We start from the raw sequence: 72,089 nt of genomic DNA, 5'->3' as shown, positions 1-72,089 counted from the left end.
ACTGTACCAAAATTGGGGAATGCAACCTGAGCTTCTAATTAGCTTGGGTTTGGGAATTACAGAAAATTCAGAAAATAGAATGGAGACAAAGGAGAATCAGTTTTCAGTGAGAGTATGATGTGTGTGATTTATCTATTGAACTCTGGAGTGTAGCTGTGGTTGTGAAAGCAATTGGCTCAGCGGGGCAGGAAGATGGGGTAGAATTTCTACTTGGAGAGTCATTTCTGTGTGGTTCACTGAGCTATTCTGTGTTCAGCAGTATTACCTACAGAGCAATTCATTTGACAAATATGGAAACCAAGACACAGAAAAGGTGAATAATTGCCTTCCCTTCCATCTGACAAAGTAGAGCTGGGATTCAAGCCCATACAGTTTGTTATTGTTGCAGTGATGATGGTGCTGGTGGTACTGGAGATTGAACCCAGGGACGTTCCACCTTTGAGCAGCACCTCCAGCTCTTTTCTTACTTTATTATTTTGGAAACAAGGTCTTTTGAGATGCTGTGTGCTTATCAATGAAGTTGCTGGGATAAAAGAAAGACTAGAAGCCGGGCATGGTGGCACACGCTTGTAATCCCAGTATTCAGGGAGGCTGAGACTAGAGGATTGCGGTTCGCAGACAGCCTCAGCTACTTAGGAAGGCCCTCTGCAACTTAGTGAGACCCTGTCTCAAAATAAAGAATAAAAAAATAGGGCAGGAAGTATAGCTCGGAGGTCAAATGCCCCTGGGTTCCATCCCCAGACCCGCAAAAAAAAAAAAAAAAAAAAAAGACAAAACATCTAGACAGAATTAGATACTATTTAAAGTCTACCAACACAGACTTTCTGCATGTATTTTGCTCAGAATTTACAGTAGAAGCAATTTATTAAACTTAGTGCCACGCTGTGACATTTTTCAGTTGATGGGATTTTATTGATGGGCAAAATATCTATCTATTAAAAAACAGATTTGACTTAGTTAAGAAGTAAAAGGGTTTCAATATAAATTCTACAGGGAGTGATCTCAAAATGGCTAATCAGAGAAACTTTCAAAATCATAATGTTGGAATGAAAAAGGTAATCCTGCAACATAAATAATATAGTCGACAACACTGCAAAGTGGTGCTGGTGAGAAATTCATGTTCAGTAATCTCTTGAGTTTACCAAGTGTGTTGGATTTATCTGGATCAATATTGGGGCCACCCCAGCCCTTTAAACATGTTATGGATAAACAGATTCTTTTGTGGTGGTTAATAGGTGTCACTTGTCTCCTTCCTATTCCCCATTTTTGTTAAAAATTTATTTATTTATTTTTTTAGGTACTAGTAATTAAACCCAGGAACATCTACCCTTGAGCTATACCCCCAGTCCAATTTTATTCTTTATTTTGAAACAGGGTCTCACTAACATGTGGAGGGTCTCACTGAGTTGCTGAGGCTGGTGGTGAAACTGCAATCCCCCTGTCTCAGCCTCCAAAGTACTGAGATTACAGGTGTGGACCTCCATGTCTCACTTTGTTAGAAATATTCTGAATACCAGGGACCCAAATATCTCATTTCTGTGTCTTGAAGACGTCCCTGCTCACACTAGGGACAGGAAAAAACCACTGTGAAATCAGCCTTTAAAAAACTTCTGTTTTTAGTTTTCCCTTTGTTGACACACATGCCAGTGATTTTGTCAGAGCTGGTTGGACATTGATGGTGAGAAAATGATGAGGACTTACATTTGAGCCAATAGATTGTCAGGAGCCTGAGAGTTCCAACTCAGGGCTCACCACTTTGTTTGTTTATAAGTAGGATGTAGACCCCTAGCCATTTTAATTCTAAGAAGCAGGCTGGGTGATACTGGGCATTTCATTGATAGGCTAAATCGATTCCAAGATTTACTTAAATCCTCCATCTCTTCCAGTCTTAGGAAGAGTTGTTTTAATTGTTTTTTAGTGGTTCTTTGCAGCACTATTTCTGGAAATCATTACATTTTGTTTATAGAAGTCTCCTCATATCTGCCAAGGATTTGAGGATGAATAGATCTCCAATAAAATTTTAAATTAAATAATACTTATAAACAAAAGCCCAATTTAAATCACTGACATATACTATAATAGAAATTAAGATTATCAAATAGTAGAAATCAAAATACACAAAAGCCTCTGACCTATGCATTACTACTAACAATAACAACAAATCTAGCTCAGTAATTCTCATTGGATTTAACTCACTTCCAAAATGGAATCATATTTATCAGTTTGGTAGAGAAATGTACTCTATCCTTGCTCAAATTATCAAATAGGAAAGTTGTGCCATTTGTCTTTCATCTGGTCCCTCATATATCCATCTGTCCGTCATCCATCCATCCATCCATCCATCCATCCATCCATCCATCTGTCCATTCATCTATCCATCCATCCATTTTTTTCTCCCAACAATGCATGCATCCATCAATCCATTTGTTCCCCAACAATATATCTGTCCACTAATCCATTTTCTCACCCAACAGAACATTTTTGGCCCTGGCATATGTCAGGTACTGTGTGGGTTCTGAAAACAAAAAGGCATGGAGCTATCCTGGATGGGGAAGAGACTCGCCAGAACATACGGATTTTTCCTCAGCTGCCCAGAGATCCTTGCTTCAAGGCCAGGCCCAGATCTGGCTTCTCGGGACAGAAAACCATGGCCTGGCTACTTCCTATCTTTGCCTACTTGCTCTGTCTGTAAGAGATATTTTTTTTCTTTTATATGGGACATGGAACTCATTATCTCAAGAGCTGTCACAAGCTAAAACTATGAGCCACCAGCTTAACAGAAACGAAAGAGTTAAGATAAATTCATAGTTAAATAAAATGAAAACTAGGATGCCTGTAACCTTTGAAAGTTGTGACAGGGACAGCCATGTCCTTCCATGGTCCTTGTGAATCATTATCACCAGGAAAGTGGAGAGGAACAAGAAAAAGTAATGGATTCCAAATACAGTTCAACATGTAGTGCCATGCAGTGTTTTTATAGAAGGAAACACCTCATTAAGTTTTTTCTCTTCTTTTCTTTTCTTGTAGTGATCTGGGGACACATTAAAAGTAACACGTTTTCTGAGGAAAGAAAATTATACAAAAAATACTGATGCGGGAAAAAATGGAGGATGGCTTATTTATTAATCAAGCTATACATAAGTTAAATAATCTCTGTATTATAATTATTGTTATTGTCTCAAGGAAGGGAACTCACAAGTGGCATGTGTTTTTGTTTGGTTTTCTTTGTGGTACTGGGGATTGAACCTAGAGACATTCTGCCTCTGAGCTATACCCCCCTCACTATTTTATTATTTATTATTCTGAAACAGGATCTCACTAGTTTTCTGAGAGTCTCAGTAAGTTGTTAAGGCTGGCCATGAACTTGCAATCCCCCTGTATCAGCCTCCCAAGTACTGGGATTACAGGTGTGTACCGCCACACCTGTAGGAATGCTGTGGGAAATAACCCCCTCATAGGATAGAATTAAGGTAGGATCCTTATAGAAGTAAGGTATTAGAATATAGAGTTAAGATATTGAAGTAAGGTAGGATTGGAAACAGAATGAAGATCTGTAAGCCCAGCTGCCCAGGAGGCCCCCTCCAGCACAAGAGCCAGGGTTGCAGGATTCAAAAACCAGGGTAGGGGACCCGCCAGCGTCAAAGCCTCTAATCTCCAGCTTGCCGGCCAAGGTCTCTGTCCTCCCCGCGCTGCCCTCCACAGCTGCAAGCAACATGGGCCCGATCCCCATATCTCTGAGCCAGGTCAGCCCTCCTCCTCCGGCCTGGGGAACAAGGCCATGCTAATCTGCTCTCCAGGCAGATTCCTCAGCGCAGATAAGCCTGGCCCAGCCAAGGTGTGTGAGAAAGGTAGCCCCTCCTGGGATTTTCCAGTCCAGAGAACATTCTACAGAACTTCCACTCAGGCCGGGTCTGGTTTACGTTGGGAAATCAGACTGTTTACAGGAGGCCACATGTGTGTCTTCCTCGCCCGCTCTCCTCCTTGTAATGTTCTGCAGGTCTCCCGCAGGTCCCCGCAGGAAGGCCAGGGGCTTTGGCCAGTCACACCACCGCGCAGGGCCCTGTGCGGGGACAGGGCGGCTCCCAGCCAGCCCCAGGGTGGCCGCAGGGCAGTGTTTGGAGAGGTCCTCCTCCATTCCCCCAATCCCTGCGGTGCCAGGGCCGGGGCCAGGGCCCGAACGGACCCTCTGGAGGGATCTGGATGCCGAGGCCTGTGTGGGCAGCAGCATGGACACCAGTATTCCTGGTTCATAGGAACGGAGTCCAGACCCTGGCTGCAGGGCAAGTCTGGGGGGGTCAGGAAAAGAAGGGGCAGCAGGGAAGGGCCAGGCGGGTCCAGGACAGCGGGCCTGCAGGAGCCCATGGAGCGGAGCAGGCTGCGGGTCAGGACCGCCTGGCCTCACCCTTCCGCTACTCCTCTGACGGCACAAAACAGGGACCCCTGCGGTCCACCATGGGTTACAGCCTCAGGCCTGACCCCTGACCTCTGGCCAGGCTGCCCTGGTACTGTTAAGAATGGCTTTAGAGAATTAAGACATTGGGATTTAGGATTCAGAATATAGTTAACTTGTAAGTTCCTGTCTTTCTTTAATAACTGCCTGCTCAAGTTCTGGCTTCTGTAAAACTGCTTACGCATATGCCTGGCATCTGTATGGTGATAGTCTTTTGTTTTAGACTTGCTTGATGTTTAAAGAATATTAGAAATTGCCTTTAAAATTTAGGAATTGCTTTTAAAGTCTAAAGTGTTTCTGAAATGTTTTTTAAGTGCTTTAGAATGTAAAAGTATTTTTTCCTGAGTTATAAGCCTGTAACCGTCTTATCTACCAGGAAACATCTGCATTCCACAAGCCTAGCCAGAGGCAGCCCAAGCAAAGGAGCACATACCATAAGGGAGATAAGCAGTCTTTGGTGGGCGATCACGTAGACAGGCATAGCTTTGAAACTATTTGCTGCGATTCAAGTGTGTGGATGCATGTTTTAAAATTATTGGTTGTACTTGTTTGTCCTTGTATCTGATTGGTTGTATTCTAAGTTTGGTGGGCTCGGACTTTTGGCGGGCTCGGAATTTTGGCAGGCTCTGACGTGTGTAACCACTCCCTCCTGGGGCTATAAATTCAGACCCTGGAGTGAGCTCTTGGTCGAATCCTGACCACTTTCTTTGCTGTCTACTGAGGCTAATGCTAGCTCGGCCAGAGGCCCACTCTGGTAGCTGCTGGGCAATTCCTCGACTGACAGTTAAGCTAGTGAAGGAGTTTCGACCACTGGCTTGCCAGTAAAGAGCTGCAGCACAAGAAACCCTGCTTGTACTTTACATCCTTGGTGTGTTCTTTGTTATTTGGGTAAGGGGGCGCCTCTCGGACCCTATCACACCCAGAGGTATGTTTTAAGTATTAAATCTAAGCAAAACATGATGACCACAACAAAACCTTAAAAATATTGCTTCCTTCTAAGGCTTTCAATTTTATAGTTGGCTTAATGTTTACCCAGTTAATGCTCATCTTTCCCACACTTCCAGGCCTCCCAACACCAGTGTCTACACTTTTTTAACTTGCTTTGAAGTTATAAAGGATATAGCTTCTGGGTCCTGGGCCTGGAGGGCTATCTCATGTTCTGTTATAAAACATTGAAAAATATCTCCAAAGTCTTCTGATATAGGATAAGTGAAAAATGCATTTTGATTTTCCAAAGTATCTTCACCTCAAAATAAGATGATTAGCAATAGCATAGGAAATAGCCTCAGTACTGGCTTTTTATAAACTCTATGTCCAAACAGCTCTAAAACTTATGACACAGAACCTAAGGATATCAGGATGAGGCCCCAGTGAAACTAGAGTAACAGTGTGATTTCTAGCACTTAGACTGTGAAGTCTTACTCCTGGAAAGGATGATAGCGTAAGTCCACTCTTTGGGATGCAGGTGAGCTAATGGGTTTGGGAGTTCTTATTTTTCCCCTTGTGGTCACTGTGAGGTCTGGCTGGAGGAGGTTGAGAGCAAAAGAACTCCAGCAGTGGTGGGAAAGTGAGGCTAACCTCCCCCAGCCTCATAAATCTACCTGTCTTGCTCCCCCCACCTGTTTAGACCACCAATAGGGACATTTCAATCTACAACTGTGTAGGTGCTCCTCCCCCTTCCTACCGCCCTATAAAAAGCCCCTAGTCTGTAAGGCAGGGGCCCCTGACTCTCTTGGACTCTCTGGGTCAGATGGCCTCCTCCCAGACTTACCCCAAAATAAATTCTCTTCCTGATGTCAAGTTGTGTACTCCTTGTCCCAAAAGTATAGTTACCAATACTTTTTTGTCAAAAATTACATATTGCCAGGTGTGGTGGCACATGCTTGTAATCCCAGGACTTGGGAGGCTGAGACAGGAGGATCATATGGGTTCGAAACCAGCCTCAGCTACTTAGTGAGGTTCTCAGCACCTTAGTGAGACCTTGTCTCCAAATAAAAATATAAAATAGGTCTGGGAGTATAGCCTGGAGGTAGAAGGTCCCTGGGTTCTATCCCCAATACCACAAAAATAATTACATATTGCTTCTTCATCTTTCACCCAGTATTCTCTATAAACCAACATGAACTTTTTTTTTTTTTTTTTTTTTTTTTTTTGCGGTACTAAGGATGGGATCCATGGGCATTCTATACCCCAGCCCTATTTTTTCTTTCTCTCTTTCTTTCTCCCTTCCTTCCTTCCTTCCTTCCTTCCTTCCTTCCTTCCTTCCTTCTCTTCTTCCTTTCTTGTGGTACTAGGGATGAAACCCAGAGCATTCTACCTCCAAGCTACAACCCCAGCCCTATTTTTTATTCTTTCTTTCTCTTTCTTTCTTTCTTTCTTTCTTTCTTTCTTTCTTTCTTTCTTTCTTCTTTCCTTCTTTTCTTGTGGTACTAGGGGTGAAACCCAGGGCATTCTACCTCCAAGCTACACTCCCAGCCCTACTTTTTATTCTTTATTTTGAAACAGGGTCTCACTGAGTTGCAGAGGGTCTCACTAAGTAGCTGAGGCTGGTCACGAACCGTGATCCTCCTTTCTCAGCCTCCCAAATGCTGGGATTAAAAGCGTGCTCCACCATGTCCAGCTAATATCTGATCTATTTTTGAAAAATGTCTGTTCTATTTCTCTGAGAGAATCTGCTTTGATCAGTCCTGGCTGGTATTTGCAAACATTTTATCCTATTATACACACACACACACACACACACACACACACACACACACACACTTCAATATGCACAATTTTAAGAGTAAATCAGAGGAATGAAAAATCTGTTATACCAAGTTGTGGTGACTGAGTTTCTGCCTTTTGCTTCAAAAAGCGCCTAGGGAATCATGTTTGGTTGATGGAGCAGGCTTGCATTTTTCTTTTTAGCTTCTTGGCCACTGTATTCAGTTTAAACCGGTCTGTGGGATTGTAAGGACAGCAAGCTAACACCACGAAGCTATTGGAGGTGTATAAACTGGGGTTATGGTTACGGCAGGTTTTAATGAAGAGATTGGGAAGCTGAAAAAAAACTACTCAGTGTACTAGTATTAGGAAGAGGTTTTAAAATTTATTAATGTATCAGTATTGGGGGAAAAGTCCAATTTTAAAAATATATCTTTTATACTAAAGAAAGCCAGGGCTAGCTAGCAGAGACTTGTAATTTCCATTTGTAAAAGAGGAAGGCTGAAGCCAGGAAAGAAGGTTTCTTCACATTTCTAAAACAATTTCACACATCTTGGGGGATAAGACAAAAGGTAGAAGCCTGTGTTTGGAGACAGGACTGCTCCCCCCTCCTGCCCCAAATCCGGCTGGAGAGATAGCAGAAGCTAAGCCGGGGCTGGAGATAAGGGGTAGCATTATCTCAAGGTCAAACGACCTGCCAGGACTTGGTTGGGATAAAACACTTAGTAAACTGGAGTTCTATGGCATTTTCATTCAAATTGCCCCCCTGTGCCCCGCTCCAGCACAGGGCTGTAACTATCTCTATATTTCTATCTTTTTAATAAACTTCTTTAAATCTTCAGCAGCTGTCCAAACGATGAATATTTATTCTTAGCTTAGGACAAGAATCCACGGTTTTACTGTTTGTCTGTTTGTGTGGTGGGGGGGATTACTTCTCCACACACACACACACACCACGCACATTTCATCCCCAACACTCAAGTTCTAAGTGCAGTCGGGAGAATAGGAATCCTTGGGAGCCGTCGGGACTTCCTGACATGCCGCATAGGGCACCTTCCACTGGCACTTTCATAACCAACAGGCCATAATGAGCTATCCTGATTTTTCAGTTGTGTCTGAGATTCTCAGAATTTTATCCCATATAGTATGTTTTCAGCTTGTATTCTATTGTCAGATATATCAGAAAAGAAAATCAGAATGGAACCAATATGTTTCCTATACATGGAATCAATAACTTTTTGGGGAAAACAAAAGTTTTTCAAGGGTAATGATTATTTTAAAAAAATCAAATAGGGGACAATGATACGCTACTCATCATGGAAATATTTTTACCAAACTCTTCAGGGTTCTTCTTAACCCAGAACTTACTTTCAGACAAAGCCACCACTTGATCTCCCTGGCTCAGCTTTTCATCTGTCCTTGGAGTTCACAAATTGCCATGCTCTGTGATTTCCTCCAGGTGATGGCCCCTGGCTGTGTTTTTACCACCTCAACAGCTATGGGAAGGCAGCTGCCTCCCACATTTAAGACAAAGTAAACAGGAATTTGGTCCCAGGGTAATTGGCAGCTCTCCAGCATAAGAACGCAAGTCATTCCTGAGCTTGTAGTCTCCCTTGGCTCAGTCTGGGCTTCTTTTCACTGGGGAGGCACAAGGACAAAGAGTTGTGAGAGGTTTGGATCTTGAGGATCATTCCTTCCAAGCATGTGATAACCTGTGATTCTTCTTTCCAATTATTTTCCAACCCTCTCCCACCTCGTCCTCCTCTCAGATCAGGACAGCTACTGGAAGTTTGCCCAAGAGGCTGCCTTGAAATACCTTTCAGAAAGACAATCGACAGATCTGGCTGTGCTGTTATTTTTTGACAGAATATATTTATAAAGTTTTTAAAATTAATTTTCATGAGAATGTAAGAGTGAGCATGTAGGTTGATTAATTAAAAATAAATATTAAGAAAATAATAAGGAAGCCGGGTGTGCTGGTTCACCCCTGTAATTCCAGTATTTGGGAGGTTGAAATGAGAGAATCGTATGTTGGAGGCCCGCTTCTGCAAAGCAAGGTACCTCAGCAACTTGGCCAGATCCCGTTTCAAAATTTTTTAAAAAGCCTGGAGTGGTGGCGCACGCTTGTAATCCCCGCGCTTGGGAGGCAGAGACAGGAGGATCACGCAGGTTCGAAGCGAGCCACGCTGGCATAAGAGACCCTGTTTCAAAAATATATATAAAAAAATAGGTCTGGGAGTGTAGCCCGGAGGTAGAAGGGCTTCCAGAAACCCCAGTACTACAAAAAAAAAAAAAAAAAAAATTAATTTAAAAAGGGCTAGGGGAGTAGCTCAGAGATAGAATGCATCTGGGTTGAACCTCCAGTGCAAAGAAAAGAAGGAAAGGAAAGTGGAAAAGGAAAAGGAAAGGAAAAGGAAAAGGGAAAAAGGAAGGAAAGAAGGAAGGAAGGAAGGAAGGAAGGGAAGGAGGAAAGAAAATAAGAAGGAAAAAACTTGAGGTTTCAAGGATAGGAGTATATATATGTACACTAGATTAAAATTTTACCAAAAGTTAAGAGGTTTAAATAACTTCAAAAAAGGCAATGAGTTACTTACTTATCATGGTTGAAAAGGGGTAAGAATTTTATGTTCCCAAAGGTACCAGCACCTAAGAGATTTCTTCCTTTATATTTCATTTGCAGTGGTTCATACTTTAATGCTGGCTACCATATTTTTTAAATTCTTTTTTTTTTTTTAGTTTTCCCAACAGTATTTATTGAAGGGACTCTTCTTTTCCTATTGTATGTTCTTATATCCATGTCTAAAATCAATTAACTGTAAATGCGAAGTTTTTTAGTGCTATATTAAATTCTAGAAGTCTACTTTTTCTGCCAATATATACTGTTTTTTTTTAATTTTTAATTGGTGCACTGTATTCATACATCATAGTGGGATACATACTTTTGTAGACATACATGCACACATTGCCCAGTCAGCCCCCACCTGATCCCCACCCCATTCTCTCCCTATCCCTCCCTCCCATGCTTGGCTTAGTGATTGACATCTAGTATTATAGCAATTTATCAAAAATTAAAAATGATAATCTCACATAACAGTTTCATTTGTCTGATACCAAGCTTTGGATGACTTAAAGATAACATTTCAATATTTCTTTTTGCTTTCTTTCTTACCAGAGAATATATTTTTCTATTTTTTAGGTGAAACTATCATATATTTATATATTTATTTTTCAGAAAAAAAATCTATTCTAATATGGAATATGGACTCCAGGTACCCACAACGATCTTGAAAAAGAACAAAGCTAGAAGATGTATATTTTCTGATTTCAAACCCTATAAAGCTACAATAATTGAAACAGTGTAGTACTATTCTAAAGGCAGATATATAAACCATTGGAGTTAAATAAAAGCCTAGAGCTAAATTCTTCCCTATATTGTCAAGTTATTTTTGACAAGGTTTCCACGAACATTTGGTGGTGGGAATAATCTTTTAACTAAATATTGTTGAAAAATAATAATTACATGGAAAAGAATAAAATTGGACCCTTACCTAATCCCATATACAAATATTAACTCAAAATAGATAAAAGACCTAAACATAAATCTTAAGACTATAAACTTTTAGGAGAAAATCTGGGTCATAAAACCTCACAACATTGAAATTGGCAGTGATTTCTTGGTTATGATTTCAATGGCACAGGCAACAGAAGAGTATACAAACTCCCTAAAAAAAAAAAAAAAATATTGTATATCCAAAGACAATGTAAACAGAGTTAACAGTTACTAATAGAATGGGATAAAATATTTCCAAATGCTATATCTGAAGATATATTAATATTCCAACTAGAAATCCTAAAAATTAACAACAATAAAGGCAAACAATACCATTTAGAGATAGGTAAAAGACAAACATAAATAATGAATCTCCACAGATAACCAATCTTAGTTGTCTGTTGGATGGAAAATCTTGTTTCTCTGGTTCTGGTGTGTGTTACCTATTTCTTCTTTGTAGTTAATCTCTTTGAGTATTTTCTCTAGTGCTGGTTTTGAAGACATAAATTCCTTCAGTTTCTGTTTGTCATGGAAGCTTCTTATTTCTCCATCTAATTTGATAGAAAGTTTTGCTGGGTAGGAAATTTTTGGCTGGAAGTTGTTTTCTTTCAGAGTTTGGAATATGTTACTCCAATCCCTTCTGGCTCTCATGACTTGGTTTGGGAAGTCTGGAATGATTCTAATTGGTTTGCCTCTGAATGTCACTTGGCCCTTTGCTTTTGTTGCCTTTAAGATTCTCTGCTTGGCTTCCACATTGGTCATTTTGACAATTATGTGGCGTGGGGATCCTCTTCTCCGATCCTGTCTAAAGGGAGTTCTATACGTTTCCTGGACCTGCGTATCGACCTCTTGCTCTATGTCTGGAAAATTTTCTGCTATTACTTCCTTGAAGAGATTGTTGATCCCTTTGGTTTCACTTTCTTTTCCCTCCTCTATTCCAATTATTCTTAGGTTAGCTCTCTTAAAATGGGCCCATATTTCTTCAATATCAGATTCCTGCTGTCGGATATTTTTTCCTAGATTAGAAACTATGAGTTCATTTTTGGAATGATCATCTTCTAAGAGCGAGATTCTGTTCTCCATGTGTTCTAATCGGTTGTTTGTGCTTTGAATTGAGGCCTTTACTTCATTAATTGCATCCTTTATCTCTTTTTGGCTCTCTCTGAGTTCTTTTCGAAGCACCTCTATTATTTCTACAGTTATTTTCCTGATTTGATCTTCTAGAAATCTCTGATTTTCTGTTATATCGGGTTCTGATGTTGTGGGGTTGTGAGCATTCATTGCTCCAGTATTATTCCTCTTTCCCATGATTTAGGAAGTTTGTGCCTTCTCTGGGTTCTTCCCTTGGGTCACTATGACTTCACTTAAGGTGTTCTGGATCTCGAGTCAGTAGTATCTCAGACCCCACTTCTCCTTTACTGGGTTGTATCACAGAGTCTCCGACCCAGAGAGTCGATAGAGGCTGCTTTAGATTGTGGGGGGTGCCAGGTTGCACGTTCTCCTATGGTGTGATATCTCTGCCACCGCCCCTCTCCCACTGGGTCAAGTCCCAGTGAGTACAGTACTGGAATTTCTCTGCTGTGACCCGCAATTTGACTCACTGTTCTTGAGTACGCAGATGTAGCTGTACTGAATTCGGTGAATTCGGTGCTGTTGCCGCCGGTGGCAATATGGCGCCGCTGCTACGCTCTCGGCTGAGGGGCTGGCGTTTTTTTTCTTGGTTTTGATTTCCACTCTGAATCCCTGCAGCATGTGCTGAGCTCAGCCACTGGGAGCTTTAGATGCCCTCTGCGCTGAGAAATCCCACCTGGCTGTTCCACAGCGGCTCCCCTCGGCTTGCTGTGGCCATCCCGTGAATTCGCCGGTGCCTCTGGCAGTATGGCGCTGCTGCCGCGTCCTCGGGCGTGAAGCCGCGTCCTCGGGCGTGAGGATCTCCTCTGTGGCTCTGTTCTCAGTCCGCTTTCTCTCTGGAGCCTGGTGATTTTTTTTGTTTCTCTGGTGATGTTGTTTTCTGGCTTTGAAAGGCGCTGATTTTGTGGTAATCGAGATTTGTTGTTAGCAGGGCTCTTAAGCCCCGCTTTTCTCGGTCGCCATCTTCATATTTTTTAAATTCTGCTGTGAACTATAATACCCACATGGCTTCAATATATGATATTGTCCTAAAATCTATTTAGCAGACACTAATATTTGTTCAAGACTTGAGAACAAGAAAAAGCTGTCAATTTTTAAAATTATTCAAAGATGTACAAAGAGCGGTCCACAGAAAAAATAAGGAAAACATTATGTACCCTGATTAACATAAATATTTATTATTGATAGCTGAAAATTAATTGAAAAGATATTATTATTTTAGAATTTAATTTATGGGCAAATCAATTCCTCTACATTTCATTTCTCCACCCTCTAATGAGCGAGGTGATGATAAGAGATACAGTACCATCTCTCACTCTTTTTCTTTTTCTTTTTTTCTTCTTTTTCTGGTGTGTATATGGTGTTGGAGCTACACCCGCAGCCCTATTTTAGTTTTTGCTTTGAAATACGATCTCGCTAGGTTGCTGAGAATCTTACCAAATTGCTGAAGCTGATCTTGAACTTGTGACCCACCTGTCAGCCTCTCGAGTCCTGGGATTACACGTGTGTACCACGGAACCTGGCTCCATTTCCCTCTCTTGATCATGACTCTAGGTAAGTGCCTGCCAATGATGTGGAACTTTCTGAGTAGACACTTGGAGAGTTGCCAGGGTCTTGTTTCCCCCTCCTTGGAATTCTGAAGATAAATATGAGTTTATTTTAGTGTGCCACCTGCAGCTTTTAAACGTCATGTGTTTCATAGATCAAACACATGCATTCCCAGCACTGAAGCCTAAAGCTGGATGAGGCACAGAGAATTTAGAGACACAAAGTAACACTGATGATAAATAAAAACAACAACAACCAAATAAATGTAGTAAAGAGAAATGAGGTAAGCGGCAGTGGAATCCTGGATGAGAAAGCAGTTCATCTTGAAAGAAAATTGGTTTCAGGAACTTCTGTGCAGGACCTTGAATACTATGCTGGAGCTTGGAAGGAAAAGGTGTGATGGTGCCCACAGCCAACATCCTACCAAATGGGGAAAAACTGCAAGAATTCCCCCTAAAAACAGGAGCAAGACAAAGATGTCCATTATCACCACTTCTTTTCAATATGTTACTTGCGACTCTGGCCAGAGCAATAAGGTAAGAAAAAGAAATCAAAGGAGTACAAATAGGAAAAGAAGAACTCAAACTTTCACTACTTGTAGATGGCATGATACTATACTTCGAAGACCCAACAAACTCAACCAAAAAGCTTATAGAACTTACCAACAAATTCAGAAAAGTATCTGGATACAAAATCAATCTTAAAAAATTAGAAGCTTGCCGGTCGTGGTGGCACACTCTTGTAATCCCCGCACTTGGGAGGCAGAGACAGGAGGATCGTGCAGGTTCGAAGCCAGCCACGCACGCTGGCTTAGGAGACCCTGTTTCCAAATAAAAATATAAAATAGGTCTGGGAGTGTAGCCCGGAGGTTGAAGGGCTTCCAGGAACCCCAGTACCACCCCACCCCCCAAAAAATTAGAAGCTTTCATGTGTTCCAACCATAAATCCACTGAAAAAGAAATCTAGAAAACACTTGGTGATGGTATAAACATGGTATGTGGAGGTAGTGACAAGGGAGAATGGCTAGAAAAAGAGGTGGGAGAGCTAAAGGTCTGTGGGCAAGCTATGCACGCTGGACTTCCTTCTGGAGCAGGTGAAGAGTCTGCAGAGAAGAAAACATCAGATGCGTGTGCCATTGTAGTTTCATGCAAGAGGAAACCAAGCATTTGCTAGATCCACCGGAATGTGAGAATAGATCTGTGTATGATGTACACATTTGGATAATGGGTTATTATAAGGCAATTATTCTCTAGAGAATAATGGGGAAAATTCTTCGTAGCTGGAACTCCCTCAGGAGGAAGGAAAGGATTTGAAGGAGAGGATAAAATAAATAATTCTTGGAATGTTTCTCACTAAAACCAGCTTGAGCAAGATCAGGCATTTCAGTCGACTCTTCTTCTTCACCCCGGCACCATTCAAAGGCCCAGGGCTGAGGTCCGGGGTCTTACCACGGCTCCTGAGCAGCTGCGTGCTCTTTGGGAAGCCACTGGACTTCTCCGATCGTCAACTGCATTACCTCTAAAATGGGGAAGATGATTTTACACTTACCAAGGGGTGCATGTGAGGGTTAAATGAAATTAAATGAGCTACATGTGTAAAAATTGGGGGAAACCTTAAAATATAGGGTTATGTTTCTATTATCAAAATTAGAAGTCCACTGATTATAAAATGACAATGACAATAATAATTACTATTATTTATTGAAGATTTTTTATGTCAACACACCTAAATTCTTTACTTATGGTCTCATTTTATCTTCATAGTAATACTAAAGGGAAGGTTTTTTTTTTTTTTTTTTTTTTGCGGGTCTTGGGATTTTTTTACAGAGAAGGAAACTGCCACTCGGCCAGGGTAGGCAATTCATGAGCAATGAAACTAGAAGTCAGACTCGACTTTCATGACAGCAAGCCTGAGCTCTCTTCACCACTGCTTCTCAATCAAGCTTTTCAAGATGTGTGCTTCTTACTGTAAAATCTAGGTAACGAGCCACAGCTCATCAGCATGTGATAATGCCAGGCTCGCTGGGCTACATTTCATCCATTTCACCAGTGGTTTTTTTTGTTGTTGTTGTTTTTTGCTACTTCAGAAGTTAGGAACCTAAAGATGAATCAGAAAATGTGATCCCTCACTTTTTACTCCAACTAAGAACGAGAGTTATTGAAATGATATTGTTTCCTCTTATTAGGAATTAGGGTTCTTTTCCCATGGATCTCAATGAATGAAGTCCAAGGACTAGCGAAGGGCAGAGAAATATGAAAGTTTATTTTAAATTAGGGAAAGAGAGAGGACAAAGCAGCCCCCACAAAGGGTGTCCTGGAAAGAGAGTGTCTTGATGCCCTTGGGGAGTGGGCTTTTTAACCTTCTTGAGGTTTTCTGTTTCTTTATGATTGGTAGGAATTGGGTTTTGGGGACCAATGACTTTTGCACAGTTTGCATCCTTAATTTGAATGATTATCTGGGCTGGTCAGGGCCCTGGTTTGCTGGTTCCCAGCCACCTCTCACCTACCTGCCCACCTGCCCAACCTCACAGAAAGCAGATGCAGATGGCTGCTACATTCCTTCTGTTCCGGGGGCCTCACTGTGACCATGGCCGTGGATGGCAGTATACTATGCTGGGAGTTTTTGTTGTCAATATATGGCACAAGGAAGAACTTAATAGAGAGGTATTCTTCTTCCAGTGAGGGGAAAGTGTACAGCCTTTCAGAGGACACTTGCCATAACTCTGTTCTATGTTTTGCTAGAGAAAAACAGGACACAGAAGGTCTGGGATGCTTGCTTGATCCTCGCTTCCAGCTCCAACAGCCGCCTTCCCTTGAACAGTGACGGAAGAAAAGACAGTTGTCATTTTCAGGTTCAAGAGAAACTACAAAAACAAAAAACAAAACAAAACAACAAAAACCTAAAGTAGGTCCAGGTGTCTTTCCACAATGTTCTGAGAATTCTAAGGGGATTTTATGAATACTCCACCGTGCTGAAACTTTTAGGGGTGAACTACAATCAGTGTGCGTGTACGTGTGTTTTATCTATAAAATTATACACACACATACATTTTATCTATAAAATGATACACACACACACATGCATGCACGCAAGCATGCACACACAATGCATGACTGGGTTTAATTATTAGTTAACATTTATTGTTTTAACCCTGACTTGATTTAATTACTCATTGGGTTAAGTAAAACCCAGTATCTATTATTTGTTGATATGAGCCTTGCTGTACCTCCGGGTATAATCTCAGTGGCTTCCATCCCAGCTCTCTCTTCGAGGGTGTCACTGTGCTATAGCTCTGACCCTGGGGACCTGGACAGGCTCAGGTCTCTACCACACGCTTCCTGCTGCTGGCAGTAGGTGGCAGAATTGAGCTTGGCTTTTGTGGTTACCCCTCCTCATCTCTCTTCCTAGTGAAGTTGAAGGACTCTGAAGTTACTTTATTTTACTTTGTTAGTAAAAAATAACTCTAAACCAAGCACAGTGATGCACACCTGTAATCCCCGCATTTGGGAGGCTGAGACAGGAGGATCATGGGATGGAGGCCAGCCTCAGAAATCTAGTGAGACCCTCAGCCACTTAGCAGGATCCTCTTTCAAAATATAAAAGTAGCCGGGTGTGGTGGCGCACGCTTGTAATCCCCGCGCTTGGGAGGCGGAGACAGGAGGATCGCGCAGGTTCGAAGTCAGCCGCGGGCGCTGGCTTAGGAGACCCTGTTTCCAAATAAAAATGTAAAAATAGGTCTGGGAGTGTAGCCTGGAGGGAGAAGGGCTTCCAGGAACCCCAGTACCACCAAAAAAATAAATAATAATAATAATAATAATAATAATAATAATAAATGTAAAATTAAAATAAAATAATAATATAAATATTAAATAAAATTAAAATAAAATAATAATATATATATGTAAAATTAAAAGGGCTGAGGAGATGTAGCTTGGAGATGGAATGCCCCTGGGTGTAATCCCGACTACTACTACTACTACTACTACTACTATTACTACTAATTTCATTTGTATTTTGTACATTGTGTATTGTATAGTGCTTTTTTTTTTAAAAAAAAGGAAAAGTTTATAGTAACTCTAGCTCATTTCTATCTCTCCTTCAAGGGCATCTAATCTGAAAAGGACTCCATCCTTCTTTTTATCCTTTTGGTTTTTTGGTCTATTTTCTCCTCTCTAGTTTCCTTAAAACCTTCTATTATCCTTTTCCCTTCCATTTTAGAGAAATCTGAAAATCCACACTAGATCATTTCCTTCACGTCCTTCAAGTTGCTCGGGCAACCAGCCCTGCTGGCCTTAAGGCTATAATAAAGCTCCTCTCTTCTACAGACTGTGGGACCTAAACTGCGCACCCCGCGGAAGGGAGCGGGAGGCTCTTCTGATGTAAGTGTGGTTCTCGAGATCATTGGCTTTTATTTGGAATATCCTCTTCGCTGCCTGCTGGTCGCACATCATGGGTAGTTCAGAGCGGCCCATGCGCGGCCCTCGGAGCTGCCACTGCCCGGCCGCTCCCGCTCCGTCCATAAACTCAGCTGTGCACAAGACATCGTGGAAAGGTTTCCTTGTTGGGCCTCCTCCCCGCAGCCCCTCCCCGCAGCCCCTCCATCCCTCCACGGCTGCTTCTCCTCCGTCATCATTATCTGAAGTTCCTCTTGTGTCCTGATTACTCCCTAGCGGCTGCATATGAGAAAAAAAAAACAAAGGCCGGGCCTGGTGGCGCAGGCTTGTAATCCCCGCGCTTGGGAGGCGGAGACAGGAGGATCGCACAGGTTCGGAGACAGCTTCACTGGCTTAAGAGACCCTGTTTCCACATAAAAAAGTAAAAAAAAAAAAAAAGTCTGGGAGTGTAGCCCGTGGGAGTGTAGCCCGGAGGTAGAAGGGCTTCCAGGAACCGCAGTACCACAAAAAAAAAAAAAAAAAAAAAAAAAACCTTCAGTTTCTGTGAGATCACTAGATTTTTGTTTGTTTGTTTGTTTGTTTGTTTTAAGGGAACTTTGACTTGAAGCCAAGGAGAAGCCTTCAGGACAAAATATAGGAGAAAGTTTGTGAAAGTAGAAATTTGAAAGTAAGATATTTCGCTGAGGGTTGATAATGCTGTGGGGAAAAGCTGGTGTCAGTGGACTCAGCCCCGTTAGTAAAGGTTGGGAGGCACAGAATATATATTTTAGAAAATCTTCCATTGGGGTGGTCTAGGGAAAATGACTGGGAGCTGTTACCCCTGAAACACAGGACCCAGCTGAAGGGAAAATCCCCCTGGGGACTTGTAAGAGGACAGAGGATGCCCCTGGGCTTCACATCAGTCTACATTCTAGAGAGAACATATAACTCAACTCTTAATACTTAGCAATGAGTAGAGCCCAGAGAACACCCTTAAATTGGTTTAGGGGCAGAAATTACAACAAGCTTGACCCAGAATCAAAGTAAAATAGTTCATTGGTTACTTACTGTGTTTATTTTATTTTTCACACCAGTAGATAATGTGATCTTTGCAATTTATCTGCCTGGTGAAACACTGTGTGGAAAACCCCTGCGTGGGAAAGGTATTTGAAGGGGGAAAAAAAAACCCAGGGGTCAATTGAGACTGACCAAGACCCACTTATAAGAAGATATACAGTGAAATCTAAAGTTAATACCTGAATTGTTCCACTGTCTCCTCTCCCTCCTTCTCTCTCCTTCTGGGGGTGAGGTGGGGAGATAAGGGCTCTGGGAAATGTTGAGGCTCAGAAAAAAAAAAAAAAAATCTGGTGCACTGGCATGGCCACGACTTTGAACTGAGGGAAATCGGAAGGCCTGGGAGGGAGCGGGAGACCAGGGTTCCGTGGCCTTCTCCTGCACTCCAGTCTCATCCCTCATTCTTCTCTGAACCCAGAATTCTTCTTCCCTGAGGCAAGTCATAGAAACTAGAACCCCTCTTTCTTTTTTTTTTTTTTTCAAAACAAGCCATAGCCATGCATCCTAAAAATATGACCAACTTTCCCCTTGCCTTTCTGTGTAAGCACTGGCCATAAGGAAATTCTCTGATGTAATTCTGATAGTGGATCATGGAAGCCTCAGTCTAGGAGTCCTGGCCTACAGCTGGGAGGAACCGACCCTGTGTGGGGAGGCCAGGGAGGATCCAGAAAGACTTCCCTGATTTTCCTTCTCTCATCTAATACGTTACGTCATTTCCTTTTTGTCCAATCACACATCTATGTGGCTCCACATTTTTTCATTGAATCTAAGCATAAAAATGAACAGGTTTTTTTTTTCTTCTATTTTCTTTTCTGGGTCTTTGGATCTTCATTTCTGAAAGGTCCCTTGTCCCATAAAAGTTTGATTAAAGAAATTTACATTGTTTTTCTCCTGTTAATCTTTTGTAATAAGAACATTAACTAAAATCCTTTTAATGGGGGAAGGAAAGAAATCATATCTTTCTGACTCTAGAGGAAGAAAATGTCCCTGAATACAACTTTAAAAGCCACACCTTGCTGGGCGTGGTGGCTCATACCTGTAATCCCAGTTCTTGGGAGGCTGAGACAGGAGGATCACAGGCTTGAGGCCAGGCGCAGCAATTTAGCAAGGCCCTCCGCAACTTAGTGAGACCCTATTTCAAAATAAAAATAAAATAGGACTTGGCGTGTAGCTCAGAGGTAGAATGCCCATAGGTTTAATCCTCAGTGCTATAAAGGAGGAGGAGGAAGAGGAAGAGGAGGAAGAGAAGGAGGAGGAGGAGGAGAAGAAGGGAGAGGAGAAGGAGGAGGAGGAGGAGGAGGAGGAGGAGGAAGAGGAGGAGGAGGAGGAGGAGCCATGTCTCTGAATAAGTTTTCCATGTGAATTTCCTAGCCAGTTTTTGGCAAATGATAGCCAGTCATTTTAACAGACTTAACAGTCATTTTAACAGAGTTAACAGACCCCTGATAACTCTGTATTTGCTGATAGGAACCAAAGTGAACAAGGGTTGCGGTACCAGGGATGGAACCCAGGGGAATTCTCTCTTCGAGCTACACCTCCAACCCTAGTTTATTTATTTTGAAACAAGGTCTCACTTAGTTGCAGGAGACCTCACTAAGTTGCTGAGGCTAGCTGCGAACTGCAATCTTCCTGTCTCAGCCTCCCAAATGCTGGGATTACAAGTGTGCACCACCATGGCCGGCTTAATTTTGTGCTTTTGAATTGTATTAGTGTTGACAGCCCTGAGCGGTGTGTTCACGTGCGGCGTGCAAGACGCTGTGATTCTCAGCTTTGCACTTGTTCTTCCTGCGATCACCGTTCACATCTCGAGTCTTTCTCCTTTGTGTCTTTTTTTTTTAATAACAATTTTTTATTGAACATAAATAGTATACATTTACACTATATTTGGTGCCCTCCCCCCCACCCCCATTTTCCCTCCCCCCCCACCAATGGTTGTCCAGGTTAACCATGTCTTATTCATAATTTTACACATGTTCAGGTGTAGACCCTCATTAATCAAGACCGGCCTTCCTCCTCTCCTATCTTTCCATCCAAACTTAGCTAGTATTTCCCCTTCAATATCTGGAGTCCCACTGGTATCCTCTGTGTTTCCTAGTTTGGGCATATTAGAGGAAACATATGGATCTTCTTCTGTGCTTGGCTGATCTCACTTAACATAATGTTCTCCAGGGCTTTCCATCTTCTTTCAAATGATATAATTTTGTTCTTCTTTATGGCTGAATAGAATTCCATTGTGTGTATTTCCCACAGTTTTGCTATCCATTCATCTGTTGATGGAGACCTGGGTTGGTTCCATATTTTGGCTATTACAAATTGTGCTGCTATGAACATAGGTATGCATATGTTGCTGTAGTTCTCTGAATTCAACCCCTTTGGAAAGATACCCAGGAGTGGTATAGCTGGATCATATGGTGGATCTATTCCCACCTTTCTTAGGAATCTCCACACAGATCTCCATAGTGGTTGAACTAGTTTGCATTCCCACCAACAGTGTAAAAGAGTTCCTCTTTCCCCACATCCTCGCCAGCATTTGTTGTTGTTTGATTTCTTTATGCTTGCTACTCTGACTGGGGTTAGATGGAATCTCAGTGTAGTTTTGATTTGCATCTCCCTGATGGCCAGTGATGAAGAACATCTTTTCATGTATCTATTAGCCCTTTGTATCTCTTCTTTTGTGAAGTGTCTATTTAGTTCATTTGCCCATTTCTTGATTGGGTTGTTTGTTTTGCTAGTGTAGAGTCTTTTGAGCTCTTTGTATACTCTGGATATTAGCCCTCTATCAGAATGGTGGCTGGTAAAGATCCTTTCCCATTCTGTAGGCTTCCTCTTTAGGTTATTGATAGTTTCCTTTGATGAGAAGAAACTTTTTAGTTTGATGTTATCCCACTTGTTTATTCTTGCTTTAATTTCCTGAGCTTTGGAAGTTTTGTTGAGAAAGTTACTGCCTGTGCCAATATGTTGTAGTGTTGAACCTATGCTTTCCTCTACTAGCTTCACAGTCTCAGGTCTAATTTCTAAGTCTTTGATCCATCTTGAGTTGATTCCTGTGTTTGGTGAGATATAGGGGTTTAGATTCATCTTTTTACAAATGGTTAGCCAGTTCTCCCAGCACCACTTGTTGAAAAGGCTGTCTTTTCTCCAGCGTATGTGTTTGGCCCCTTTGTCAAAGATTAGTTGACTAAAGATGTGTGGGTTTGTTTCTGTATCTTCTATTCTAATCCACTGGTCAGTATATCTGTTTTTGTGCCAGTACCATGCTGTTTTTACTACTATTGCTCTATAGTATAGTTTGAAGTCTGGGATTGTAATGCCTCCTGCGTGTTTCTTGTTATTGAGAATTGCTTTGGCTATTCTAGGTCTTTTCTTTCTCCATATGAAATTCATGATTGATTTTTCTAGGTCTCTGAAGAATGTCACTGGTATTTTAATGGGAATTGCATTGAACCTATAGATCAGTTTTGGCAGAATGGCCATTTTGATGATATTTATTCTGCCTATCCATGAGCACGGGAGATCTTTCCATCTTCCAAGGTCTTCTTCAATTTCTTTCTTTAATGTTTTATAGTTTTTGTTGTAGAGGTCTTTTACATCTTGGGTTAGGTTTATTCCTAGGTATTTTATTGGTTTTGAGGTTATAGTGAATGGAATTGTTGTTTTTATTTCTTTCATTGTGGATTCGTTGTTGGCATAAAGAAAAGCCACTGATTTCTTTAGGTTGATTTTGTAACCTGCGACTTTGCTGAATTTGTCAATCAGGTCCAGAAGTCTTTTGGTTGAGTTCTTTGGATCTTCCAGATAAAGGATCATGTCATCTGCGAATAAGGATAATTTTAATTCCTCTCTTCCTATGTGAATTCCTTTGATTTCCTTCTCTTGTCTGATTGCTGCAGCAAGAGTCTCAAGGACTATATTGAAAAGGAGTGGTGAAAGTGGGCATCCTTGTCTTGTTCCTGACTGTAGCGGAAATTCTTGCAGTTTTTCCCCATTCAATATAATGTTGGCTTTGGGTTTGCAGTATATTGCCTTAATGATGTTGAAATACTTTCCTTCTATCCCAATTTTTTGCAGTGTTTTTAACATAAATGGGTGTTGGATTTTGTCGAATGCTTTTTCAGCATCTATTGCTATGATGATGTGGTTTTTGTTCTTGGTTCTATTTATGTGGTGAATAACATGTATTGATTTGCGTATGTTGAACCAGCCTTGTTTTTCTGGGATGAAACCAAGTTGGTCATGATGTATTATTCTCTTGATATAGTTTTGAATGCGTATAGCTAGTATTTTGTTTAGAATTTTTGCATCTATGTTCATTAAGGATATTGGTCTGTAGTTTTCCTTTCTTGAGGTATCTTTATTTGGTTTGGGGATTAATGTGATACTGGCCTCATAGAAGGAATTTGGAAGAGTTCCATCTCTTTCAATTTCCCGGAACATGTTATGCAGTATTGGTATTAGTTGTTCACTGAAGGTTTTGTAGAATTCAGCTGGGAACCCATCTGGGCCTGGGCTTTTCTTTGGTGGAAGAATTTTTATTGCCATTTCTATTTCTTTGGTTGTTATTGGTTGGTTTAGGCTTGCTATGTCCTCTTGGCTAAGTGTAGGAAGGCTAACTGTGCTTAGAAATCTATCAATTTCTTCCAGGTTTTCAAGTCTATTGGAGTATAAATTTTTAAAGTAGTTTCTGATAATATTTTGAATTTCTTCACTATCTGTGGTGATATCTCCTTTTTCATTTCTAATTTTGATAATTTGAGTTGATTCTCTTTTTCTTTTGGTTAGGTTGGCCAGGGGTTTATCAATTCTATTAATCTTTTCAAAGAACCAACTTTTTGTTTTATTGATTCTCTGAATTGTTTTTTTTGTTCTCTATTTCATTTATTTCTGCTCTAATTTTGATGATTTCTTGCCTTCTGCTGGCTTTGGGAATAGACTGTTGCAGAATTTCTAGATCCTTGAGTTGTGTCATTAGGTTCTTTACTTGGTGGTTCTCCGTCCTTTTTATGTGGGCACTCAATGCAATAAACTTTCCTCTTAGTACTGCCTTCATGGTGTCCCATAGGTTTTGGTAGGTTGTGTCTCTGTTTTCGTTTGTTTCCATAAATTTCTTTATTTCTTCCCTAATTTCTGCTCTTACCCATTTGTCATTCAATAGTGTATCATTCATTCTCCATGAATTTGAATACTTTCTTTCGAGTTTCCTGTTGTTGATTTCTACTTTTATTCCGTTGTGGTCTGAAAAGATGCAAGGAATTATATTACATTTTTTGAATTTGCTGGTATTTTCTTTGTGTCCCAGGATGTGATCAATTTTGGAGAAGGTTCCATGGGCTGCTGAGAAGAAAGTGTATTCTGTAGTTCCTGGTTGAAATACTCTGAAAATGTCTATTAGGTCCATTTAGTTTATGGTTTCCTTTAGTTCTAAAACGTCTTTACTCATCTTTTGCCTTGAAGATCGATCCAGTGGTGTGAGAGGCGTATTAAAGTCTCCCAGAATTATTATATTTGGGTCTACTTGGGATCTTATGTCCAGAAGGGTTTGTTTTACAAATGTGGTTGCACCCATATTTGGGGCATAAATATTTACTATCATTATATCTTCTTGGTATAGTGTTCCTTTTAGTAAAAGGAGGTGCCCTGATTTGTCTCTTTTGATGTGTTTTAGTTTAAAGTCTGTTTTGTTGGATATTAGGGTCGCTACCCCTGCTCTTTTTTTGTCACTGGTGGCATGGTATATCTTTTTCCATCCTTTCACCTTCAGCCTGTGAATGTCTTTGGCTGTGAGGTGTGTTTCTTGCAGACAGCATATATTTGGATTATGTTTCCTAATCCACATTGCCAATCTATGTCTTTTGATTGGTGAGTTAAGTCCTTTGACATTAAGAGATATTATTGAAATATGATTTTTGTTTTCTGCCATTTTGTGTTCTGTCTACTCTTGGGTGGTGTGATCGTTCTTCTTTACTTAAGTGGCCCACTTATTAACTTCCTCTCTTCTCTGATTCTGAAGTCTGCTTCTTTTTTCTTCCTTATGGTTTATTTCTTTAAGAATTTTCTCTAGTGTTGGCTTTGAATTCATGAATTTTTTGAGATTCTGTTTATCGTGAAAGATTTTGGATTCACCATTGATCTTGAATAGTAGTTTTGCTGGATAGATTAGTTTGGGCTGGAAGTTATTTTCTTCCAGGGTCTGAATCACGTCGTACCAGTCTCTCCTAGCATTCCTAACCTGGGTTGTATAGTCTGGGGTGATTCTTATTGTTTTGCCTCTATATGTCACCCGTCCTTTTGTTCTCGCTGCTTTTAAGATTCCTTCCTTAGCCTCTATATTGGTCATTTTGGTTATTATGTGGCGTGGAGTGGTCTTTCTTTGGTTTTGTCTCAGTGGAGTTCTGTATGCCTCCTGGACTTGAAGATCGAAGTCTCTTTCCATATTTGGAAAATTCTCTGAGATTATTTCCTTGAAGATATTACAGATGCCCTTGGTCTGTACCTCTATCCCTTCCTCAATGCCTATTATCCGTAAATTAGGGCGCTTCATATTGTCCCATAATTGCTGGATGTTTAGGTTTTGTTGCTGTAAAGATTTCTGTATATCGCTGACTGTGTTTTTGGTTTGGGATGTACTGTCTTCTAATATTGATATTCTGTTTTCCATTTCATCTAATCTTCCCGAGTTTCTTTCAATTGCTGTCTTCATTTCACTTATTGCCTCTTTCATTTCATTCCAGACCTCTTTCTGATTCTTTTTTAGTGTTTCTAATTCACCTTTAACCTCCTCTATACTTGTTTTGAATCCTTTCATTATATTGAACAACAAGATTCTGAACTCCCCTTCTTGCATTTCTAGTAGGTCAGTATTCGTGATTTCTGCTGTCTCTTCATAATTCCTGGTTCTCATATTTGTAGCGTTCTCTTTCCTGTTTTTCTGGTTTCTACCCATCATTCGTGAGTATTATGCTTAGTCAAATCTTAATATTAGGAGTTGGGGTATCGGCTAGTCAGCAGAGCCTTTCCAGTGTTGAGGGTGGGTGATGTGGGAGGAGCTGGGGTGATTAGTAAAGGAGTTGGATTAGGTAGAGGATATGTTTAGGTTGAGAAAGACTTTAAGTATGGTAAGGTGAAATCTTGCTAGGAATGAGAGAGAGTTAACTACTAGAACTCTTGTCGTTCGTGGAGTAATTATGAATGTAAGAAATACTTAGAGTATTAGACCAGGAGGTATATTATGTAGAAAAGTTTTGGGGGAGAAAAGTATGTAGGGTTAGTGTGGGAAGGTTTGTAAATAGGGGTGATGGAAGGAGCAGACAGACATAAAAAAAGAAGAGAAAAAAAAATCCACACAAGATACCAAGACTATTATGTAATCCAAGAAAAAGGGAGGAAGACCAATCAAAGGAGGAGAATGAAAATAAAGGAAGGAAAGAGGAAGAAAGAGGACAAAAGAACAAGAATAAAATAAAAGGAGCTAGCAGCTGTGTGAAATAAAAAAATAAGGCAAACTATCCAATATATATATAAAAAACAACATGTGAAAGTAAGAGAAGTGTGGGTTGAAAGAAAAAAAAATAACAATAACCATACCAAAACAAAAGCACTGTAAAAGCAATATAAAGCAAAACATCCACATTAAAAGTAAAATAAACAGTCCTCCTTATTTACGCATATGGGGTCAGGCCTATATAATATGTGCGTATCTGATTGCTTTGGTAACTTTCAGAATACCATCCAATGTCTCTTAGTTTTCTTTGTACTCTATTTTTTATCTTCTTAGGTCACTCTGGGTGTTTGGACACCTTCTCTCCTTTAGCTGCTTTAGGTTTATGTGTCCGGATGTCTGGTTTCACTTTTATTTGATTCTGTACAATTCACAGGTTCTGTGAAATTCTACCCTGTGGTCAGTACCTCTGCACTCACCACCCTAGACTCCAGCCTGTGCTTCCCTACAACATGGGTGGAGCATGACCAAGGTATAATTAGAACCTCCCCCTGAGGTCCTGTGCAGATATTGTGGCCCGATGGATTTTCCTGTGTCTCTGGAAATTCCAGCTGGGTTAGCCGGTGTGGTCCCAAGATGTACCCTGGGCAAATGGGTGCTGGTTCCTGGGTGCCCACGCTTGCTGCCAGAGCTCTGCCTATTCCAAGGGTGCAGGCTGGGTGTGCTGCTTTTACTGGACCCAGGAGTGAGTGGATGCAGCTGTCTGTTGCTGCTGGTATGCTCTTCCAAGGTGTATTGAGCTGAGTTCTCGCTTAGAACTAAGCCTCTGGCTAGCAGGAGGGTGGGAACACCCAGCGGTGGGCCAGGAGTGCAGGATAGGTGCTCAAGGATCCAGTGCGTGGTGCCCAGTAATGGTCTCTGCCTCCCGCGGGATGTAGAAACTGGGGGTGCCCCAAGGAGATTTCCGGTTTACACAGGGCTTTCGCAGCCTTGAAGGCAGTCTCTGGCAAGGTGGCGGGGGGGGCTAGACACCCAGGTAGGCTCCAATTTAGTGGAGAGAGTGGGACAGGCAATGACTGCTAGCAGGGAACCGGGGCGCAGACAAGGTGTGCAGAGGGGAGTGCTCGGGTCTGAGGCTTGGGCGTGCTGGGGGGTTGGAGTGCAGCGCACACTAGGGTCCGCACTTCCCGTTGCCCGCAGGTACCTGTCTTCCTTGGTTCAGGATTCGTGGGAGTCTCTATGCTGTTGTGATCCAGTCGCTGGTGAGCACACAGAATTCTGACGTGGGAGCTGCTCGCTGTTTTCAGTCCCGGATTATCTTGCTGCGGGACTATCGGGGCTATCGGGCAGGCAGCTCCGCGGCCCGCGAAAGCAGCCCGCGGCCACCGATCAGCGTTTGCAGCTGGTCCGGTGTCGGGTCTATGTTCTTCTTCTTCTTCAAGTTCAGAGTTCCCCCGAGGTACCAGGATTTGTTTTGGTTCCTGGTATGTATTTATTTTGTTGATTAAGACACAGCTTTCTAAGTATCTGAAGTTTTATTTGCTTCAGCTACTGAGGAGTACTGTGTCCCTCAGTCGCCATTTTGAAAAAAACTCCTTTGTGTCTTTTAAACTCAGGCAGAGCTGAGCTGAGTGCGGTGGCACACATCAGTAATCCCAGTACCTGGGGGCTGAGACAGGGGGATTGCAGGTTCTAGGGCAATTTAGTGAGACCCTGTTTTAAAATAAAAATAAAATAAAGTAGGGCTAGGAATATAGCTCAGAAGTAGAATGCCTCTGGGTTCAGTTTCCTGTAACACTATCAAAACAAAACAAAATCCAGGTGGTCTTGGTAGTTTACCCTCATGCAGCTTCTTTAAAGATGATTGTGTGCTATGGTAGATTGTCTAGGCTATACCTTTAAAGTAGTTTCTCTGTAGCTGGGTGTGGTGACACATGCTTGTAATCCCAGTACTTGGGAGGCTGAGACAGGAGGATCGAAGGTTCACAGCCATCCTCAGCTACTTAGTGAGAACCTGTTTCAAAATAAAGGGTTAAAAAAAAAAAAAGGGCTGGGAATGTAGCTAGGACGTAGAATTCCCCTGGGTTCCATCCCTGGTTAAAAAAAAAAAAAGTAAATAAATAAATAAATAATAGTTTCCTCAAAATCATCAATGTTTGGAAATAATTGAAAATCCAGGCAGGCAGAAGCTTCCGATCATCCTCTCCCCAGGATTTGTGGGTGTAGCACTTGGTTCTTCACTCATTGTTGGTGACACGCGTGTGAATGTGGGTAACCTAGAAAGCTCCCCCAGCCTCATGTCCAGGTTTTTTTTCTTGGAGATCAGCTACCTAGGCACACAGCTCTTGCAAGACATTACCTACTCAGTCTCCAGCTCCCAGAGGTCAAACTGATACTGTGAGAAGGTAAGTTGCGGAGGGCCTCACTAAGTAGCTGAGGCTGGCTGTGAACCTGCAATCCTTCCTTCTCAACCGCCCGAGTACTGAGATTACAGGCGTGCGGCACCATGCTCCTCTTGATTTTAAACTTTATTTTTTTGCTGGTACTGGGGTTCCTGGAAGCCCTTTTACCTCTGGGCTACACTCCCAGACCTATTTTTTATATATTTTTTTGGAAACAGGGTCTCTTTTTTTTTTTTTTTTTTTTTTTGGTGGTACTGGGGTTCCTGGAAGCCCTTCTACCTCCGGGCTACACTCCCAGACCTATTTTTTACATTTTCATTTTTGGAAACAGGGTCTCCTAAGCCAGCACGCGCGGCTGGCTTCGAACCTGCGCGATCCTCCTGTCTCTGCCTCCCAAGAAGATTACAAGTGTGTGCCACCACACCCAGCTTGATTTTAAACTTTTAAAGAAAGGTTTAACCTTTAACAAACACATGAACATAAAACTCGCTAATGCTTTTTATTGCTCTTTCTCCCTCCTTTTTCCATAATTATGTGTATGTTTGCCAGTAGGAACATATGGAAGCACTGACATTTAGTATATGTCCTTATTTCACATTTCTCTTGCCATTGTGAAAAATTATCTGTGAGTTAAGAGCTGTGGCTGGCTGTACTGAGCTCTAGTTTTGAGGGGAGGCTCATAGACCTTTCTTGCCATTCTATTAACATTCACAGTGGCTGCTCTCTTTCCCTCCATTCTATTAAGGCAGGCAGGTGCAGGGTCTCATTATGTAGATAATGAACTTGGAGTTGACTGTCTAAAATTTCACAACTGATAAAGGGCCAAACTTTTGCTTGGAGATCTAGACTCCTATATCCAACCGATTGTTGGTGTCTCCACCTGAATATCCTGCAGACATCACAAACTTCAGGTACAAAACTAAAGCTGTCCTCTTTCTCTGTCCCCCTCCTCAATCTCTTCTTGCTCCAGTTTTGATTATTCATAAAGTAGCATTTCCGTCTTCCCAGTCTCTCAAGCCTGGGACCACTAACTGACTACCCCTCTCTTCTTTCTTATTTCTCATATCCCAATGTATCACCGAGTCATTGGGATTCTGTGTTAGTTAGTTTCCTGCTACTGTAACAAGTATCTGAGAAAATCAACTTATAAAGAAAAAAGGTTTTAGTCCATGATGGGTTGGCTCCATTGCTTTTGAGCCCATGGAGAGGCAGCACATCAAGGATCCTGTGAGCAGCGCACCTGCTCACTTCATGGTGGGAAAGGAAAAGAGAGGAAGAAGAAGGGGCTGGGGCTCCAGCATCTCCTTCAAGGACACATCCCCAATGACCTAAGTTCCTTCTGCTAGGCTCCATCCCTTAAAGATCCTCCCACTTCCCAATAGCATCATGGGCCAGGGACCAAGACATTAACACATGCACCTTTGGGAGATCTTTAAAATCCAAACGATGGCAGATTCTATCTTTAGGTGCTATCTCTTAAACCCATATTCTCTCTCCATTTCTTCTGTGTCTACTCTAGCTCGACACTCCAGGTTCTTCTGCAGCTTTTCTTACCTTTTACCTTTGGTCCATTTCCAGATCGTAGACAGGGTTACCGTCCACTACAAAGGCATCTCGTCCTTGTACTCAGAATCCCTCAGTGCCGCAGTGCCTTGCTTCCCAGCAAGCCCAGTAGTGCCTGTGATCTGGCCCTGTCCCCCGCCCCGGCCCGCGCCATCCTCTCGTCTGTCATGTTCTCACCCCGTGAGCCTCTCTGCCCTCAATCAGGCCCAGCTGGCTTCTGCTTTGAAGCCCCTTTGCTCTGTTGTTTTCTCCAATCAGATCCCCCTCCCCGCTGCTCTTCGCCCCTCAGATGTCTGGCTAACTCATGTACATCCTTTAGTGTAAACAGCAGGTCCTCTTTAAATCCTCCAATTCACTCTAAGCCTTTCCTGTCATTTTCTAATTATACCCCATTCTTCTCTTTGAGGTACTTACCATTTGTAATAAACCAGGCATAGTGGTGAATGCCTGTATTCCCAGGATTTGAGAAGCCGAGAAAGGAGGATTACAGGTTTGAGGCCGGCCTCAGCAATTCAGCGAGATCTTCAGCAATCTAGAGAAACCCTGTTTCAAAATATGAACTAAAAACTAGAAAAGGAAAAGATAAAAAAGAATAGGGGTGTAGCTCAGAGGTAGAATGCCCCTCAGTTCAGTCCTGAGTACCAAAAAAAAAAAAAAATTGTAATTAATGACTTGCTCTTACTAAACTCACGGCCCTGTGGGTCAGACGTGCCTGGCTGTGTCTTCTGCCTTCAAGGTCTCTCACAGGCTGGATTCAGAGTATCAGCTTTATTTTATGGCCCCAATTTATGATATTAGACTTATCCTCAGCGACAACTACTTGCTGAACACCATAAGCTAAGAGGGAGAATGTGGGGTCTAGAAGAGATAGACTTAGCCTTAACATCCCAGCATCAACATTAATGAGTTCATCTGGGCCTCTTCTGTTTCTGTATAAGGTTACGGTAGGTAACCTCTAGGAGGTTACCAGTGATGGCCTCCTGCTACTCACAGCCTGGTGTAGTCCCTCCCAGTTGGGTTGGATCTAGTGTATTGCTCCCAATAAATAGAACCTAGCCAGGTGTAGTAGTGTACATCTATAATCCCAGCACTTGGGAGGCTGAGACAGGAAGATCATAGTTTTGAGGCCAGCCTCAGCAACTTAGTAATACCCTGTTTAAAAAAAAAATAGACTAGCCTCAGCTACAGATTAATGTAGGCCTGGCATGTGCCACCACAAGGAGCTGGTGTGGTGGCACATGCCAGGAGTCCTAATAATTGGGAGGCTGAGACGGGAAGATTGCAGACAGGAAGATTGAGACGGGGAGATAGAAGCCAGCAATTTAGGGAGACTCAGCAAACTCGTGAAACCTTGTTTCAAAACAAAAAATAGAAAAAGGGCTGGAGGTGAAGTGCAGGAGTTTGATTCCCAGTACCAAAAGGTGGAGGGGGAGAACAGGATTTGTTGAAATCAAATCAAATGGGCGTGGCAGAGCTCAGTAACTGTGGACTGGTCACTGACTATCATGGGCCTGGCTGGCTGTTTTGTCATTTTCTAGAATCTGGAGATGAGAATCTTAATAGACCACCATTTTATATTTTACAAAATTTCTCCTTATCACTTTTTTTGCAAAGTAAAAAAAAAGGAGGGTTGCATTTTTAAAAAATGAATCATATTCATTCCTATACACAAAAAAGTTGGGGGATTATAGTGTTTAGAATGAGTGGACAAGCCGGGTGTGGTGGCGCACGCTTGTAATCCCCGCGCTTGGGAGGCTGAGACAGGAGGATCGCACAGGTTCGAAGGCAGCCTCAGCTACTTAGTGAGGCTCTCAGCAACCTAGTGAGACCCTGTTTCCAAATAAAATATAAAAAAGGTCCGGGAGTATAGCCTGGAGTTAGAAAGCCTCTGGGTTCCACCCCCAGTACCACCAAAAAAAAAAAAAAAATGAGTGGACACTGTCTTTCTGGAGCTTCTTTAATTTCCAGAACTTAGAATATCATTTCTTTCCTGTGAAACAGGGAGAAGAGCTGGATAATCCTAATAACCCCTCAAAGGTGTCCTCTAGTGTCAAACTGCAAAATGAACTGCTCAATTCCGACCCGCCAGATGCCTGCTAGATCATAAAAACAGAAGAAAGGTAAGCATTTCAGATAATCTCCCACTGAAACCTCATCTGGGTGAGATTGTTTCTGTGCAGTAAAAAGAAAATTAGTAACTTTTTCCAATAAGTGCCAAAGTACATGCACCTTTTGTTAGCATGGAGACCAGGGAAGCAGGCCAAGCCCACCAGCTAGGTGGCAGGTGATCTGCTGCTGCTGCCAGGCTTTCTATGCATTTGCCTTTTCTGTAACTACTTTCTAGAACAGCATCCTTGAATCAAAGTCGGCAGGGCCTTTCTTTTTTGGAAGAGAAAGACTTCCTTACTTTCGTGTGACAGTCATGAAAAATGACCAAACACACTATGATACTGGAGTCTCCAGGGAGTGTTTTACTGAATAGCTCCACAAAACATGATTAAATTGGGTCCACAGAACATCTTTTCTTCCTCTGCCCAGTAACGCCCAGCCAATGGTCCCCGGAGCTTTTACAATTCCCAGTGCTGGCCTTAATGTAAGTTATATTGCTGAAAGGCCAGGACTCTTTTACTGACCAAAGTCCTCTGAAGACACTGCAGTGAGATCAGCATCGTGGTATCTGCGCTAGTAAACGGGAAGTCTCACGGACACATTGTGGAGGAATGAATGAGTAGCTCAAATATTGGGCTAATACAGTGTTTACAACCCTCACCAACAGGGTCGTAATGGAATCAAAGAATTCTAGAGCTGGATAGTGTTTAGACTTTTTAAAAAATGGTCCTGTTTATAAGAAGATAACTAGTTCTCAGAGTGTGTAGGCAAGGCTGTCATTCTACTGACTGGGAGTTGTGGAGATAGAACATGGCAGTATGCTTTCTTGCTGAGATAAGCATGTTGAAGACACCATATTGCCTATGTTCACTCTGTACATTGTCAACTCTGTTAACCCTGTGTCCTAGCACACTACCGTCTCTATTCTGCCTTAGTATGTAAAGTGGGGAGGCACTGTCCACAGCACAGAAGTCCTATGCTGAAGTCTCTTGTAGAGCCCTTTGTTCCTCATCTGGCTGCCACTGAGTAATATGTGGAGCAGACCACAGCTAGAGGAAAGGCACGTTCCACTTCCCACCATGCCTGGCTTCCTTTGAGGATGAACCAGATGGAACCTGCAACTTCCCAGGGTGGCATAATAGTGTTGAAGCATAATTGGGCTCAGCAGGATTCTTAGCTATGGGTACGGGAATGAACCTGGTGTAATTCAGATAAAAAGGAATTTTTCCAAAAGACACTGAAGCACTCACAACATCTCCAGGAAGGCCAAAGGACCAGGATCAGAGAGGGGTAGGAAGCAGGGTCTCAGGGCAGCAGGCAGAGCTGCATTTCACAACCACTGTGAGGCCACTGCGCTTACTATAGCTGGACTCTGGGGTACATGATGTCACAGCTCCCGTTGGAGAAGGGATGTTTCAGCTAAGGCTGCCCCTGCCACCAACAGGATGGATGCCCCAGAGTCTCCATTGGTAATGTCACGATGTCCCAGTTGGAAAGGTTGCTGATTGAGAGGCTAGCTTACAAGAGCATGGGAATTGAGTACCTAGCTTTATACAGAAGCACTTTCTTTAAACATACAATGGAGGTTTAAATTATTGAAAACCAAAAAGAGTGTTCACGTCAATTCTATCAGGGTTCTTGCCTTGCAGTTTGACAGAAAGTATTAAAATCTGATTCATAGTTTTATAGTAGTTCAACAAAAATTTATTAAGTATCTAGAGGGTCCTATATCCTGGGCTTGATGGCTCTAGTCCTGACTGTTAACTCTCTGGTGCACTTGTTCCTGTTGCTAACACAGTTTTTATTTAACCAATTTTGTATTTTCTTTTTCTGGTTGGGTTCAAGGTGACATTTAGATGAACTAACAGATGTATTAGTTTTTGTAATAAATCAAATAAGGCTAGAGGGAAGTTTCTTAAAGTAATTTATACTCTGTGCTCTCTGTTCTTTTTTCTAATAATAATGACATTTACTGAAGTTTTCTGACAGGCTCTTGAGCCCTTTATAATCCACAAGCCAACCTTTATGGAAAAGTATTATTATTAGTGTTTCCATTTTACATATTCATGAACATTGTATATCTTCTTTAAACATGCTCATTTTGTGTCACTGGGATTTAACTCTAGACCAAGATGATCACAAAAAATGTATTTTTATGAAGGGATTACTTCATTTCTGAAAACTTGCTGTGCTTTCTCTATAATTTAAGGTTATTCATAATGTGCTCTATACCTATCTGTATGTTCTCTTAACCTTCCTTGGGGTTTACATCTGCTCCTTTTTCTTCATTTGTTTTTAATTTCAGGGGAACTCCTTTCATTCCCTGGCTTCTCTTCTTACTTTATAATTCCTTTTTTGTTCTAATGTAATAGTAAATGATAAGCTAAATTTAAGGTAGCAATGGACAGGTCTATTTTTCTTTCATAATTTTTTTTTGCACTAGGGATTGAACCCAAGGACATTCTAGCTCTAAGCTAGACCACAGCCACATTTTATTTTTTAAATTTTGGAACAGGGTCTTACTAAGTTGCTAAGGCTGCCCTCAAATATGAGATCTTCCTGTCTCAGCCTCCCTACTGGGGTTATAGGTGTTTACCACAGTGCTTGGCTTCAAATTGGTCTTTACAAATAGGCAGTGGCCTTCATGTTCTAGATTCAAACACACACACATACACACACCACCACCACCACCACCACCACCACCACCAACAACAACAACAACTCAAAACAATAAAAAACTTTGGCCTACTTAGTGTTTTTCAAGGAGATGGGCTGTATGTTATTTTCCCAGGGCTGCTATAATAAAATGCTACAAACTAGATAGCTTTAAACAACCGAAACTTATCCTCTCATAGTTCTGGAGCTTAGAGGTTTTAAATCAAGGTATCACTGGAGTCATGCTTCCTCCAGAGCCTCTGAAAAATCCAGGGAAAAATAATTCTTTGTGTCTGCCTAGCTCTAGGGAGCCAGCATCCTTCAACGTTTCTTGGCTTACAAGATACTTCTTTCCAAACTCTGCCTGCATTGTTGCATGTGTGTCTTCTCGTCCTATAAGAAGATCAGTTCTATTGTAGTAGAGTCCTATCCCACTCCTGTGTGATCTAATCTTAACTAAATATATCTTTAATTATATCTATTTCCAAATAAAATCACATTAGAAGTTCTAGGACCAGAACTTCAATGTATGGGCACAATTCAACCCATAACAGCCTGCTAACCTTTCGGTCAACATTAAATTTTTTGGCGGGAAGGAGTTACTGGAGATTGAGCCCAGGGGTGTTCTGCCTCCAAGATACACCGCCAGATCGTGTTTTGTGTTTTTATTTGGAAACACTATCTTGCTAAGTTCCTGAGGCTGGCCTTCCACTTGTGATCTACCTGTCTCAGCCTCCAAGTACTGAAATTATAGGCATGCACCACCATGGCTGTCTAATTTTTATTCATATATTTCTTTATAGGTTTGAGTTTGTGCTGTCATTAAAAACAAAAAGTTAAAAAGTAGACATAAAATGCAGTTATCTCATACTGCAAAAAAGAAGTGGGTCCTTGAAAAACTATTTAATTAGCATCTACTTGTTCTGGAGCAAGAAGGTGCAGAAATAAATCACATCAAGATCACCTGGGACCGGTTGCAAATTCTCAGGCTCTATACCAGATGAAATAGAATTTGCATTTTAGTAAAAGCCTAGACTGCAATAAGGATCAAAATGACTGGATAGTTTTGCTGACTTCACAGCCCAGGTCCCTAAAGTCTTGACATTAGAATCACTTGGGGATGTTTGAAAAAGTCCAGATGCCCAGATATACCCATGCAAATTAAATAACAATTTGGGGACTAGGATCTTGGCTGTTGCATTTAAAATAAAGCAAGGTCCAAGTAATTGTGATGTGTAACTATAAAATTGCTTCTGAAACTTCAAAGCACATATAATCCCCTAGGTAAAAATGCAGATTTTGACTCATTTGGTCTGGGGTGAAGCTGGAGAAACTGCATTTCCAGCCAGTTCTCAGGTGATGTGGATGCAATTTGATTTTCTTTATAGTCTCCATCATACCTTCCTCCAAGCGCAAGTAGATGCTAATTAAATATTATTTTTGAAAGCCAAATCTGTCCAATTAGATACTTCAGATATAAAGGAAGAAATAGTCTTCAGCAATGTTTAATTTGTAAGTACTTCAAAGGGATTTTTTTTTTTTCTCCCTCGGACTTGGAGAAGGCCAAAACACTTCAAACAAATTGTCTTTTGTTTTCACAGGATTCTCTGCTGAGAAAATAGACCCAATAAGAGATAACCGCTTGGGTTGTTTTCCTGTTCCTTTTACATTGTTGCTTCAAATTATTAGGTTCCCTGGGTACAACATTCAAGAATGGTTCCCAGGGTGTATTAAGTTCCTGCAAAGTAATTATTTCATTTCTACTGTAGTACGCAGAGCGACAGCCCGATAAACACAAGGTCCCCAATACTCTTTATTAACCCTCAGTCCACTGATGTATCGCTTTCTGTTTCATAGGAAATACATCCCAGATTTGCTTGAGAGATGTTATCAGGACAAGAGCTATATAATTTCTCAGTCCCTAATTTGAATTTAAGGCATCAGACTTAATTAAAAACAATACCTCTCTAAAAGCAAATTCATCGCAGACAATTTCAGACTTTTGTATGACTTTTTGTTCTCAGTCATTCCAGGAAGATGACTATAAACCTAGAAAGCATGCTATGTTCTAGATATAATTCACTTCCCTCCGCCTTGCTGCTTTTTTAATGGTATATATGATTAATATATATAATATATATAAATATATAATAATATATTACACATGTTTTTTTGTTGTTTGTTTGGTTTTGGTGGTACTGGGGTTCCTCGAAGCCCTTCTACCTCCGGGCTACACTCCCAGACCTATTTTTTACATTTTTATTTGGAAACAGAATCTCTTAAGCCAGCGCGCGCGGCTGGCTTTGAACCTGTGCGATCCTCCTGTCTCCGCCTCCCAAGCGCGGGGATTACAAGCGTGCGCCACCATGCCCGGCCTACACATGTGTTTTTAAATCCTGTAAATATATTTTATTTTTATTTTGAAACAGGGTCTCGCTAGGTTGAAAAGTCTCACTGCTTGCTGAGGCTGTCCTCGAACTTGTGATCCTCCTGTCTCAGCCTCTCAGGTACTAGGATTATAGGTGTATGCCACCATGTCCAGTTTAATCATCTTTTTAAAAGCGCTTCTAAAACACTTCTGCCTTAAAGCAAGGACTGAAAAATTCACCTAATTTTATAAGAGATCTAAACCAGACACAGTAACAATGTACTCAGCCCCACGTGTTTAAATCCAGTTCACACTTGGTTCCATGTTAGCTCCTCTGTCTCTCCATTCCTCTCTCTGGTACTTGTCCAAGTCCAAAAAGTATTCTGTCTACGTACTGATGTTCGGTACTTTATCTGTTCTATGTACTGAGTATCAGCATAAGAACATTGTGATGAATAAAACACACAATTCTCTGAACTCTGTTATTTTTTCCTTTCTGCTGAGCCTCCCCTGTACTTTTAGTGAGTACAGCGCCATTTAGGATGGAATTGCTCCGAATTTTTTTCCTGTGAACTATTTTTTGCTTGCTAAGTAGATCAAAGGCTTGTTGAATATTTCACATTAATAATATTTACAAAGAAAACACACACCTGGCCTGCCGCAGAGGCGTTGTAAGAGTGGAGAATGTGTCCTGACTTGTAAGGTCATGGAAGGCTTATCAGAGGGCAGGACATTTCACCTAAGTAGGCTGAATGAGGGAGGTAGCCAGGGGAAGAACGGAAGTAGGGAAAAGGTTGGCCGAAAGCGAGGCCTGTTCCCATACTTAAGAAGGAATATCTGGAGACAGGAGGGTCACAAGTTCACAGCCAGCCTCAGCAACTTAGAGTGGCCTTCAGAAACTCAGTGAGACCCTGTTTCAAAATACAAAATAAAATAGGGCTGGGGATGTAACTCAGAAGTAGAATGTCCCTGGGTTTAATTCCCAGTATGAACAAACAAACAAACAAATGAGTATCTACAAAGAGAAGAGAAAGTGATACATTTCACAGGTGCTGCATAAGCCTCAAAAGAGGCAAAATAAGGTATAACATACACATGAACTCAAAAAATACCTAGACTATGAACTAGCCTGATTGGTTGTCAAAGCTGTGCTACCGATACACAATATTATATAGTTGCTAGTGTTGCTGGCAACTTTATATGGTAGACAAAGTTCTAGGAGCTGGAGGTCACTGAGGCCTGGAGCAGTCTTCATGGAAGTGGCTTTCAGCTGTGGGCTGATAGAGATTGCTAGAGAGGAGGGGAAATGCAGGAGATAGCTGAACAAATGTCCAATTTTGGGGAATTGTACATGATAGGCCTGCCTGGAGCAGGGGTGTCCTTCAAATGTAATTGAGATATAGATCTACGCAGTGGCCTGTGGCGGAGGTAGGAAATACACGGGATTACTTGGATGCCAAGTCTACTGACCACGCGTCAGATCACACGATTATTTATTGTGCTCAAATGGCAGTTTTCTTGAGTTACCAAGAAGTGTGTCTAGCGTCCCTTTCTTCTTCTAGAAACAGTCTTTTTGCTTTTCCTTCTTTTTGGAAACTAGACATTCTTACTGCTAACCTTATGCAGCCCACTCCATGCACACACCCCAGGCCCCTCTCTCTCTGCAGGCTTTGGTTGGTCATAGTCATGGGACCCAGGCTTATTACACACACCCAAGATGAGCTGAGCTGTACCGGAGCCTAGATTTTCCTGGATATTAGAAAAGAGGTGGTTCTTTCTTGGGTTCAACAGCCATTTAAACCTGGAGCTGGCCGGGCCAACCTGCTACCATGAGAAGAGGACAGACCTCAGTCAAAGACAACACATGGGAAAGTAGGGCCATGCTTTCAGTTTGGACCTGGAATGTTCTCCAAGGCCCATGTGTTAAAGGCCTCGTCTCTGGTCTGTGGTGCAATTGGGAGGTAGCTGAACCTGTAAGAGGTAGGACTTCAGAGGGGCAGTGGGCCGTGTGGATTCATTTCCCAGGGACTCGGTTGCTGCGGTCACAGCAATGACCAAAATAAAGGCTGACCAGGATGGAACCCAGACTCCAGCAGAAGTATGCTGTGGGAAGCACATAGACCACCAGCTGCCGGTCAAGCTGAACCCTATCTTGCAGCCCCTGATTTCTGGTAAATTTTGCAGACCCTGGTTTCTTGTAGTCTTTTGCAGAAGCTCTATAACTGCATGAGGAAAGCCGTGAAGAAGAGCCAGTTTGGTGTGGCATGAAGGAGGTTCAGACATTTGTCAATAAAGGCAAGAAAGAGATCATGGTTTTGGGAGTACACCAATTGAGGTGTCCAGCCACTTCCCAGTTATGTGCCGGGACTGAAATTTACCATGTCTGAATCCCCACTGAGACAGACCTAGGTGTTGCTGCAGGCTCTAAGCACCTCGCCTGAGTGATCATGCTCAAGTTGAGCCTATGGCGAGTGCTGGAGGAGGTGTAGGTCCAGCCACCAATTTCTTGAAGGACTTGGGCAGCAATTCCCCAAGGCACATATTCACCCCAGCCAGCTCCAGCAGCTGTTTCTGGAGGGTAGGGTCAGACCCTTCTCCACCTCTGCTGGTTCCTATTAAGCTTAAAAGAAGACAGTTCCAAGAATATGGGATGGGAGAAGTAAATGCTAAAAATAAAAATAAAAACGGAGGTAAGGCCTCATGAGACGAAGTAAGGTCACCTTGTAGAGCAAGTGCCAATGGAGGGGATATTGGAAGCTGCTCCATCACTTTCTGTTCTCTTCCTGGCCAACAGGAGGTGAGAGGCTTCCTCTGTCACATTTACTCTGTTGCAACAGGCCCAAAGCAAAATGGCCAGGTAACCTTAGACTGCAACTTTGAACCAAAATAAACCTTTCTTCTTATTAAGTTGATTTAAGTATTTGCTACAGTAACGGAAAGCTGACTAATATACTTGAGATCTTAAATCTTGAAGACAGCTTAGGTCCCCTGCACTTCTTCCAGAATTCTTCCAGTCCCCCCAGGGGGTGATCAGGATTTGAGGTACTCTTTTAACTCCAACCAAGGAAGGGTCCTAGTTCTCCTTTGAAACTGGTGAGCCAGTTCTCACCGCTGTGTGGGAAGCCTGTTGATACACAAAACCTGTTTTTGTTTAGAGTCAGGCTCAAATTGATTAAATGACTCCCTTCCTTGGTTAACCAAACAGCTCTTTTCCCCTTTCCTTAAGAGGTTTCTTTAAGGTAGAGAAACCTAAAATGAACATTATTTGATGACTTCTAGGGTTTGTTGTTTCCTGATATTTACTGTGTGGGTAAGCACTGTAGAACTCAGACATGGCATTATTCAAGAAATCCCCAATTTGAATCATTTCTCCGTAGTAGAATTCTATTCTGAAAATATTGATTTCATGCTCCTTTATAAAGGGGAAGCTTAGGAAATGTAAACTTTTAAGCAGTATTCATTAACTAGGACAAAACAGACTAAATGCAGCAGGTGAATTTAACTGTGTTTCATTTCTATCCCAAAGAAGGGCAAAATTTAAAAAGAGGCACCATCTCAGAGGATCACACATTGTAGATTCCTTGAAGTCCCTGAACATTTGGCCTGAAGCTTCCTAGCTTGTTTTTAAGTCAAGTGACGAAAGTGACAAGTTATAAATAATCAGACAGCCACAGCGCCCTGTGCTACAGAGAAATGACCTTTATGTTCACTGAACATCTGTTCAAGCGCTCTCAAGGGAAAGCCACCTGAAATTAGAAAGAAAAGAGCATATCATGGATGTTAAGAATAATCTTCCTATTTTTCTTAAGTTTTATGGGGCTTCAAAGTGATTCCCCATTTCTTGAAATGACTCTTTTTAAGCCTGTTCATAAATATTTTAACTTTTTAGCATGCTACTGTCAGATTCACAGGGGCGGCCTCATGTAAAATTATTTATTTAGCTCAAAAAATAACTTTGTAGATGTCACTGCGATGTTGAGTTCTTGATCTTCAAATCCCTTTCGGGCTCTAAAGTTCTGAGAGGCATGTATTGTTAATGAGAGAGATTCATCTCACATCAAATAGACACCATTGCTCCTTCTCTTCTTGAAATGCTCCTCTGGCTCTGAGATTCCTGACTCTCTTTGGATTCTCCCACCTCGCTCTTCGCTCCCCTTTCTTTGTTGGCTCTAAAACCTCAGGAAGCACCTCAGACATTAGCCAGTGTTCTGTCTCTGGCTCACTTGCAAATATCCACCTTCCCACTGGCTGATCTGATAGAAATGGCTGGCTCCATCCATCATCCATATACTGTGGTTTTCATTAAAAAATTTTTTTTGGTACATTGTAGTCCTACATCTTGATGGGGTACAAGATGGTAGAAACATACATGCACACATCACCCGATTAGCCCTTAGCCAATTTCCACCCCATTCCCTTCCCCTTCCTCCTTCTCATGTTTGGCTTAGTGGTTGACTTTGATATCTTTGTTCATGTACATCATGTACATTAAAGAATTTCCCTCTTCCTCCATCCATCCTTTCAGTTAGGTGGCCTTATTTGCTCATCTTTAGGATCACCTTCTTTGTTAAGAGTTCTTCCTATGGCCCATTTTCTCCCTAGCTTCCGCATATTAGGGAGAACATCCAATTTCTTATTTTTTGTGACTGACAAATTTCATTTCAGCCTTATGTCCTCCATTTCCATCCATTTCCCTGTAAATTATGCAATTGTGTTTTTTTTATGGCTGAGTAAAATTCCACTGTGTACATATCCCATAGTTTTGTAATCCATTCATCTATTGATGGACATCTTGGCTGGCTCCATAGTTTGGCAATGGTGAATTGTGCAGCTATGAACATAGATATGCATGCATTCGTTTGGTAGTTTGGTTCCATTTTTTTGGGTAGATACCCAGAAGTGGGAGGCTGAGACAGGAGGATCACACAGATTCGAAGCCAGCCTCAGCAATTTAGTGAAGCTCTCAGAAACTTAGTGAGACCTGTTTCCAAATAAAATATAATATAAAATAGGCTTAGGAGTATAGCCCAGAGGTAGAAGGCCTCTGGGTTTCATTCCCCAGCACCAGAAGAAAGAAAGAAAGAAAGAAAGAAAGAAAGAAAGAAAGAAAGAAAGAAAGGAACCGTTTGACTTGAAAATGCGAAAGCTGGTTGTGGGATGGGAGAATAAGGATGCCAATAACTGTGGGAAGAACAAGGCTCAGTACCTGTGTTTCATGAACACTTATTTTGAGTGTGGGAAACAGTTTCCGTATGAGTGTCTGGCAATGATTGCAGGAAGTGGACACAATGCAGTTGTTCAATGAGTCCCTTAAATATCGACATCATTGACTCGAGTGTGACATGTTTGGTCGGAAGCAGGAGAGGAGGCAAAAATAGACCAAAGCAAACATTTGCTCAAGATAAACAAAGGGCAGCGCATCCTCTCTGTGTGGCCCCTGTGAGAACAGGCTGTGAGCTTTTGACAAGTTTCTCCTCGCATTTCTATTGTTCTGGTCATGGCTGTGACTTAGCACCTTCTGACTAGCTTCTTTCTCTCTCTCTCTCTCTCTCTCTCTCTCTCTCTCTATATATATATATATATATATATATATATATATATATATATATATATGCTTATCTGTTGGACCAAATGTCAGATAGATACTTCCCGTGTCCCTCATCACAGTACTTCAGGGACGAGGGTCATGGTCCTCCTGCCTGAGAGTCAGGAGAGAAGTATTCAACAAGAGGGTCTTCCTCAACATTATCTTAAAAACAACCTCTGAGGATCTCATCTTAAAGATTATAGAACCGTAAAGAGAGACGACTGCAAAGTTAACAGGAGGAATTGAGATGACTAAATAGTTATCTCAGAACAGACACTGTTTTTTTTTTTAAAGTCTTAGAGAATTGAGGCAAAGATCAGGAGGTCTGGTCAAGCTGGGTGATTTCTCACTTTTCCATTGTGTCTTTTGAGACTATGTGGACAGGTGAGGAGTTTTAAATCTTCATAGAGATCTGGGTGTGGTGGTGTCCACCTGCGATCCCAGCAGCCGAGAGGCTCAGGCAGGGGCATCATCAGTTTGAGGAGCAGCCTCAGCAACTTAGCAAGATCCTGTTTCAAAATAAAAGATTTAAAACAGGACTGGGAGCCAGGCATGGTGGCGCACGCTTGTAATCCCAGCATTCGGGAGGCTGAGGCAGGAGGATCTTGATTCACTGACAGACTCAGCTACTACTTAGTGAGGCCCTTTGCAACTCAGCGAGACCCTGTTTCAAAATAAAAATAAGAGTAGCTCAGAAATAGAATGCCCCTGGGTTCAATCCCCAGAAACACACACACACACACACACACACACACACACACACACACACACACGAGATTTTGTAACCAGTAAGGTTGAGATGTACACATCTGAAGACTCACACTGCAGATCAGTAGATAAAAGGCCTGAAACTATCCTAGAAAAAAAAGAAATATTTGTTTAATCTAGAATTTCCCAAGCCAATTTGATTAGAGACCTCTTTTGTTAGGTAACGTCTACTAAAATTCCATGGCTACCTTTTAGTTTAAGACCACATGCTAGTTTAGAAAATTATTTTCCAAATTTAATAGTTAACTGAGAAAGAGTCTTGAGGAGCAGAGCATAGATTAAGCTTTTGGAACAAGGATCCCAGAGAGAGAATACTGAAAAGAGAGATGGGAGATTGATAGTTTGTTCTTTCCTACATCCAAAGAGCAAAGAATCGATGGTCACATGACCTGTGCCTACCTCTGGTTTCTTCATATACTAGCCAACTGCTCTGTGTTTACCTTTATTTATTTTTTGATATGTGGTGCTGTGTATTGAACCAAGGTGTACTCTACCTCCAAGCTACCCTTCCAGCTCTATTTTATTTTTTATTTGGAAACAGGGTCTTGCTAAGTTGTTAAGGCTGTCTTTGAACCTGTGATCCTTCTGTCTCAGCCTCTCAGTACTGGGACCATAGGGATGAGCCACTCTACCTGGATTTCCAAAGTCAAAATTTTAAGATGGCATGATTATACAGAACACAAGGTCTCTTTGACAAACAGGAATAAATAAGTTCATTTATTTACATTAACCCTTCGATAGTGTCTTTCCCTCTTTCAGAGACTCTAGGTTCGCCTATAGATCCATAAATATTTTTGACACAGTTTTGGTCATTTTTTTTCAATTTGAAGAATATTTATTCCAATTCAAAATCTCTAAGTATATTTTATTCAAAGAAACACCAAATAAATATTAAAGTTTTTTTTAATGGGAGCTATTTTAGATGGGCAGATCAGCTCGTGACTTCATTGCCTCATCTTCTATGTCCACCCAGCTCACTGGCAAACAAATTGAATGGATCTCTAAACAATGGCAGCATTAGAAGATACCTCATGCTCAGTGGCTTCCTGGAATTGCTCCATGCATGGGCAATTGTATTTTGCTAATGTGTCCACTGTCGAGTCAGGCTATTGTGTCTTGGTGGGGAGATGGCTGTATTTTCACACCACTAGCCCTGCATGTCAGGTGGCTGGCTTTTGTCAGGAGATCAACTATAACCGATTCACAAGCTTTATGGACCTCATAGCCATAAAGTGGGTTGGTGGACAAAGGTGGGGAATGAAAAGAGAGCTCTAGAGGGCATTACTGACCTCAGAATAATAGGTATGCAAATCCCTGGATTTTTCAAAGTAGCAGGTGATCATGAGTGGCTATTATTAAACTTGCTTGCTTTTGTGTTACATAAGGGAGGGATTTTGGTAGAATACATAGTTACACTACAAAATAATTATTCATTCATTATAGCAAGTTCAATACTACCTCTTTGGACATAAAATAGGCCAATACTGTTTGTAGCTAAATTTAATATTGATACTACAGTAATTACTTTTCCACCCAATTTTTTGTTTTTATTTTTCCCCCTCTTTTAATTCTGGGTAATGGTGGTGGTAGGTATTTTTCTGTAATAACATTTTTTTTTCTTTTTTTGGTACCGGGGACTGAATCAAGGGGCGTTCTACCTCTGAACTACACCTGTAGCTCCATTTTATTTTTTTGTTTTGATACAGGGTCTTACTAAATTGCAGAGGGTCTTGCTAAGTTGCTAAGGCTATCCTCGAATCTGTGATCCTTCTGTCTCAGCCTCTGAAGTACTAGGAATCTAGGTAAGTGCCGCCATGACTGGCTTCCCAAAGTCTTTAAGACAGCATGATTATGCAGAGCATAAGTCCTTGTACAGACAGGAAGAACTTTAAACTTGTTGGAATGATAGCATATCAGCATTTATTTCTAATGAATTTCTCAAGAATACAAAATCAATTCAAGTGAAATTTTTTGTTAATAGTTTCTATGTTATATTCATTGGAGCTTTAGTCAGCCTGGAGAACTAAAGCCTTCACTTTAATAATCATTACCTTTTTAATTTTATTAGGGTATATTTCCCGTCTTCAAATATTCAGGGAGATAGCCATACTTTTTCTTGGTATAAAGATATTAAGATTAGATAACTTGGTGGTTTGAAGGAGGTGGTAATAATTTTTCCAGTTCTAACAAGCATAAAGATCACAATTGGAGAATTCATATTTTTCATGATTTTTAAGAAGTCCTACTCAGTTGCACAAAATTATCAGTTTTCCAATTATATCTCTTCTCTTCTCGGATGAAATAAGACAAAGAAATCTATGCCCAAATGAGACAAATATTTCAAAAAGTAAAACATTAAGCAGTGGCCACATTCTCTTTGTTAAATGAAAATAATGGAGTTTTAAAGACAAAAAAGTCAAACTAGCCAAGGCAAAATAAGGTCTGAGGATGATCTAAGGTCTCAGATGCAAAAGAAATCTCCATGTCTTAGAAAATTTCAAAGACCTTGCTTTTGTTCTTAATGTTGAGGATAGGGGCCAAATGTAGTGTAATCAGCTAAAAGGGAAAAAATGTTCAAGAAAATACACTCATGGAGACATGGCTTCCAATCTAGATACCAGCTTGGAATTTTAATAGGAAACATGACTCAATGTGTAGTTTGGAAGGGGGGGAAGTGTCCTAAAATTTTCTGTAACACAGCATTGTGCTTTGGGGAACAGAGGACCTGTGTTCTTGTCCTGACTCGCCATATGTGAATTTTGTCACCGTGTACAAATACTGTCCTCATCTGGAAAGCGGTAGGAGTCTACTGACTATTGCATTCTTTTTCAAGGTCGTTTCATTCCATGATTTTGTAATTTTATGATTTGACATAAAGCTTTTGTCTAGATAGCATTTTTAAAATTATAGCTTCCTTGAGTATGTTTGCCTTTAAAATAACATACAGCATCCCTTCAACTGTCTAAAAAACAGACAAAGGTTTGTTGCAACATAAAGAGTCTAATTTTAATGACCCTGGAATCTGAGGCATTAAATGTTAATAGACACAGGGCAGATCATTCCCCAGGGCTCACTAACATTTTGTTCCTCTGAAAGTTTCATCTTTAAATCAGTGTGTGTGTGTGTGTGTGTGTGAGAGAGAGAGAGAGAGATAACGTTTTAGCCACATGGGTAAAATCCTTGAAAATAACAGAACCAAAAAGGACTAAAATAAACTTCAAACCAGCACCTGATAAACACCTTAGACTTCCAGAAATGTCCGCAAACTGTTTTATAGATTCAAGCCTTGATCGCATCACCATTCCAGGAAAAAACAAATCTCCACGTGAAACCAGCCTGTGGCTTAATCACAGCTCCTAAGATAGCAGCATTTGCGTTAGGGAAGCTCAAGTGTGAAAAGACAATGAAGGTTTCCTTCCGGGTGGCAGGACAAACTGGTTCATAGAGTAAATCCGTGCAAGAGGAAGAGAAAACAAACTCCCCTGACCCTGACGGAACTTCCCCCTGCAATTCTCCCAGAGTGGAAGCAGATCAACAGGCAGGTTCTCAGCAATGCAGGAGGCAGCTCTCTCCCAAAGTGGGAGGACCAAGCGCTCACGCCCACGTTGGCAAGGTAACCAGAGGGAAGATAATACGTGCAGCAAAGCATCCAGCAGCCTGGCTGTCCCTCTGACCGTCTTCCTTTATTATATAACATCCTAACAAGGCTTCCACAGAAACCCAAGCAGCACTTGGCCTTAGCTGGGAGCCGTCAACCTCTGGGATGCTTTCTCTACTGGCAAAATAAAACATTGGGTGGTCGATTTTTACTACATCTGTGGTGCAGATAGAAGGATCGCGCGGCTAAATCCAAATCTAAGCACCAATCAATCATTTCCACGTCGAGTCCCTTGCTGTATATGACTTGCCCAGAAGAATTTGACTCGATGGCTCAGCTTTTCTCCCTTTCTTTCCTGTGGTTCATTAATTCAAAAGGCTCTAAAGGCAGGGAAAGCTATGGGCGGTGAGAGAATAGAGTAGTGGGAAGAAGAAAAGGTGAGACTTGGTACCCAGACTGTGCAATCAGGACAGAAGTTTATAAGAACTGTTGTTGAAAAATATTTCTAATGAATCAGACTAGTTGAATCAATGTTAAAGAGCCTGACAGTCGTGTTCATTAAGTCCCTCAGCGTCATATTGACCACCACACACTTGCTACACTCCGTCTCTCCTCTTTTTAGCTTTTGTTTTTGGTACTGAGGATTGAACCCAGGGACATTTCACCCCTGCGCTGCTACACCCTCAGCTCTTTTTTATTTTGAAACAGGGTCTCACTAGGTTGCAGAGGCTACCCTCAAACCTATGATCCTCCTGTCTCAGCCTCCCAAGTACTGCGATTACAGGTGTGTGTCACCATGCCTGGCTGTCTGTTTTTCTTCACTGACCAAGTTCAACATGTTTCCTTCTCTTTTTTGGGGTTCAGCCACTGGAAGAAAAGCCTTCCTTGGTGCCCAGCCACCTCTGTCCATCATCCTAGACTGGCTTCCTCGACTCCAGAGTTCAATTCACTGGCTCTTCATTCCCTCATTCCCACCGATGTCTTCGTCATTTTCTAGAACCCAGTGACTTAGAAAGCTCTGATATATATTTTTCTTTTCTTTTCTTTTCTCTTTTTTCTTTTCTTTTCTTTTCTTTTCTTTTCTTTTCTTTTCTTTTCTGTACTAGGGATTGAACTTAGGGGCCTTCTACCTCCAAGCTACACCTCTAGCCCTTTTCATTATTTTTGTTTTATTTTTTTATTTTTTATTTTTTATTTTTTATTTTTTTTTTGGTGGTACTGGGGTTCCTGGAAGCCCTTCTTCCTCTGGGCTACACTCCCAGACCTATTTTTATATTTTTGAAACAGGGTCTCTCACGCCAGCACGGCTGGCTTCGAACCTGCGCGATCCTCCCGTCTCCGCCTCCCAAGCGCGGGGATTACAAGCGTGCGCCACCACGCCCGGCCTTATTTTTGTTTTAAAACAGGGTCTTGCTAGGCTGCTGAGAGTCTTGCTATATTGCTGAACCTGACTCAGCCTCCCTGTGCCCTAGATGACAGTCACCCTCTGCAATTACCCAGGGAATCCAGCCTGCCCCACAGACTCACTCCCTGTGTATTTGATCCCTGGAATCTCAGACAAACCAGGGAATTGGAAATCTACCTTCTCAAATAGCTGGCCATCCACTTGGCACGTCAATGCGACATTTCAGACCGTTTGCCTTGACTCCAGTAGATCGACCAATATTGCCTCAGTGCCAGAATTCCCCTAGGCCAGTGTGTCTCGGACCCGCCAATGTTTGTGGCAGCGATTCTGAACTATCTTCCTGCTCTCATTTGCATCCTTCCTTTCTTTCCCCAGATTTTAGTGTCACCTTCGGGTACCATTTAAATCCGATCCCATGGATCCAGTATTTGTTTCTGGTCTCTGATTGCTGATTTAGGGCTCCCTCTTGTGGCTCTTGCCCCGAGTTTACCCCTTTAATGCGTTCACCCCATTTCTAAGAGAATAGAGGTTCAGATAATTATAATATTGTGATCTAGTAATGTGCTACAATAGAAATATGGCTAAGTTACGTTAGATGTTAGGAAGGCCTACATGTAACTGAGGGAATCAGGCTAGGCCTCATAGAATGGTGGATTGGAAGGGAAAATGAGACTTTTCAGGAGAGAAGAGGAAAAGATAGAGGGTAAGCACAATATACTTTGGTAATTAGGTGAGCATGGCTAAGAGAAAGGCCAGTCCAAGACTGAGCCCTTGAGCTCAAGATAGACGTTTCTGGCTTCAGCAACTGAGTGTGATCCTCCATATCAGAAAACACTGAAAGTCAGGAATTGGTAGGTAGTTCTATCAGTTTAATGTAATATTTCTTCATAAATAAAAGAAATGACTACTATAAATTACAGTTCTTAAGTATTTTGGGCATACACTTAAATAGTTCAAAATATTATTCACATTCAGAAAGTCCATTCAAATATTATCTTGGCTATCATTAGATGAGTTTTTCCTGAAGAGTTTTTATCAAGTTTTTTTAAAAATCAAGATTGGATTAAAGTGGTACCCGAAGGTGACACTAAAATCCAGGGAAAGGAAGGAGGGATGGAAATGAGAGAAATTAGCTAAAGGAAGATAGTTCAGAATCGCTGCTACAACCACTGGTGGGTCCAAGACACACTGGCCTAAGGGATTTTTTTGGTGCCTTTTTAGAATAGTTAAACTATATGTTTATTCTTGTATAGGCTTTTACTATTTAGCACTAATTAATTAGTCCAAACTCATGAGATTAATTCACTCATTTAGTCTATAGCAGTATGTTCAGCTTCTTTGAGGTGCATGTCTTGTGCAATCCTACAATGGTGAAGATCATGTAAAATTGGTTCTACTTAGCATAGCTTATCCTGGAGAATACACAACAGCGGTCCTGCCTTCCACTTCATTATACTCTGTCGATTGTTACTAGCTCTTGCAAGTATATTTTACCTTAGAACTGATGGAATTAAATGAGTTAAAGTATATCTTTAGCTATCAAATTATTCCAGGACTGAACAAGATTTTCACAGGTTCTGAAATATTGTCACTGCTACAGCACTGAATAGAGATAACTTCAAAGTTATGATAAAAGAACAAAGTAAGTTAGATGTGTATTCTTGGTAAATCCTCTTTATCTGATGTGAATTGTTCTTAGCAGATGATGTAATAATACTTTTGCGGTAGATAATCTACCTTAAAAAGAGAAATACCTCAAAACTAGCGCTCTTTACCCACCTTACTTTATCATAAAGTTGTTTTGTTTATTTGTACTTAATCTGGGGTTGGAAGAGTTTGAGTAGATACTCATTTCACCCACTACTTACTGAAAGTTAGAAATTGTTAGCTGAGGATGAAACAGCTTTTATTTTCCCGCTGGGCCTTATTAACTCCATAAAAGAGTTAAAAGACAAAAATGCATATGCATTTTATGTAAGATTCAAATGAGTTTCACATACTGATTTTGTTGATACTGGAGTGCATTTTGAACAGAAAGAAGGATTATCCAAGGGAATGCAAGTCCTACGTAGGCGAGAGCTTGTTTTGTGTTGTTTACCGTTTCATTTTTGTTGTGGCCGTTGTCGTCATCGTTCAATTTTAGTTACTAAGTGCCTGGAACAATACTTAACACGTAGTAGGTGCTCAGTAAGTGTGTTGGATAAGTGGATGGATCAAAGAACGAGGAAGGGAGAAACTCTAAGCTGAAGGAACAACAAGTGTGACAGTCTAAAGACCTTTGAGTCCACATTGCACTTAGGTAGCTATTCATTATACTTGTGGCTAGAGGATAGAATTTGGTTGATGGCAGGAGATGTGATTGGACCTAAGTAGGGACAGATCATGCTGTGCTAGGAAAACTTGATTAGACGTGTCTGAAGGACTTCCAAGAGGGGAATGACATAATCAGATTGCATTTTGGAAAGATTGTAACTTCCAGTTCTGCCCGAGAGACCAATAGATTCAATAGATAGTGTCATAGTCAAAACAACCAGGCAATGGAAATTTATTCAAGGGAACTTAAATGTTTATTGCAACATCCCAAGACAATTTCAGGAGGAGGTCTCATCGTTCAACATTGTGAACCTCTTCAATGTTTCTCTCGTAGGTCTCTGAACTTAGTGCACGCAGGCCTTCTCGAACCCTTCACCTTTGGTCTTTTGATCACCTATTTTATTTGATCACCTGTCTCTAGCCTCCAAGGGACTTCTCTTTTGGAGCAGTGGTCCTCTAATAGAACTCAGACACACTGCAGGCCTCTCTAGCTTCCTCTCAGCCCATCAGGCCAAATGGAAGTTTCTTTCCTTCCCTGACATCATGGAGGTGGTTAGACTTTAATGTCTTCTCTCTGTCACACCTTCATGATGCAAATTTTCCTGGGTCTGGTGGCACCTCTCTGGGTGATAGCAAGATTCTGACTAATGTTCTTTTCCCCAAGGAGTACAACCACTGCATAGTGCTCCACTGCATAGTTCAAAGTTTCATTGGTGCCTTGACTCTATGTATGGTTAAGTGGAATATAACTGCTCACGTCTCAGGATTTTGCCTGTGTGCTCCGTGCTCCACATGCAATGGGCAACCCTTGGTGTGTGTGTGTGTGTGTGTGTGTGTGTGTGTGTGTGTGTGTGTATGAACTAGGTTCTCTGCAATGGAAGCTGAAACAAGATAAGGAGGTGCAGGGCAGGAAGACTCAGGAAAATACTAAGAAGCCACTTTCTTGGGGGAATTTGCATTTTAAGAAACACATCTTCTTAGTATCAGACTTGAATTCTGTAGACTAGTTTGTTTTCAATGAAATTTAGAGTAGCTACTGGCAATATGTGACCATATAGTCTGCATCGAGCACTTTATGTTTGTGTATTTTGTAACCTACTAATTTGTGTAGTGGCATTGAAACCCGGATACTTATTGAGGAATTTTCTTTATGTAGCATGGGCTTCCTTTAGAATCTTTTCAAAGGAAAGGTTTCTCTTAAGAACTCTTTATAGACCAATTATAAAGGTCTTTTTTCCTTCACTAAGCAGCTACTGCTCTACTAGCTTTGTTTTTATTGGATTTCTTGTAAAAGTCTATTTAAAAACACATGTATTTTGAAAAAGCTTTGGGGAAGAACTAATGTACTAAAGATATTCTTTATATTACAGTAAAAAACACACATAGAAATGTCTCCTAACAAAGGGCTACAAGGAGAGTCTCCTTATATTTAGAATTAGTTCAAACTTGAATTGCTTTTGTGTGATACATTAAAACTGAATGTCTTGCAGCTCAACTGAATTTGGAAAGATCTTTCTCAAATGAATGTTCAAAGACACAGATGAGTAAAACACTCTATGCTTAGTTTTAAAAATTCATGTTCCAATAAAGTGCGAGAGAACATGAATTTCACTGCCTGCTTTCCTCTGCCAAAAACTCCTTTTCCACTTAAAAAAGATACCGACATTCAAATTATTAGTGCTTATTCCTTAAATTTATATTCATTATCTGGGCGTGGTGGCGCACACTTGTAATCCCAGTACTTGGGAGGCTGAGACAATAGGGTCATAGGTTCGCGGCCAGCCTCAGCTACTTAATTTGGCCCTCCACAACTTAGTGAGATACTGTTTCAAAGTAAAGAATAAATAATTGGGCTGGGGGTATAGCTCAGAGGTAGAATATTCCTGGGCTTAATCTCCAGCCCCCCCCCAAATTTATGTTAATTCCTGACACAATTCATAAAAAAGAAGATGTAAAACAGACTAATCATGAACCTGGTTGACATACGTAGCAATTTTGTGAATGAAGCAGAAATTCAAGTGAACCACTTTTTGGATTTCAGCTACAGTTTCACAGATGACAGTAGTAACGTGTATAAGACCAGTGGCAGAGTAGGCACCAAAATGTTATCACCTCCCTCTCAGAGCACTGCTTACTTTTTCTTGGTAGTACTATACTTCTACATGCTTTTCTTTGTTTTTAAAATAAGCAATAAAAATATAGAGAGATTTGTTGGTTTTTAAAGGGTCAAGAATGGGAGAGGATTTGCAGGACACGGGCAAGAGTTTGGATTTTACCCTAAGGTGATGGGGAGTTACTGATCATATTTGTGTTTTCAGAAGTTTATTCTTCACACCTCATTATTTTTTTCTCCCATAATTTATATCTTCTCTCGATCCCGATTTGTACTCATTTTCATGATAACTAGCAATATAAATTATAAAACTGCCAATTATGTCACATGGACGCTGGTTTGGAAGTTCCTACATTTAGATTTCAGACATACTTGGAGCATATGTGTATACTTAATGGCTTTGAAGTCCTTCCTTCTATTACAAAGGAAATAAATTGCAGAATGGTATATAGCTTCTGGCAAGAATACCACTTCAACTGCATTCTTGGAGCAAGGATTCCCCGCCCCCCCTGAGTCTGGTACACATTATGATTCTTAACACTGGATTTATTTTTATAGGAAGCTCAATTTATCTTAGAAACTACCATTAACAACAATGAAAGCTACAACTAAATATTAAGGCACAGTATTTCAATAGCAAGCACTCTATCATCCTAACTTTCAGTAAAATTTTGTATAATTCATTGAATACTTTTCCCTTGACTTTATTTACATTTACATGTAAGATTGCATTTAGTTAAGATGTACAATTTAATGTTTTGAAATGCATATTATTTTGAAATGATCACCATGATAAAGTTAATTAATGCCCCATTATTTCTTGTTGTTTTTCTCATTCTTGCCCATCTTCCTGTCTTTCTTTCCTTCTTTCTTTCTTTCTTTCTTTCTTTCTTTCTTTCTTTCTTTCTTTTCTTGAGTAGTTCAATATTGTCTCTGCTGATAATAAAAAGATTATGGGAAATCCTAGTCTAATAGATGCAGGACTTTCTCAAGGTAACCTAGAGTTTTCACAATAACCTGATAAGTTAAAAACAGATTGTATCAACTTTCCCTTTTATTTTCTCCTAATTGTGTTCAAATTGGCAAGCCAAGGAAAGGATGATCTTATTATTTAATCCTCATTCACTCACTTCTACTGACGGCATCCATGTAAATCTGGAACTCCTAGAGCTACTTGTAATAAACCAAGTCCAGTGTCATTAATTTTATGTACATTATCTTCAACAGTAGAGAAATATGTATGTGTATATATATATTATGTTCAATTCGTAGGACAAAGAATTCTATGCTAAATATTAAACATCAAACATCTACATCCAGATTCATAACTGGAACTGTAATGCTGAGGGGTTCAGTTCTTAATCCAGGTTATTATTGGTATTTGGGCAGCACAATTCTTTGTTGTATGAGAAGACCCCCAAAGCAGGAAGTTAGAATCTCAGACCACTGGCCATCAAGTGCTCATAGCATTCACCAGTCAATAATGTGCCTCCCACTTCCAAGTGCCCACTAGAGGCATTTAGTTCATTGATGTAGACAATATGATAACCATCCTCACTGTATTCATATTTCACTTTAAAAGGAATTTCAGAGGAATTATTTCAGCCCTTTTGTCTGAGACAAAGTTTTTGTACAAGTTCGATGACTAACCAAATGAATGGATCTCTTTAGGTCACTGTGTAAATGAGCAAACATGTGAGTTATGTAAGACCCTCTCTCTTCCCTTCCACTAAATTGAGACACAGTACTATGTCCCTATAGGGCTGTTAAGTAGCTGCTGTACAGTGGTGATTTCTATTTTTTTGAAGTGTTTATTACAACTCTGATTTGGACCTAGTAGGTTTGGGCCAAGGTGAAGATACAGAGCCATTCCAGGTAAGTGTTATTCAAGCTGTTACCTGTCCACTCTTTGCTTTGTGCATTGTATTAAAAGATTTTAACTTCAGGAAAACCTTATAAACTCACTGGCAATAAAAGTGTTGAATAACAGCATGTAGGGGATGTGACAGGTTCTTAGTATCAGCTGAGAACAGGAAGAGAAAAGGAAGAGAAGCAGTGACCTTGTCTTGTGTTTAAGTCTTTTGACAGTAGGTAAAGGCTCAGACTTTTGTCCAGAGAGAGAAAATAAACAGGTTGGTCCCTTGAGAATAGCTACAGCCAATGGGCCCTGTGGATCACCTTTAGGAGAGAGGATCACTGTAGAGATATGAGAATACCCTCTCCCACAAAGGAATTAGAAGAAAGAAGAGAAATAGTGGCCTCTTGAACTGTGGTGGTGATGGCCTATGTTCATGGAATAACTTCCAATAACACAAGGCCATATTAGAAAATGTCTAACCAATATTCAGTTTCATTTTTGGCTGGTCCTCTAAGGAGAGAAGGCACAGTGTAAAATCAATAAGAAATGGCAGCCTGCCAGATGTAGTGGCACATGCTTGTAATCCCAGCATTCAGAAGGCTGAGATTGGAGGATCATGGTTTGCAGACAGCCTCAGCTACTTAGTGAGGCCCTCCGCAACTTAGAGAGACCCTGTCTCAAAATAAAGAATAAAAATAGGGCAGGGGGTGTAGCTCTGAGGTCAAATGCCCCTGGGTTCAATCCCCAGACCCGCAATAAATAAATAAATAAATAAATAAATAAATAAATAAATGGCAGCCTACTTTCTATAACTACATTCTCTGGCCTCTTATTTGTAGGGCTGGTAAGCTTGTGGCAGGAAGTGAATTTGTCTTTAGTGTCCTGTTCTTTGTTTTCTCTCCCTCCCCCACACCATTTTAACATTACACTCCTTTCTGCCATTCAGGCCTTCTAAAGAAGAAATAATTATTATCCCCCATTTTACAGATAAGGAAAGTATGAGTCTGACAGGTTAATCATTTAATCCAGACTCACAGCTTTGGAAAGATTCACTTCCCAAGTGTGGGTGATCCTAAACTCTATGTTCAGTACTCTTTTTTTTTTTCTTTTTTTCTATTTAAAATGGGATCTCCAAATCTGCAAACATTTAAAGTGCTTCTGTATTTTCATAGGCAAAGTTACCTAAAGCAATGATTTTTTAAATGTGGTCATTAAACCAGCAGAGTAGCAATCCTCTGGGAACTTGGTAGAAATGCTAATTCTCAGAACCAGGGATAGAGTTAATGAATAAAACTGGGAGTAAGGGTGGGATGGGCCAAGGAGTTTTCATGTTAACATGCCCTCCATGTGTGACTCTGAAGCACACAAAGTTTGAGAACAGTCACTTAGAGGAATTGAAAACTGACCAGCCCCTGTTGCTAGTAACTGATCCTCTGGCCCTCACCTCTCACTGGCATCCCAGAGGTCACCATTGGAAGAAGGCTCCCCACTATTTCAGGTTCCACTGAGAATCAGCAAATCTGAAAGTCTTTTGAAGTGGGTAAAGGCTCAAACCTATGTGAAGGAAGAGAAATCTGGAAGTTTAGCAATCTGAGTTTCCTGAAGGTTTTGTCTTGGTTTAAAAATATGTCACATACACTTATACTGGTTAAGTAAACAGGCAACATTTGAACTAAATTGAACCTGGATGTTGTGGTGGACTGCAAAAGGTCCTTGTGCTTTTTCAGTGAACATTTCCATGTTTCCCCACTTCCGCCACTGGCCACAACAGGAAGTGGAGGTTCTAAACTACCACAGAGGGGCTTTTGGTATTTCCCGGCTCTCTGAGACCAGAAAGTAGCGGAAGAGACTAGTCTTTCTTGTTAGGGTGCCAGTTTGGTTTCTAAATCAAGGTGTGTAAGATCAAAGGTCTTTGATGCTTATCTAAACAAATAACTTGGAACTTTCCCCAACTAGTTGCAGTAGCCAGGTGAGTAAGATAAGGAGAGAAGTCAGTTCTAAGGAATGGGGGGGAAATTCCTGCCAAATAGCTTGGAGCAACAATACTTGAGTTTGTGGATGACTTTCCTTTTAATTTTTTAAGGTATAGGCGATGAAAACCTTTAATAAGTGAAGATTGATAGTCTTAGAACCTAATGAACCAGGAAGAAAAGCCATTTCCACAGATAGTTTTTTTTTCTCATTACAGTAAAAAATAGAATAAGATATTTAAGAAAATCAGCTGCCAAGAATTTTAGCTGAGGTTGAGGCTAATTTAATTTCTTTCTATTATATGATGTCATATATATGCAATAAACATATCACACACACACACACATATATGATAGATATATATGATGTCATATATATTATGTGAAGTCCTATAGTAGAAAAGATAGAAAATTTCATTCATGTTTTCTGGGCTTTTGTTGTTTGTTTATTTTTAAGCTGAGTTTTTCTCCTTCAATCTTTTTTTTTTTTTAGGGCATTGAGGGCTGTCTACGAACTGCAATCCTCGGTTTCAGTCTCTTGAATGCTGGGGTTATAAGCCTGCGCCACCACGCCTGCCTTATTGTTTGTTTTTATAGGGAACCATGTTCACAGAGAAACTAAAGGAAATTTAGGTTACTTTTAAAATAATTTTCTAAATTAGTAATTTGTGAATAGAATAATTTGATGTATAATTGGGAAAAACTGATAAAGCCCACACATCTAAAAAGGAGGCTAGAGTTTTCTGCTGTTACCATACCATACTGGGTAAGTCAGTCCACTACTATATCCTAATGAAATAAAATTAGTCAAACTTATGGTTTAGATCTGAAAGTTTCCTGCAGGTTTTGACTTTATGACTGGTAGTCTGGCAATGGTGTCTGTGTAAAGGAGATTATTTATTTAATACAAGCCATAAAATATCTAAAGTAAGATAATCATATCAGGCTTTGTTAAATGTATTCACCATCAGTGATATAATAATAGTGTTTATTGTTATTAATGCTTTAGACCTCAAGCTTGAAATTTCTAATATGATCAATGTCTTTATTTCACCAGTGGACAATACACTATTTTAGAGTGTCCTTAAATACTCATATGCCATGTATGTTTCTAAGCTAAAAGAACACTAATACATAAGCACCATTTTCTTGTAGTTTAAAGTGTTAAGTCACACTCCGGCATTGTAGCTAAGAAGTCCTGGGTTCTAAGCTGAGTCCAGCTGGGACGACTAATCTTTGCTTTAGATCTCCACCTTGTGGTTAGATATTTAAAATATAAATTCTTGTGGGTTTTAGAATCCTGGGTTACAGATTCTTTTTAAAAGAAAGTCAGGATGGATAATATCTGAAAATAACTTATTTGAGACATACTTTTTTAAAAAAAGTGTATAGTTCAGATTCAGTGTACTTCAGAATGAGTTTTCTGTCTGGAACCTTTGTTTGCCACTTTTTGTTCAACTTCCTAAGAAGTTAGTTTTGGATTTCTTAAGGGATGGATAGACTTGTGGAGACCGTCTTTTTCATGAATGCTACTCTATATAGAAGGAGCCAGAGAAGAGTGGTGAGTTATATCCTCTCCTGTCCTTAGTGAGCTCAAATGTGTGGACACTAAGGGCCCAGAGTGTACAATCTTGGAACATGGGGGAGATCTGCAAGAGGGGTTCCAAAATGTGGTTTAATCTGGTCTGTGAAAAGCAGACAGGTATTTATCTTCTGAGTTTCCTCACTGCAATATAGAAATGTTGTGTGTATCCACTGGGTATGCAGCAGTGCCCCCAGTGCCCTCTAAGTCACGTAGTTCCGGCACAAAGTGCTGCCAGGTAGGACTGATGGGCTATACCATCACGTACAAAGAGGTTAGAGATTTGGGGATTTGCATGACACTCAGTTCATAGAAATGATTACCATGCACAATATTTTCTTTTCATTTATTGACATATTGTCCTTCATCTCTTTTTTTCTCACATCTGACAGCAAGTACTTGTGATTCTACTCTAAAAGACATACCCAGTATCTGACAAATGCTTGTAATTTCCCTCATTCAAAGCAACCAGATTGATGCGAGTAGAACACAAGTCGGGTTCCTTACCAATTCCTCTGCTTAACAGTAGGAACTCGTCTCGCTCCGTGGAAAAGCTCAAGTCCCGGCGGAGCATCAGGACCTAGTCTAATTGTGTTACCTGTCCATCCTCAACTCCTCTGTCACCTGCCTTCCAGCTGCTGCAACCACAGGGCCTCTGTGGTAGTCTTGGCACAGAAAAGCCTTTGAAATATTGCTCAATCTTGCTTGAGAAGCTTTCTTTCCAGATGCCCATATGGTATGCACCCTCCCTCAAATTCCATGCTTGATTTCTTGGCCATCCATTGAAAATGGGAATCCTGCTTTATCTTCCTCGCTAGACCCCATATATTACACACTTACTTATTTATCTCATATGCTATCTGTTTTCTTCCCTAGTATATATGCTTTACAAATAGGCATTTTGCTTGATTTTTTTTCAGTCTTGTATTTTCAGAACTCAAAACAGTGCCTGGCTCAGGGTGGGTAATGGCAAATACTTGCTAAAATATTGACTGTCTCACCTGCATTTTTAAGTCCCTTGGGGCCATGTCTTTTTTTGTTGTTTGCATTCCAGAACCTAGCATAGTGCCTGACACTTGAGCTTTTGAAAATGTTTGGTGGATAAATGAACGACTTGACATGCCTTCTTGAGGATGGTCAACTTACTGAGCACAGAAACATGGGATGGCTGTCTTTTCCCATAACTGATTTCAAATGTGCTCTGGTGAACCCCGCTTAAAAACATCATGACTGTATTTATATTATTCTTGTTGATTCGATGATTGAGACAGTCTTATCTGATTATTTAAGACTTCTGTGTGTGTGTGTGTATGTGTGTGTGTGTGTGTGTGTGTGTGTGTTGCCAGAGACTGAACCCAGGGGCAGTCTATCTCAGAGCTACACCTCCAGCCTGATTTTGTATTCTTTATTTTGAAACAGGGGCTCACTAAGTTGCAGAGGGCCTCACTAAGTAGCGGAGGCTGGCTGTGAACCTGGATCCTCTTGCCTCAGCCTCCCAAGTACTGGGATTACAAGCACGTGCCACCATCCCAGCAAGACTGCTCATTTGAAAGCCTTATTCTTAAACTTTATCTGAGACTTCTTTTAGTTTTTGACTACGTGGTGGCCTAAAAATCAAGTGTATTTAGTTTTAAAAGTATCATATATTTGAGGTTTGCGACATGATGTTAGAGGTAATATAGATAATAAAACAGTCACTATAGTAAAACAATTTAAATATCTTTTATCTCGTATGTTACTTTTTGGTGACAAGAACAGCTAAAATCTATTTATTTAACAAAAATGTCAAATACCGTACATTTTATTGCTCTAGTCCTCATGTTTATTTCAGGTCTCTAAAGTCATTCATTCTACATATATACTCTGAGCTCCATCTCCCGGCTTCCTCCGCCTTCCCCTATTTCCCTGGTAACTACTAAGTGTGTGTGTATGTGAGTGTGTGTGTGTGTGTGTGTGTGTGTGTGTGTGTGTGTTTTCCTGGGAATTAAAACAGAGGCATTCTATCTCTGAGCTAGACTTGCAGCCCTATTTACTTTTTATTTGGAAACAGAGTCTCCCTAAGTGCAGAGGGCCGGGCTGAGTGGCTGAGGCTAGTTGTGAACGTGTGATCCTTCTGTGAGCTCATGCAATATTTTTCTTTTTGTGTGACTTATATCAGGTAGCATAATGTCTTCCAAACTCATTTATATTGTGGTACATTGTAGAATTTCTTTATTGAAGGCTAAATAATATTCTATGGTATATAAGTATGTATGCATGTGTGTATATATAGATAATATATAGTAGATATTATATATACAGATATATATGTATACAGTAGATATTATATATACAGATATATATGTATACATATATGTATATTACATTTCTTTATCCATTTGTCCATAAACAGAGGCTTAGGTTGTTTCCATATTTTGTCTAGTATTAATAATGCTACAATTAATGTAGGTGTATAATCTTTATGAGGTCATAATATCATCTCCTTTGGGTATATATGCAGAAGAGGGATTGCTGGATCATATAGTACTTTTATTTTGAATTTCTTTAGAAACATACATACCTTTAAGCCTTTAATATTCATACTATTTTTCATAATGGCTCTACCAATCTACATTACCACCAGCAATGCATTAGGGTTCAGTATTCTCCCCACTCTCACCAATGGTATTATCTCTTGTCTTTTTTACAATAACTTTCCTCAGAGGTATGAGGTGAAATCTCATAATGGTTTTAATTGCATTTGTCTCCATTCCAGAGATAGAAGCTCCTCCCTTCTTCCTCTAACCCAGTCTCAGCTGACAGAGTACTTACTACTACTTTCTTGGCTCAGAAGCTACATACACTCAAATTCAGAACTTTCTTAACACCTCCATCACTCCATATTTATCACTTCTGCGTCACCTCCAGCCTGACTCTCCCCTGCAGTCTCAACCCAAAGGTGAAGGACAGGTTAGGGCTAGTTATGTCCTGCCCTGAAACCTTTAATAGCTCCTGTCTCAGCCAATGTTCTCATTTCTATTTTCCAATAAGCCTGACAATACACAATTTAGAGAAAGCAAGACTTGTTTGCTCACAGTTCTGGAAATTTCAGAGGTTCACTGAGTTGAACCAGGTCTGCAGAGCTCAGGGCATAGCAAAAGGAAGCAGAGAGAGGGAGAGAGAGGGGGAGAGAGAGAGAGAGAGAGAGAGAGAGAGAGAGAGAGAGGGAGGGAGGGAGGGAGGGAGGGGGAGAGAGAGAGAGAGAGAGAGAGAGAGAGAGAGAGAGAGAGAGAGAGAGAGAGAGAGGGAGAGGGAGAGGGGAGAGGGGAGAGGGGAGAGGGGAGAGGGAGAGGGGAGAGGGGAGAGGGGAGAGGGGAGAGGGGAGAGGGGAGAGGGGAGAGGGGAGAGGGAGAGGGGAGAGGGAGAGGGGAGAGGGGAGAGGGGAGAGGGGAGAGGGGAGAGGGGAGAGGGAGAGGGGAGAGGGAGAGGGAGAGGGAGAGCTCTCACATCAGGGAGGTTGGAAGCAGAGAGAGAGAGCAGCGGGAGGAGAGACCTTGTGTAATCCATAAGGCCACACCCTAGGGAACCCCCTTAGCAACCAAGCCCCCCTTCCAACATTGCTAGCATGTTTCCATGAGGGATATAGGGAGACGTTCTACATCTAGACCATTACAGTTCCCTTACCCAAATTGAAACCAAAGCTCATCCCTGTGGTACTATTTGTCCCTAACCCATTCATCTCTTCTCCCTTCAGGGCCTCCATGATACTCCATCAAAAGAAGGCCCTATAGCCGGCACAGTGGCCTGTGGCACACACCTGAAATCCCAGGAGTTGGGAGGCTGAGACAGGAGGATCTCAGGCTCAAGGCCAGCATGCTGTAATCTAGTGAGATTCTATTTCATAATAAGAAACAAAATAGAATTTGGGGTGTAGTTCAGAGACAGAACACCTCTGGGTTCAATCCCTAGTTCCACCCTAAAAGAAAAGGTCCTGTACCTTCTTTAAAATGAGGCATTGGAAAGTAATAAATTACTGGGTCAATAGTAAATGTAAATAAACCATATAATTAATGAGTGTTACTGAATATGATATTAAGCTTAAAATTATTCAACACTTTGGATAATAGTCACAGTAAGCTTTTATAAGTTAATTATAAAATTTGGCAATTCTTTTTGTGTGTGTGTGGTACTGGGGTTCCTGGAAGCCCTTCTACCTCCAGGCTATACTCCCAGACCTATTTTTTTATATTTTTATTTGGAAACAGGGTCTCTTTAGCCAGCGCGGCTGGCTTCGAACCTGCACGATCCTCCTGTCTCTGCCTCCCAAGCATGGGGATTACAAGCGTGCGCCACCATGCCTGGCAAAATTTGGCAATTTTAAAATCGAATTTCGTGTGTGTGTGTGTGTGTGTGTGTGTGTGTGTGTGTGTGTGTGTGTCTGTGTGTGTGTGTTTTACTGGTGATCGAACCCAGATGTGTTCTACCACTAAGCTACACCCCTAGCCCTTTTTCTTTTTTCATTTTGAAACAGGGTTGCAAAGTTGGCAAGGCTGGGCACACGCTCATGATTTTCCTGTCTCAGCCTCTCAAGTACTGGGATTACAGGTGTGTGCCGCCACACATGGCTAGCATTTCATGTTTTTACTCTTAATCTGATGGCTAAATTTTAGAAATTGAAACTCCTTGTCTTCTACAGGTCCACACTACCAATAGCTTTCAGAGTCTATAAACAATAATACATCACTTGAATTAATATTAGTTCTGACATTATCAAATCATTTAAAATGTAATTTTAGCTAAAGAGGCTTCAAAGTTTGCTAAGGAAACTATTCTCTCAATTAAGCTCTAATTCTCTCTGTCATCCTGTCTAATCGTCAGTGCAAGTAATTAGCTCCGTGACTTTAAATACAGAATAAAAAGCAACACTGAGACAGGAGGATCACAGGTTTGAGGCTAGATAGCTTCAACAACTTAGAGTTGCCTGTTTCAAAGTGAAACAGGCTGAGGGGGTAGCTCAGAGGTAGAAGGTCCCTGGGTTCAATCCCCAGTACTACACACATAGACACATAAAAATGCATTTTTAATATAAATGTGCATGCACACTAAAAAAAACAAGCTTCAGGTTATGGATGTAGCTCAGCAGTAGAGTCCTTGCCTAGGATGTTCAATGTCCTGGGTTTTATCCCCAGCATGTACCCACCCACACCTGAAGTTTCCGATAAATATGTAAAACATCTTTAGTGTTTTACATTTGCTTAATAAAAGGTTACAATTATATTGTTATTGTGAAATTTAAACTCTCATTTAAATTCCTGACAAGCTATCTTAAATTATAAGTGAGTTGCACTGATATGCAAAACTTTGAAGATGAGTTTAAAAATCTAATTATGCAAAATGTTTTCATTCCCCTCAGAAATCTTATCATACCATGGTTACAGTAAAAGAAACTGCTATTGGATGGGTGTGGTGGCGCACGCTTGTAATGCCAGCATTCGGGAGGCTGAGACCGGAGGATTGTGGTTCGCAGACAGCCTCAGCTACTTAGTGAGGCCCTCTGCAACTCAGTGAGACCCTGTTTCAAGATTAAAAAATAGGGCAGGAGGTGTAGCTATGCCTCTAGGTTCTATCCCCAAACCCGCAAAAACAAACAAAAAAACCCCCTGCTACTTATTGAGTACAACTACATACTAGTTACCATGTTATTTTTTATTTTTTATTTTGAAACAGGGTCTCACTGAGTTGCAAAGGACCTCAATAAATGGTAGTTGTAGTTGAGGCTGTCTTCAAACTAAGATCCTCCTGTCTCAGCCTCCCAAATGCTGAGATTACAATCATCCACCATGATTAGATATTTTAGACATTTTAAAAACACTTGGCTATTTAATCTTTAAAATCTATACTATAAGGAGTATCTCTGTTCCCATTTTATAGATCTGAGACCACAGCTTGTGAGCCTTAAAGCTAGAATTCATGCCTCTAATGTATGTAAATGGAGCAACCTAGTTCCATTTACAATTGAATGGACCCTTGCAATTCAATATCTTTAAATTAGACAGACTATGAAAGTTAGTACTAGAAGGCTGAATTGGTCAGAGTCCCCATTTTATATGAGAATAGTGACAGGCTTAGGAGAAAACAACTAGTTATTAAACCTCCTAAAACTTGCTTCATCAGGTGTAATTTTTCTTCATTCTGTTTCCTTAGATAAAACAAGTTACCAACACAGGGAAACTTACCACAGTAAACCTATCTTTCTCTTTAAGCCAAATGAGCTAAGTCTATGGACATTTTCTGGTGATTGCTTTTCTCAAATGACTTTAGGAATTTGTTTTATGTAATGAACACTCTAAAAAAGTTGTCTGGAAGTCATAGAATGGAACTCGACGAAGTCTTAGAGGAGTTCCATTAGGCCCAGTCCTTCATTCCTTGGGTAAGGAAATCCTGTCCAAACAAAATGAATAGGTGTCCCTTAAGTCACTCTCTTGTACCGTCTTGCTTATTCTGCTATGCCACTTTAAACACTTGAAATGGAAAAGAAATAAAAATGGAGGATGAAAAAAATTTTTGAATTCTCAAGAGTTTTGATCCTTAAAAGGTCTTTGTACCATGAATAATTCTTGCATGAAGACAATAACTCCTCCCTTTTATAATTTTTTTTCTATTTTATCTTACCTGATATACCTCGACTATTTTGTACTTGGGACTACGGATCATTAAACAAGGAATTAGAAAACAATTTTAAGTTTAAATAAGAATTGTCCACTTGTTTATTTCTTCTAACTTTGGTTTATATGGCCTATGATAATTCACATGGTCATGAAATGAGAAGAAATTTGGCTCCGTATTGCCAAATGGTTTCTGTGTTGGTGAATATTACATATTAATATGGTACAAGATAGTTTTTAGCAATGAGCCCACTCCCTTGGAGTCTACCTTTGTTTTTTATTCTCCTCTCTTGGCAGGAAAACTGGAGTGTAACTGCATCTTACATGCATAAAGCTAGCCAGACATATTGTGCATGTGGTAACATGAGCATTATCTCCCAGACCATTAATAAAGATTGGAATAAGCAAAGAAAGGGAAGTGGAAACCAGTTGTTATAGTAATTCTGAATTCATTGCTAATACAGTCGTTTAAGAGACTTTAGAACTTTTTCCAACTTTTCCTGCTCTAGCAAGTAATAGTTGTGCTTGCTTGTGCCAACGGTCTATACACAAATATGCCCAGGTGTAAGAAAACATAGAGAAAGATTGATATGACAGATGAATCATAAAACAATAATTCACATTGCTAAGAAGTCTTTCATTTTGCAAAAATGGTAATTATTTTTCTTATTAAGCTTTCTCAGGGCTGCTAACATAATTTTTAGAAAATTAAAACCATGACTTGCATGCAAATATAAAATGAACTCATGTCAAAAATGTATTCAACTAATTTATTAAAGAGGGAGTCAGTAAGACATTAAAACTGACTTAAAATGCACTTGAGTACGTAGGTATTTGCAAGCAATTTAATGAAGGAATGTGAGAATAATATTTCTGGGCTAGATACAAAAATTGGGGTTAATAGCCTCCACGATAATAAACCATTGACATAGTCCATTTCCATTTTCGGTTGCTATAACTATATGCCATGGACTAAGCAATTTGCAAAGAAAAGAGACTTAATAAGTTTCTGGTTCTGGGAATCCAAAATTATGGCCTCAAGCATCTGTTTGGCATCTGCTGGGGGCCTTCTTGCTGGGCTGTTGACATGTAGAGAACCTCATGTGACCGAGCAAGCTCGCTAGCGTGGGTCTTCCTCTTCTTATCATGTGGCCAATGGCATCACGGGCGCCCTGCCCGCCTGGCCTTATCCAGTCTGCATTACCTCCCCCAGACTCTGCCTCTAAAGTCTATTTACATACGACCTTGGGCATCAAGTTCGCAATACATGAAATTTAGAGGACAAATTCAAATCATAGTAGCCATAAACTTTTGGGATTATGTGTTTCATGAAAACATACGTTGCTGGTTGCAGGGACTCATGCCTGTAATTCCCTGTACTTAAGAGGCTGAGATGGGAGAAAAATAGGTTCATGGACAACCTCAGCAGCTTAGCAAGGCCCTCGGCAGCTTAGTGAGACCCTGTTTCTAAATAAAAAATAAAATAGATAAAGAATAAAATGTCCCTGGGTTCAATCCTCAACCCTCCCCCACACATAAATACTTACTTAATTGCAATTTTTACTAAAAAGAAATCTATACATTTTATGATAATATTACCAAGTCTGGGATCTTAATTAGTACTAAATCGTAAATTCAATAATGACATTTCCCTAAATAATACCTTGGGTGCATCTTTAAGCATATGATATTGAAAAAACTTGCCATCTATTTTTCTCTTTCTTTTTCCCCTAATTAGGATAAATTTTCTTAGGAGGACATTCAAACATTTTTAAAATGTTGTGATTTTAGTAATTAACCATTATGTAATTACATATGGAACCACATGAGAAAAAAATTCAAACTTTTAAAATAAAAATAAGAATTATGTAAAGAATGGCAAGAACTTAGAGGAATTCTTGGAGATGAGGCGATGTGGGATGACCTGCCACCTTACTTGAATTTACTACCCCTACTTCTCAAATGCTTCCTGTGTGCTAATATCACATCAGATACTTTATAAATACTATCTCTAGTGGCCTTGAAAACAACTCTTTTATGACAACTAAACATGGAGGGGCTGCATAACTTTACCTGATGTCACACAGTTACTAGGTGTAGAGTTTTATGGTGCAAACTCTCCACTGTTAACCGCCAACACTTGTGTCCTACCCTCTGTGCTCTGCACGTTGCCCCGTAGGGGTAAGGACCTTAAAACTTTGCACATTCATTTTAAGCATCAGTAATGATGCTTAATACTGCTTTTAATATTAGACCTGGAGCTGATCTTTAATGGCGTCTTACTGATTGCTGGGTGCTGTGCTAATGTCTTAGCTCAATTATCTTAATCATCCCACCAATTCTATGAGCACTCTTAGTTGCAGTTCAAGTCAAAACACGATGTCAAACTAAAGGACCATTTGCTCTAAATTAAGACTTTCCAAATATCTTGTGGCGGAGGCTATCTATGGAATAGAGTCTCTTTCCCTCTCAGAGTTTATTCAACAAGGGAGACCGTGTAAAAGTAAGAACATATTGACATATAAAAACCCTATGAAAATATTAAACAGAAACAGATGAAATGGAGACATACAGCATGTACCATTAGCAGGTTTCTTAGAGCATTGTGAATGTTCCGTACAGAAAAATGTATCATTGGTAGTTTTTAACTTCTGGAAAATCACAAGCTTGCCTTATTAAATGGTACAAAAACTGGTTCAATAACTTAGACGGTGACTTCTGTCTCTTAATTCATAAATTGTTTCTTTTTCTTTCTAAAAAAGTAGATCTAGGCAGGGGATTTCTTGACAAGATATAAGACCTGAGAAACCAAAATTTCCATACTTTTACTCTGATAATCCCCAAATGGCTATCATAAGGACACCAGTTATTTTGGATTAAAGGACCACACTAATGACTTCATCTTTAATTTGTTTGCATATGCAGAGATCCTGTTTCCAAATACAGGACATTGCAGGTACCAATGGTTAGGACTTTAACATACCTTTTTTGGGAGGTTACAATTCAACCTATAACAGGAATTATAACTAAGAGAGCTCAATGATTTGCCTGGGTATGTCCTATTATACTTGTGACTCTGAGCTTGGATTCTTGGCTAAGAACACCCCATATGTTTTCAGTCCTGAAGCCTAGCCCATCATTCTTTCTTTGTGACTCTTATCAGCCAGACCTGATTTTTTGGGGGGAGATTTTAGACCTTCATAGTTCAGACTTAGTCTTAACTTAGCCACTTCAGAAAGCGCATTCTATTGTTATATAGGTAAAACTACTAAAAGTTATGTTTTTGTCTTTGGTCAAATCACTGCCACTTCCATCTTTTGGCCATAATTATTTTTCTTTTCTTTATTAACATATAAAATAATACAACTATTCCTAATCATAATGACATATTTTATTAAATCTCAATATAACATTTCTTATAGATTAAAAGTCAATGAATTGACCATGGTCTTCTAACCTTTAAGCCTCAAAACTTGTATTCTCCATAAAGTCATCTGACTTCAGTCAGATAGATGACTTAGTTCTGTATATTATGTCCCAACTATAGTCCCTTTCCTTGCTACAACCTGTTAAATATTTAACCACACATTTATACATCCTTCTTTCTAATAGTCCAATTCTTACCTGTATTCTCAAGATTAACTCTTATTCAAATACTTCAGGATGAGCCGGGCGTGGTGCTGCACACTTGTAATCCCAGCACTTGGGAGGCTAAGACAGGAGGATCTGGGTTCGCAGACAGCCTCAGCTACTTAGGCCCTTTGCAACTCAGTGCGACCCTGTTTCAAAATAAAGAATAACAATAGGGCTGGGCATGTAGCTTGGAGGTAGAATGCCCCTGGGTTCCATCCCCAGTACTGAAACAAAAACAAAAACAAAGCCTTTAGGAGACACAAATGAGAATGTTCATAGCAGCACTGTTGCCATTAGCAAAAATCTGAGACAGTTTAAGAGCCCACTGATAGGAGAGTAGATAATCAACTATTATATATTCTTTAAATAGAATATTACTTAGCAATCAAAATTAATGAACAACAACTATACAGATGAATACTACAAATATAATAGTAAGTGAAAAATAAGCTTCAAAAGAACACAGTAAATATGATATTCTTTTATAAAGTAAAAAAAAAAAAACAAAAGAAAATTAACCCATACTTTTAAGCCTGCACGGGGGTGAGATCAAACTCTCTAAGATGAAAAGAAGAAATATCTAAAACAGGATAAAAGGCGGTGATCCTTTAGGTTGGGTGAAACAGGTAAATGCAGTGGTACTGGATACATATTGATCTTCAGTTTTCATTTTGAAACAGAGACTCACTAGTTACAGAGAGCCTCACTAAGCAGCGGAGGCTGGCCATGAAACTGCGATCCTCCTATCTTAGCACTCCAAGTACTGGGATTACAGGCTGTGCTACATTGGCACAGGACCAAAACAATGGGGCCAATTGACTGTGGCCTGAAATCTCAGAAACTATGAGCCTAAAGAAAACTTATCTCTTTAGAAATTGCTTATTTCTGGGATTTTGTTACAATAATGGAAAGCTGATTAACATACAGTTAATTCTGCTAGTCGTAGAAGGAATTTGTCAAAATTCTTGCCTTCTTGTTGATGGTGGGTTCATGGGCTTTTACTATATAGTCAAAAATAGATAAGAAAATCAAATAAACAAATAATTGAGAATTATGGATCAGTGGTACATCTTAAACCAGGTATTATAATTATTATACTTTGGTACCTTCCAACAAACAAATAAAACCAAGTCTGAAGGTTCTTTAAAATGTTCTTCACTCATTGGGCTTCCAAGGCCTCTCACCATCCTGGTCAAGTTCCTTTCCTAACTCTCTGGCTAATCATTTCTCTTATGGTATTGAACCAAAGTGCAAAGCTGGATTCTGTCTGCAATAGAATAAACTATTTCCTTTTGCAATCTGTGTGAATATTTCTCTTAATAGTAAACTTGACATTAACTTTTTAGTAGCCATTTCACCTTCTTGCCTACTACTGATTTATGATCATTCGCAACTTTGCATTTTTTTTCATTCCGTACCATGTGACATTTTTCATAGCATCGAGTCCAGATTCCCTCATTTTAAGTTTCTAAGTCTCTCTAATGAATTTAAAGACAGTTATTTGCATTTTTCCATGTAGAATTTTAAGTGGATGGTTTTCAGTGCATTCTTCATTCCTTTGAGATAAAGTAGAATCTCTGTTCTATTATCTAATGCATTTACTGCTCTTGCCAATTTTGTGATATTACAAATCTGATTAGCAGTCTGGTTATGTTTTGATTGAAGTTAATCAGGACTGGGCATAGAATAGAATCCTGGCCAGGTTAGCCTGATATGATTTGTAAATGCAGGTTCTCTTTGTTTTCAAGGGACTTCCATTTGTCTACTTATTTTCTCATTTCAAGAGAAAGTAGATGCTATACTTGCCCAGTCTATGGCTTTAGAATATATTTCGATGGATAATATTCATTCATTCATTCATTCATTCATTCATTCATGTTATAGACCCTATACTAAGTGCTTCCAATAAAAAAGTAAGATGTGGTCATTAACTTCAAAGACTTTCAACTTTTTGCATCTCCTGTTCTTACTCTTTTGAAAATTAGGGCTTTGGCTATCTTTGGCCTTCTGGCGTAGTTCCATTATTTCCCTACAAGTGCTGACAACAGGATCGTATTTAGAAATGCCATCCTGAGAAAACAGGGAGGGGCCAGAGGGCAGGAAATTGGCACCTTACTCAGGTGAGTTTTTGTGGAGAAGATAAAATTCCAGAAAGTCTTCAAACACTTGATGAATTTTGCTTAAATCTCGACTGAATTTTGTTAGATTTGACATAGTACAGAAATGTAGAATTCAGCGCAAGATTATTAACTTGTCCTGAGCCACATAGTAAATGGGAAAACTTTTACTGCTTTTGGAAGCAATCTTAGCATGCGAGGACTAGCATGCAACTCACACCAGAACTGGTTTTCTTTAGAAAAATTCAACCTTATTAAATTTTTCACTTGAAGTTTTATTTTGATATCCTGTATGGGTACACTCTACCAGGAGAAATCAGCTTCTGTAAACCGTGCCTCCCTCGGGCATTGAGGAAACCCGAGTTTTCACATTTTATTGTAGAACCAACTTTTTTCTTCAGGGCAGTAACGTTTTACTGCCTGGTTGTGCTCCATTATTGTGCTAATAAATCTATAGGAATAAGAAATTGTGATTTTACCAGAAATGAGCCAAGTGTTACTTTTATCTCCAAAAACTATTTTGCTATTTCACAACTAATACGGAATTCATTTTATCATCCAGTTACTCTTTTCAACCAAAATTTTGCCCATGATGCCACAGGCATCTGTGTGTGTGTGTGTGTGTGTGTGTGTGTGTGTGTGTGTGTGTGTGTGTTCCTACTTTCTCCCTTGTCTTTTCTTTAGGCATGTTCTTTCTTCTTTCAGGTTGGAGAAGGGAGAAAACAAAATAAGGATTTTTCATTTTTTCCCCGACTTGTGTTGTTTTTCTTCTAGGAGATTCTGCTTTGTGTCAAAATGAAGATGATGAGGTGGGTTAGATTTGAGATGGCTTCAGTGACAGGGTGGGTTTTCAGTTTTTCATAGACTTTCTTAAAAACAACATATTGCTGAGATAATCAGAAGTGAAAGGCAAAAGAACTAATATAAAGAACGTAGAAATGGTGAAGTTGTAGAAATTATCGCCCCATATTCATGGTATTTCTTCAGTTACAATGCCAATCAGTCTTGGACTGGCTTATTTGACTCAGAGAAGGCCTGTGCCTAATATCATTATTCTTAAGAGTATTATCATTCTCAGTTTTTGTAGGGAAGAGGGTGAAGAGGAATGGGAAACAGATGCAGGACAAGGAGGGGATT

Source organism: Muscardinus avellanarius (genome assembly GCF_963383645.1).
Source record: "Muscardinus avellanarius genome assembly, chromosome: 7".
Lineage (NCBI taxonomy): Eukaryota > Metazoa > Chordata > Mammalia > Rodentia > Gliridae > Muscardinus > Muscardinus avellanarius.
The sequence above is the reverse complement of the archived record's forward strand: the minus strand, read 5'-3'. Positions refer to the sequence as shown.